Genomic DNA, 60,271 nt, shown 5'->3' with positions numbered 1-60,271 from the left:
AAAGGATTTTAAGACTATTATAACAAATAAACAATATTACACATGACAAATACTAGTATGTACTGTATTTACATTTGATTACCTCTGATTTAAAAGAGGTAATGTGGAGAAGGAATGTACAACGTGTGCAGGATTTACAAACAAATAAAAAATAAAGTTATTCGAAGGGTGTACATTAATGTAATACATCATGTTATTATGGGGTGGATAAAAGTCAGTGGGGGATCAGTACCTGGTTGATAAGGCCAACCCAGTCTAAAAAGGCAATCGTTAAACATCTACATTGGTCAAAACGGCAAAACATAGTGTGTTCACAAAAAAAACAACTCTCAGAACGTGACATTGCTACATGTGTTTACGATGTTTTACCATTCCTTTTGTAATGGCCATGTGATTACATTCTAGCGAGAAGTGTATTTTACTTTCAAAATGTACGTCCGGTGGATGTGTAGGATCTTTAGTTTGATACATATTACAAAGAATATTTTAGGTCTCGCCAGTGAAATATTGTAGCTATGTCACGTTTTGAGAGGGTTTTTTGTGAACATACTACGTTTTGCCCTGTGGACCAATGTGACATTACACGTTTTTTTGTGAGACTTGTTGATGAGGCCGGTAACAGAGGGGAAGAAACTGTTCAGGTGGAGAGAGGTTTTGATCCTGATGGAGCGCAGCCTCCTGCCAGAGGGGAGCGGGGTAAACAGTGGATGTCCAGGGTGGGAGGGGTCGGCCACAATCTTCCCTGCCCGCTTCAGGGTCCTGGAGGCGTGCAGGTGATGGAGGGATGGCAGATTGCAGCCGATCAGCCGCTCTGCAGAGCGGATGATGTGCTGCACCCTGCCCTTGTCCTTGGCTGTAGCTGCAGCGTACCAGATGGTGATGGAGGAGGTGAGGACAGACTCAATAATGGAGGAGTTGAAGTTCACCATCATCGTCTTAGGCAGGTTGAACATCCTCTGCTGGGCTTTTTTGGTGAGGGAGCTGATGTTCTGCTCCCACTTGAATTCCTGGGCGACGATGGTGCCAAGGAAGCTATAGGACTCCACAGCAGGGACTGGGGAGTCACACAGAATGATGGGGGCAGGTGGGGCTGCATTCTTCCTGAAGTCCACAACCATCTCCACTGTCTTAGAGTGTTGAGCTCCAGGTAGTTGTCCATGCACCAGGTCACCAGATTGTCGATCTCTCACCTGTAGGCTGACTCGTCCCCACCAGAGATGAGTCCGATGAGGGTGTTGTTGTCCCCAAACTTCAAGAGCTTCACAGTCTAACTGGAGGTGCAGTTGTTGGTGTAGAGGGGGAAGAGCAGAGGGGAAAGAAGGCAGCCTTGACGGGGAACCAGTGCTGAAGGTCCAGGGGTCGGAGACGTGTTTCCCCAGCCTCACATGCTGCTTCCTATCAGACAGAAAGTCCGTGATCCACCTGCAGGTGGAGTCGGGCACATGCAGCTGGGAGAGATGGTCCTGCAGCAGAGCTGTGATGATGGTATTGAAAGCAGAGCTGAAGTCCACAAACAGGATCCAGGCATAGGTTCCTGCTGAGTCCAGGAGCTGAAGGAGGAAGTGAAGAGCCATGTTGATCATCAAACAAAGACAAATATAACAAGACCCTCTATATTAGATCTGTGATTTAGCTCTGTATTTAGTTTGAGGATTGACTGGTGCACAAAGGAGAGCTTCAGTCTGACTTTATGAAACCGCTGGACCCTGTATCCCCGATTTGATGTTGACAATTCATATTCACTGTACAGGACAAGGCTGGGGTCAGGGATGATGTTAATATGTTATTTATGGTTGGTTTATTCATAGTTTCTCACAGAGTTGTTCTACAATCTTTGAGCAGGTTTTCAACTGGTGGAGCAGTATTGACTTTAAAGCGACGGACAATAACTTGTACCATGTTGTATTGCAACAATGTGAAAACACTCAAAATTACAGACAAAAAACAGAAGAATAATTGTTCTACTCCCCATAGAAGGCAGCGGTGAAAATTAATTCTTTCTTTTTCCTTTCATAGATTTATTCTAGGTAGAAATAATCCTGGTGTATGTATTTCCTGTGGTATCATTATTTATGTGGAACACTGTCCTTGTGCCTTGTCTTGATTCACTTCCTGCCTTTGGTGATTGTCTGATCCGCCCTGATTCTGTCCACCTGTGTGTCCTAACCTGCTGCCCTTGTGTTTTTGCCTGTCCCCTGCAGCTGTGTGTTGTCACAGATTAGCCTGTTTGTGTAGGTGCCTCTCTTCCCCAGTGTTCCCTGTCAGTTTGTCATTGATTCTCTTGGGGGGGTTCTGCTCATCAAGGTTTCTGTCCATTCTGTTTTTTATAACCCTTGTCTGCTCCCTTAGTTTAGTGTTTTTTTTACAAGCTTTACATTTATAAAGATTGCCTTTTGTTGTTTTTATCCTTTCTGTTCTTGTTGTAACCAGGTTGAAAATAACCCTTACAGTGATATTAAAACAAGATAATAAATATGTCATTTAGTTATACGTTTGGTTAAAATATCTAGTTCCTGCAAAGATAACGATTCAAAGATATTTCATAACAGTTTAAAAGGGAAAGTGTAACACGTATGTTTAAAAGACTAAAATGTATAATTATAAATATTGTGTGTTATTTTGAAAATTCATGGTTAAAAGAGGAAGTAGTGTTTGTGAATAAGGAAAATGCTGGTCAGTGGGTCGGGTCGAAGTTTGCAGAAAAGTCAAAGCACCGAGAGTGTGAATCAGAGTGGTGGCTGGACTGACAAAGTCGTGGCACCGAGAGTGAATTAAAGTTAACAGTTTATAGCAAATAAGTATGTACTGTAGTTATTGTCCCAAGATTATCAACTCGACAGTCTTCACATTCAGTCACAGAGACACTCATCAATGCCTTCATCACCTCCTGTCTGGACTACTGCAGGGGGTCCTATTCCGGATGAATATTTATCTTGTTTTAATATCACTGTTGTTTGTTCACAAGTATACATATTGGATTATTTTCTACACAACGTCTGCAAGGAACTGGATACCTTTCTACTCAAAGTTTGTCACAGTTACTGACGTGTGTATATTAATAATAATAATAACTTCAACTTATATAGCGCCTTTCATGGTACCCAAGGTCCTTTTACAAATAGGGAGGAGAAAAGGGGAGTGGGGGTTAGGGATCAAAGGACTTAGTGCAGAGAAATGTTTTGAGGTGCTTTTTGAACATGGGCAGTGATTGGGCAGAGCGGACGTGGAGTGGTAGACTGTTCCAGAGTGTGGGAGCATTGGCAGAGAAGGCCCTGTCCCCAAAAGTTCGCAATCTGGTGCGGGGAGTGGCCAGCAGGTCCTTGTCAGAGGACCGCAGGGAACGTGACTGAGTGTAAGGGTGGAGGAGATCTGTGAGGTATTGTGGTGAGAGTCCATGGAGAGGTTTGTAGGTGATATGTGACTTGACTGGCAACCAGTGGAGCTGTTGGAGGATGGGAGTGATATGCTGCCAGGGCTTTGTGTGGGTTAGAACCCTGGCAGCTGAGTTCTGGACGTACTGGAGTCTGCTAAGGGCCTTGGTGGGCAGTCCAGACAGGACACCGTTGCAGTAGTCCAGACGGGAGGTGATGAAGGCATGGATGAGTGTCTCTGTGACTGAATGCGTGAGTGAAGGCCGGAGTCTTGAGATGTGTCTGAGGTGGTAGAAGGCAGACTTGGTGATGTTATTGATGTGGGACCGGAAGGAGAGAGTGGAGTCCAGGATGACGCCCAGGTTGCGCACCTCAGGTGATGGGGAAAATGAAGCCATCCACAACCAGGGCCAGATCACCAACTTTCCTGAGCAGTGGTACAGGGGCCACCACCATGAGCTCTGTCTTATTGCTGTTTAGTTTGAGTAGGCTTGTGGTCATCCATGATTTGAGTTCCTGCAGGCAGTTGACAAGTTGTGTGGGTGGGAGCTGGGAGGAGGGGTTTGTGCTGATATAGAGTTGGGTATCATCAGCGTAGCAGTGGAAGTTGAGTCCATGTTTACGGATGATATGACCCAGGGGTAGCATGTAAATAGTGAACAGCAGAAGACCTAGCACAGAGCCCTGGGGCACGCCATGGTTGTCGGGTGCTGTATGAGAGTTGGAGCCATTTAGGGTGATGAATTGTTTCCGGTCTGTGAGGTAGGACCGGAACCAGGACAGTGCTGAACCACTGAGCCCGATGAGCTCAGAGAGGTGGAGGAGAAGGATGGTGTGGGAGACTGTATCAAAAGCTGCAGAAAGGTTTTATATTAGCTTGTTAGCAACTGAGTGTTAGCATTCATTAAGTGAATGTACTCTTAGCCATGTTATAGCTAACTCAGCTTGTGCTATTGGCTTCAGTTTGGGGTTTTTCGGCATGAACACCCTAAGGATCTTTATCAGTTTTGCTGCAAGTGGGTGACACAGTGAGGAGTTTTGGACAATACGAGAGAGCACGCCGTCGCTGGACACCTTCCCGCCACCGTTGAGACTGAGGGATCGGTACAGTTGCAGTTTGGAGTTGCAGATGTTCAGGTATCGCTTTGGTTTTATTGCTCATTTGAGTGGAGAGGACAAATAGTTTTGACAACTCTCTCAAGCATCACATCAGGCCTGCAACGTGAGGGGTTTAATTTCATGTTATTTGCTGGCTTAAACTAATGTGTTTAAGGTAAGTGACTAGTGAAGTTACATTATTTAAAGGTGCTTAAAGGGACTCAAGATAACACAAAGGGTACATTGGTAACATATAAACAGGATAACGAAAGAGAAATAAGACAACATTACCTTATGTATTCTTTATTGTACATTTGATTTATTGAGTTAACGAACTCAGGGCCCTTCCCTGATTAAACTAGGGAATAACTGGGCAACATTGGTTTGGACCAGCTGGCTTCCAGACCCCATGACAAAACTACATTTCTGCATAGATACTGGAGGAAACTGAAACTATGTTTTGCCATATGGGTGATATGACCCACTGTACCAAAATGTGTAGCAGAGATTTTCAACCTTTTTTTCTCACAATCTTTGTGACCAACCTAAACTGTCTTGACTAAACACTGCTCTATCAAAAACAACATGTTTACCCAACAAGATATAACATGGAGACCTATGGTATCTACACATGTGTGGATACATTTGGGTAAATAACATCCAATCACAGACCTTTTCAGTTACATAAGGCATTAGCAAGTGTTTTAATTATTTCCATTCTCACATACTTGAAATCTGATCTTAGAGCTAGTGTACGGTGGCCAACAACGACCAAAACATTTCCATTGAGAGGAACGCGCTGCACTTTCAAAAATTATGCCAATCTGAAAAACACAAATCTGCCAAAACACATGCATCACCCACTTGACCACACATGCAGCATTTAGAAAACATTCACCAATTTGATGAAACATGAGCAGCATTTACTAAAGCTGTAAATACAAAACGCTGCAAGAAGCTCCAAACACAACGGAGACCAGGGACCCTAAAAAGTGACGCACACAGCTGGGACCGGAGGGCTTGGTGACTGGGATTTTAAAGATGTCTGTTTACTAATTGTAAGTGTTTTGTTAGTACATTTGAAGTGACTAGGTTAGTTATGTTAGCTTAGCGATCACGTTGATAAAAAAAGCTGATTGCATACACTATTGCCACACGGGATCCATGCAGATATGAAGAAATGACATAAAGAAAAGTCATTGTGAAAAAAATAAATCGAGCTAAATATTGAGATTTAGCTCTATTTGTATTTTAGAGCAGTATTACTAGCCTGGAATCAACTGTGCTAACCACAGCTCTCACTCAGAAATTCCTGCTTCTTATTTTCCTCTAAAGTTTACTGTTCTTTTCAACCGGTTGGTCGGATTGTTTTCACAACAAAGTGAACAATTGTATTAATAGCATCTGAAACCAGAGTCGCTTCAAATGTAACATTGTCTGATCTGGAAGCATTTTATCTGAATTCTGACTGCAAACTTATTTTCACTTCACTATTGACATTTAGTTTTTACCTAATGAGTCAAAATCTACCAGGAAATGCTTTTTTTTTTAACAACTCAAGCTTTATATTTGTTACATGGTGATTAAGGTCTTGACCATTCAGGAAGTTTAAGGATTTGTTTTACAATAAGTTGAATATAGAAATTCACACACTACATTTTTGTGCTGCAAAACAGCAAAAAAACGAGGCAAAGTTCAATATATTGTGAGCAGTTAGTTCTCACAATGGGCTGTTTTTAAAAGTGTTTACCATCTATTTTTGATCCATTTCCTACCTTATAGCTGGACTTTATGAGAAGGTTTCTGTCTTATTGTATAGAGAATGCAGAGTGTATCCCTGGATCATTATTAGATTTGCTGTCACCAAACTGAAATGTCAAACATGTCCCACATGTCCTTCAGACACTTTGACATATATTGACATTTTGCTATACAAATAAACTTCATTATAGACTCTCCCTCCCTGGCCCTCATGGTGTACCCTCCCATCCTCCAGCACCTCCTCCTCCACCCATCTGCCCCCGCTTTCCCTGACTGGATGGCTGGTTGGCAAGTGACAGGACTGACAGACGAGGTCTGTTCCTGGGTTAGTATCATGTCGGCGGGGAGCGAAGCCTCCCGGCGGTGTCAGCCATCATAGTGCCAGCTCCAGGTCTAATGAGGGAGACTGCCGCCTAGGCATTCCCTCCCCGGTGTCAGGAATCGGCCGACAAATCAGCAGTGCATCACGGGCCCAGCACAAATGATATGTTGACAAATGCAGATATTTCACTTTTAATTGACACTAAGAGACAGAGATGATCCGGCTGCCAGGGCTTCTGAGGAGACAAGGACAAGACAAGATGGGAGAGAGATGTGGAGAGGGAGAGAGAGAGCAGAGATGGGGGATGGAGGGGGGGTTAAAACAATGTTAGAGAAAAGAAGATAATGGAATAGGCCTTGGAAGATGTTTAATATTTGCGCAGGGTGTCATTTTTTCTATGTGTTATGGTTGGGGGTAGCGGAGGGGGGGTTGAGATTAGAGGTGTGTGTTTCTGAGACTTGTCAGTGCTGACAGCAGCTGTATTATACAGCCGCCTCGCATCCACTGCCTCCTCTAAACCCTGACAACATTGCCTATTCATTTAGCCAGGTGGGCTCCTCTGATGGTCCCTCTCTGAAGTGTGCCTGACAAAGGCTGCCTCAGGAACGCTCCTTCTTCCTCTGTGCTCTTATTGTCTGCTGCTGGATTGATTGTGGTATTATAAAGGCATTTCTTTAATAAGTCAAACCACTGTTGAACTACAATATGCATTCAATTCCATTTCATATGAATTATTATGGGAACTTTTTACTTTCTTGTCATACATTGTGCTTTTCTGGCACCTCCCTTAGAATACTCCATGTATTCTTTATTGCAGTGTCATTTCATTCATTAGAAGTGTATGTAAAGATACTAACAAAGAGTGCATTTTAAAAGAATTACTTAATAGCAAACACTTATTGTCGTCATTCTGCAGAAATTACTTTTGTTACGTGTATAATATCACATTAGATGTTTTTTGCTGCAACAATTTGGGGTTAAGTATCTCGCCACTAGGACACTTTGAGATGTTTACTACAGAGGTGGGATCAAACCTCTGCCCTAAATTAAATTCTGAAATATTCTTTGTAACGCTAAGTCTGGCTTCAGCTAGCTAGCTAAAGTCAGGTGTGAGTGAGTAGCATTATGATGCGTTGAACCTTGTTCTTACTGGGCAAAAGTGAATCATATTGTTACAATGTTATGAAAAATGATTTAAAAAAAAAAGCTTTTGGCAAGAAAGATCAATAAAAACAATTGTCTGAATGATAAATCTGTTTATGTACTCACAGCATGCATTGTTTATCTTGCTATCAATAGCTCTAAGCAACTTATAATCATGATAATGACTACTAATGATGAGATTTTAGAATAAAAGACAATAATGTATTTCCTAATCATTTGATTTGTTTATTTGCACAATTCCACAGTAAGAGAAACATCTTAAGATAGCCTCTGGATGAGCGGATAAAAGATGGTTCTTAGAGTAGGCAAAGAAATATACTACTACAACTTGTAATTTAATACACACTTTACACACAGACAATAAATGAAACTGACAATCAAACAAAATGAGTAGAAACAAGAGGGCAGAAAGCGTCAAGAAAATAGCCCTCGCGTTTGTCCTTCAGTTTCAGTGTTTTCGGTGATGGACGCAAATATTACGGCATTTATACAGTAAGTATATAAATACACACACAAATAAACTAAATGCTATACATACATACACTTGTATACTGTACATACGTACACATATATGTAAACATATACATACACCCATTTCCAGGGCGAAAAGAAATGGCACAAAATAAATTCCTACAAGTCCATACAGTTTCATTTTCTATCCTATTTATAAATCAGTTCTAATTATTATAATTTTTTGTGTTTTTTAATATATATATTTCCTGAAATATATATAACCTGAGCCATTAGAGTTATAGTAGCTATGTTTAGTACTGTGAAAAGTTGTAGATACATCAGGACCAGCCTCACAACGGCTAGGAGAAGTGTTCTCAGGAAGTGATCGGAAGCCACCGATGTGACCCGAAAGGCAGTCCCGGCAGGAACATCTTTTATGTGTGAAAATATCAAATCAAGTCTGTAACCACCCGAGTGTGTTGGTTTTTGTATAATCTGATTCAAACTTATAAATCCAAAACATGTTAGAAGATCAAATGCCTGGAGAGCTAGAAGTAGATGATTTATTCAAACAAGAGTCTTTATATTATTATTATTGGTAGAACACTTGGTGGTCTGCAGAAGTGACGGTGTGCTGATACAGCTTTTTTATTAAGGACTTTATCAGTTTTATCACTTTGGGGCCCTTCACCACTGCCTGGTAGCCATGTACAACGAAAACATAGTGTATTAATAAGGCTGGTGAGGGACAGTCAAGCATCAAGTCTTTAAGGCTGTAAAATGCTCACGACTAAATTGACTGGCAATTGTGGACATTTTATTTGGTTAAGCAGTTTTTACAGATGTGAATAACAAGATAATGTGTCCACAAGAGCTGAACTGTATTTGGCTGTGTATTGAGTGTATGACCGAGCCTTGATCGTGCGTCAATAATTCCATCCGCTGCTTTGGATCAGACTGAATTTTTTCTTGACAATTATTCTATGGATTATCTTAAAAATGTGTCCTGATATTCATTTTCACCCCCACTGAGGGAGCAATCCGCATTAGGGCCAAATGCAACCAGAAACTCCGGGTCTGGGTCTTTCAACAAAAGTGAAGCGGAGGCTTCTGGAAGTCCTTTTCCACAACCTAATCTGATTATCAAAATGATTATATATTATATTTTTATTCAAACCTGTTGACAAATATATTCTCTTTTGCACATGCCTTGAATTGTGAGGTTTTGTATTTCATAGGATGAATGGTTTCTCAACACTACCATCAAGGGTGAGGTTTGACAAAACAGAAAAGGGTAAAAGGTTACTTTGAGCTGCTCCAAGTCAAGTTAAAGACAAAAACGGGATACTTCATTTCCAAAAATGCAAACCACAGCATCTCTTCATTAGACACACCCCGTCAGGTGAACAAACACACCTCTATACCTCCTCTGTAAATGACTTGTTAAATATCAACGCTGAAGACATACCAGCTACCAGTTGAGTGCCTTTTAAACATTAGTACTGCTGAGAAAAACACTGAAACTGATCTCTATAAGTTATATTTTCTAATCAATATGGGGTCCATCATTAAACTGAGTTTCCACAGCACCTACAGTAGTGGGCATCGCTCGTCTCTTGCTGACTAGCACCAGCATTAGTTTTAGAGGAACAGAGTGAATCATGGGGCTTGGGGTCACACTTCTGTCTTCTTCCATCTGATGTCGTCTGATCGTTCCTCCTGCAGTTCCCTCTCATGACCACCCGAGGGCAGACACAAGCTGCAGCTTTGACATAGCGCTGACAGCACACAGTGTTTATTTCACATCCTTGGGCTTTGCTCATCAGATCAGTTTAAATAACTAACCCTCCAAGCTCCCACATCTCTCTCATGAATAAAGCTGTGGCCCTTAGTGGAGCCTGCACTGTCTCTTGGCAACGCTAGACTGCTCTCTGAAGCTTAATACACAGTCACTCACACAGATACACACACGAAAACCCACAAACACGCACACAGCACGGGTAATATTTGCGGGTCACAACAGAAACATCATTAGATATCCGGCTGTCAGCCACTTCATGGATTCTAAATTGGACGAGTGGGTGAGAGTGATCCAGCACAGCCGAATAATGACTCAATTGCATATTGTCTGATCTATATAAAAAACTTGGTGTCTTCTCACCTTTGAGTGTCTGCTGGAAGTGGAGGCAGGCAGACTTAAAGTACCGCAGGAACTGGGTTGAGTCTGGGCTGAATCACTTGACTCGAGGGGGATGGGCTGAAGGCCCGCTTTCTCAAGGAAGTAAGACTTTAGGAGAGTAAGTTTCACACGAAGGCAAGAAGCAGTATTTACTCTGCTGATGAATTTGTGGTTAATTGTGAGTGTTGGTGTGTATGACTATGTGGGGGGAATGTTAATGTGCACCCTTGGGTAGGGCTGATAGAGAGGGAGCTCATCCCTCATTAAAGTAATTAGACCTGCAGGAGAGGATCCCCCGGCCCAGGAATAGATATACACCATCTCCACATGAACACACACACACCAAACACACACACAGCTTGAGGACCTCTCACACAAAGACACACACACACACACACACACACACACACACACACACACACACACACACACACACACACACACACACAACGACATGCACTTCTTCAAACACGCACAGCCTAACCTAAAATGTGGCTTTTCCTCAGACCCTCACACATGAAACTATCTCCCAGTTCTTGGAAAAGTAAAACAAACATTCAGTAGGTTTTGAGGACAGTTCAGGTTTATTAAAACTCAGATTGCATGTTTCATGACCCAGCGGACTGAAATCGACTGACGTTAACATTTTCCCGAATCTCAATTATTAATGCATTATTATTAACTGATAGAATTTTTCGTTTTATGATAATGTTGGTTACTTTTATTTCCACAGTCTTACATTAATCTAACAGTCTTCAGTTTTTTTAAGTTTTCTTAAAAAATAGTAAAGTTTTATTTTGGTGAAAAAAGGTGTAGTTTTTGGAGCAAATGCATTTGTGGAAGCCAAAGCAAAACAATAAGTGCAGTAAACCATGAAGGTTCAGACTAAGGACCACAAGAACAGTGCTAACACATTCACTTCAAACCATTACTGTAATCGTCACTGTAAGTGCTGCTGCATAAGTTAAACTGTTAGTGCTTTCATTTTTTAAGCTTTTAAATTTGCAGCCCCTTCTGCTTGGAATAATGTACAGAAGGAGCTGAAATTGTCAGATTTATAACTATGAGGGAATTCAAGTGCATTTTACAGGAAAAGGAACCAAATAATCATGGTGGTTGTGGTTGCTGTTTTATCCCTTAAATGAAGTAGTCTTAACATTGTGCCAGTTTTTATGCTTTCAACAGCATATTTTATTTTCATACTGACTGGTTTTTAACATTTCTTTTTGTGTTTTGTGTTGTATTCGTCTGCCTGTATTGTTTGTTGTAACACTGTTGCTGCTGCTTTTCTTGGCCAGGTCTCTCTTGGAAAAGAGATTTTAATCTCAATGAGACTTACCTGGTTAAAAAAAGGATATATATGTTTTTATATTTTATTTGCCAAGGTGAAACCACTGGGTGTTCAGTTTGTGACTGAACATATGTAGACTCTCCATTATCCTGACATCAGTGGGAAGCTCCTTCCACCATCAGGAGCCAGGATAGCAAAAAGACCTGTCTTTGTTGGGGGATACCTGGTTCCACTTCCCAGGGAGGGAGTAGCGAGCTGATTGGCTGATGAAGTGACATGCTGGAGTGTATGCTTTGACCATGACTTTCATGTGGGAAGAACTGGTTGTCTTTTTTGCTACTGTACAGAAAAACAAAAGGGCTGGCAGTTTACAGGAGAATACGGAGCCCCTAAGGTGACATGAAAAAAAAAAAAAAAAAAAAAAAAAAAAGTTTCACGTGAGCACATGAAAGTTTCACGTGCGCACGTGAAAGTTTCACGTGAGCACATGAAAGTTTTAGGTGAGCACATGAAAGTTTTAGGTGAGCACATGAAAGTTTCACGTGAGCACATGAAAGTTTTAGGTGAGCACATGAAAGCTGTAGATTGATGTAGCCTGGCCCATAGGGCTACTGGAGACAGTCAGTGAAAGAAATGACTACAGTGCAGGAGTTAGTTGCGCTATATTTCAATCTCGGTCTTTATTATAAGGACATTGCTGCTTTGCTCGCAAGTCGTCACCATCATGTTGTTTCGATACGACATTTGAAAAGGATTCTAAAGTCGTGTAATCTGTTCCGGCGCCAGGGATTCAGCGATTTGGATCCGGCAATAAACTTCATCCATGTACTGCCCTCGCAGTGCATGTGCCGATGCAAGGCTAGACAGTCAGATAACGGTTAGCTAGAAGCCCTCCAAAAAACCACAAGGCTAGACTTTTCTTGTCCTTTAATGAAGTCTTCTTTTTTCCAACATCACCATAAAACTGCAGATTACAGAAATAAACACACTTTACTTACTTAAAACACAGTGTGAGTTGGCATAGAATGAGTACATTTCAATTAGCCTCCACAAATGAACAAACTGAGAAGAGTTAGCATGTTAACACAAAATAGCATCTCAGCATGAGCTAACGTTAGCGGAGTAGGCTATACTCATAAAAACACAACAAGTAGGTCTTGATATAAAATACACATTTGACCACTTATAATACTTACAGACAAATATTCTCCAAGGCAAAAGCGTTTGTAACCTTTGACAATATGATTTTAACAGTCTGCTTATCTGTCTGTGCGTGCCTCAGCTCTCCTGAGCATGTAATGAGGAGAACAACCGCGCTGGTTACATAGCTGCTGCTAACGCACTGAGCGCTCACTACGATGCGGTTTCTCGAGACCAAAGAAAAGACCACTCACTCTGACGCAGTTTCTTACAACCAAGAACATACACTTTTTAAATCTACGTATGAACTGATGAATTTTAACTTAACTTATTACTTTTAACTTTTTCATCTGCAAAGGCAGAACACTCCCCGCTTGATATGATTACATTATATCACTCCAGATACACACAAATTTTAAAGCGGAATGCTTTCTGAAAACAACACACATTAAGTCTCTGAAAGAAGGACTACGATCTCCGAGACCGGCCTTAAGAACACCTTATTTGTCCCATCTTTCACAATCCGCACTTCGACTTTGCGGACTCTGTTATCACTGCTTGGCAAAGTCTTCACGACTAGACCCATAGGCCATTCGTTCCTGCTGACTTGGCTGTCTTTCAGCAAGACGACATCTCCTTCTTTCACATTTGGTTTGTCCTCTGTCCACTTCCTGCGGCTCTGTAGCGTAGACAGATACTCTCCCTTCCATCTCTTCCAAAACGTGTCAGCAAGACACTGAACGTGTTTCCACTGCTTGCTGTACAACTGAGCTGTGTCGAAGTTTCCACTGGGGGCTGAAACTGCACTCATCTTTTGAGTAAGGAGTGTCGCTGGGGTGAGCACCATAGGCATATCCGGGTCTGTGGATATGGCAACAAGAGGTCTCGCGTTCATGATTGCCATGACTTCTGCCATGAAAGTACTCAGGACTTCATGAGTGAGACGTGTTGGTCCTGCCTGAAGCAACATCGCATCCAGGATGCGCCTGGCAACCCCGATGAGCCTTTCCCAGGAGCCGCCCATGTGGGAAGCATGAGGGGGATTAAACACCCAGGAGCAGCCTTTCTCCTGGAGGTACTTCTTGATTGTTGTGTCTTCTGTGCTTATACCCAGTTCTCCACAAGCTCCCACAAAATTGGTCCCTCTGTCTGACCGCAGATGTTTTGCTGGACCTCGAACCGCAAAAAACCTCCGGAGAGCGTTGATAAAGCTGTCGGTTGACATGGTTTCGATTAGCTCGATATGTACTGCTCTGGTCGACATGCATGTAAACAACACAGCCCAGCGTTTGCTGTCTGCCGATCCTCCTCTTGTCCGACGTGTCATGACGGACCACGGACCAAAGACATCGAGGCCAACTGTGGTGAATGGGGGCTCAGGAGTAAGTCGGTCGGCAGGCAGATCGGCCATCTTCTGATTCTCCAACCTTCCTCGTAGCCTGCGACAGGTAACGCACTTGTAAATGACAGAAGACACTAGACGCTTGCTCCCAATTATCCAGTATCCAGCCGATCTTATGGCTCCTTCTGTAATGTGTCTTCCTTGATGAGTTACTTGTTCGTGGAAGTGTCTCACAAGAAGTGTAGCGATGTGATGCGTGTGTGGAATTATCAATGGATGTTTTTCTTTCTTTGAGAGATCAGCATGAGAAAGACGACCTCCAACACGAAGCATACCATCTTCGTCCACGACTGGATTGAGTCTTTTGAGTGCGCTCTGCTTGGGGTGGGTCTGTTCGCTTTCAAGACACTTGAATTCCTCTTTAAAGGCACTGTGCTGAACAGAGCGGATGATCACAGCTTTGGCTTGTAGAAGCTCACTCATGCTGGATGCGTCTCCGAAACACTTCCATCCTTTCTTTTCATCCTTGTCTGACTTTCCTTTGAAGGATGCTGCAACGTGAATAAGTCTGGCTACGGTGTGATAGAGTGTTCTCCAGCTTGAACATCTCTCAAAGTGTTGAGAGCCCAACTGAGACACTGATGCCTTGGTTGCCAGAACTGTAGCCTCCGGACGAATCTCCTCATCCACTTCAGGCTCAATGAGGGCGAAGACACTAGAATCGGATATCTCCGCTGCTTTGTTTTGATAGAGAAAAGCTGGACCTGACAGCCAGCTGCTCTGCTGGAGTTGGCGTGCTGGCATGAACCTTGTCGCATGATCAGCGGGATTCAGATCCGTCGGCACATAGTGCCACTGACTGGGGTGTGTAGATCGTCTGATCCGAGTTACCCAGTTGGAGACATAGAGGTAAAATCTTCTTGTACAGTTATGAATGTAGCCAAGAACGATCTTACTGTCCGTGAAGAACTTGACAGTGTCCACTTCCACGTCCATCTCATCACTGATCAGCTCGTACAGCTCAACAGCCAGCACAGCTGCGCAGAGCTCCAAACGTGGAATGGTGTGAGCGGGCCGAGGAGCTAACTTTGATTTCCCCATGACAAACCCAACGTGATACTGTCCCTCGGCGTCTGTAGCTCTCATGTAAGTCACTGCTCCTATGGCTACTGTGGAAGCGTCTGAGAAGATACACAGTTCTTTTGTCTGTGTTGAAGACAGCGAAACTGGTATGTAGCATCTCCTTATGTGCAGGTCTTCCAGAGCTTTCAAAGAGTCTCTCCACGAGTTCCACTCTGCCTCCATTTGTGGAGGGAGAGGAGCATCCCACTCACTCTGCTGAGATGACAACTCCCGGAGAAGCGCTTTTCCTTGCATGGTAATAGGAGCTACGAAGCCCAAGGGGTCATACAGACTGTTGACCGTAGACAACACACCTCTTCGCGTGTATGGCTTTTCTTCGCGTGACACCAGGTAAGTGAAGCTGTCTGATTCCAAGTTCCAGGAGAGGCCTAGACTCCTCTGAAGAGGGAGGGGATCCACTCCGAGATCCAGATCCTTGAGATCTTTGGCTCGGTCCTCGACCGGAAACGCTTCCATCACCTGGCTACTGTTCGACGCCAGCTTGTGCAGTCGCAGGTTGGATTCTGCCAACATTTCTCTGGTTCGTGTGAGGAGATCTATCGCCTCTTCTGGTGTGGCGACAGACATGAGACCATCATCGACGTAAAACTGCCTCTCAACGAACTGTCTTGCGTCAGAACCATGTTCTTGTTCACCTTTCTGCGCTGCTCGTCTCATGCAGTATATGGCCACCGCAGGTGAAGGGCTGTTTCCAAAAACATGGACCTTCATCCTGTACTCGGTCACATTCTTGTCAATGTCATTGTCTTCATACCAGAGGTACCGTAGATAGTCTCTGTCCTCTTCTCGGACGACGAAACAATAAAACATTTGTTCCACGTCTGCTGTAAGAGCCACGCGTTCTTTACGGAACCGCAGAAGAACTCCTAGCAGAGTGTTATTCAAATCCGGTCCACTCAGGAGGACGTTGTTGAGTGAGGTTCCATCACACTCGGCGCTTGAGTCGAAAACTACACGTATCTGGGTAGGTTTCTTCGGGTGATACACACCAAAGGTTGGTAAATACCAGTGTTCTTTCTCTTTGTCCAGAGCTGGAGCAAGCTCGGCTTGGTCACTGTCCAGCATTTTCTGCATAAACTTGATGTAATGCTCTCTTGTTTCCGGCTTTTTCTCCAGGGTTCGCCGAAGTGAGCAGAGGCGTTTCAAGGCTTGCTGCCTGTTGCTTGGAAGGCGTCGCCTGGGAGCCCGGAATGGTAAAGGAGCCACCCAGCTATTTTCTTCATTTTGATAGACGTCTGTGTCCATGATAGCTAGGAAGGCTTTGTCTTCTATGGACAGCGCTAGCTTGTTGTCATCCTTGGACCTGTCGAACACAGAAGACCCCAAGTTGTCTGTGTCCACATGGAGACTTGTGTTTACGTCACCTGCTGGTAAGGTCGTGCTGTGATGAGGAGCCATACCACCGTAGTCTTCCTTCACGTGGATACTGTTTGGACATGGCTGTAGGTAGGACGTGCGGCCGTTGTTCAATACGTTTGTTCTGTAGACGTTCACTTTTGATGGCTTATGAACTGAGCCCAAGCACACTTCTCCCACAATGACCCAGCCTAGGTCTAACCTCTGAGCGTAAGGTGCGTCCTGGGGCCCGTTGATTTGCTCACGTACCTTGTGTACGCTTAGGATGTCCCTCCCTAAGAGCAAGAGGATAGGTGCGTTGTGGTCCACAGGCGTGATTTTACCAGCCACTGACCGTAGATGGGGGTGATAGTGTGCGTCCTCTGGGGACGGGATTTCTGTCCTGTCGTCAGGCACCATGTCACACTCTATTAAGGGAGGTAGGGCAAGCTTTACTTTTCCGTCCATGGACTCAATGACGAAGTTAGTAGCTCTCCTGCCAGACGTCTCTAACTTCCCAGCACAGGTTTTGAGAGTGTAAGGGGCAGAGCTAGTTTTTACTCTGAAGAGACTGAAGAACTCTGTCTTGGCTAGGGACTTATTGCTTTGTTCGTCTAGCACTGCATACATGTTGATTGATTCCTCCTTTCTCCCTTCAGGATATGCTTTCACCAAGCAGATCTTTGAACAAGAGCGTGCACCGTCTGCATTCCCACAAACCTCTGTACATTTTGAGTTGACAGAAGAAGGTCGGCTTTCGCTCTGCTCCCCGCTTTCGTTTCTGTCGTCAGCTGCACTCTGCATGGTCAGAAGAGGAGGACCGGGGTGCAGAGCTGTGATGTGTTTGTCACTGCTACACTCAGAACACTTGACAGTCATTTTACAGTCTTTGGCCATGTGTTGAGTAGACCCACAACATCTGTAGCAGATGTAATTCTCTCTGAGGTATGACTTGCGCTCTTCTAGAGTTTTGTTTCTAAAGAGCTTACACTTTTTCAGTGGATGGGGCTTTTTATGTATCGGACACTGACGATCAGGTTCTTCCATTTTCTTCTGAAAAGGACTGGCTTGGTAACCTGATGACTCTGCAGGGATGTCAGTTTTATGTACAGCTACAGGCCCCCTACCACTGTACTTTGTAGGCCTTTCTGTTCTGGGAGTGACGTGACTGCTGATGGGGGTTATAGCGAAGCTTGGATCGTTTTTTATCTTTGCTTGCTGTTCTACGAACCTCGAGAAGACAGAGAAGGGAGGAAAAGCCACTCTGTAATCCTCCTTGTACTTGCTTCCGAAGCTGGTCCATTTCTCTTGGAGGTTATACGGGAGTTTCTCCACTATTTGTTTCACACCACGTGCTGTATCCAAATATGAGAGCCCTGGGAGTGCACCGTCTTGCTTAGCACCCTCCAGTTCACAGAGAATGTCACTTAGCTCTCTCAGCTTAACAGTGTCTTTATTGGTCAGCCTTGGGAAGTTCTCAATCTTTTTAAGCAGCGCGTCCTCGATGACCTCAGGAGTCCCATAACACTCTTCGAGACGTCGCCAGACCATCGCAACACCTGCGGCGGGATTGAGGACGTGCACTGCGCGAACTCTCTTGGCCTGCTCCGACGATTCAGCTCCCAGCCATTTTGTTAACAGGTCCAGTTCTTCTCTGGCTGAAAGATTCAAGTCTCTTGTGGAGCTTAGAAAGGAAGCCTTCCATGACCAATAATTTTCTGGTTTGTCATCATATTGCAGAAGGCCAGCACTAACCATTTCTTTTCTGATGAGATATCTTGCGAAGTCTTGTGCGCCGTTAGTCTCATGTGCGTACTGTCTTGTATGGTTAGCTGTGTACTGTGCACCGTAAGGTTGAGTGTCACTCAGTGTCCTTGCTGGTTCTTTTTTCACGTCTTCGTAAACGTGCTGTGTGTTTCTCTGAATGTCATGAGAAACTCTGGGCTTAGTGTCAGGTGTTTCCTGTTCATCTAGTTTTATTCTATGTGTCCCCACGACGACAGGTTCGTAAGGCAGTTCCTGTATGAACATGTCTGAGTGTCGACGTACGTACTCACTAGTACGTTGAACTGCACTGAAGGGCTCTTCTTCGACATCTGGAAGCTGGCTGAGCTTCCCGCTTTCGACCTCTGCCTCCAGAAAGGCTGAAGCCTCCGCTTCAGCTGCAGCCACAGTTTTTTGACTCTGGAGGAGATGGAGATCAGCGTCAAAGCCAGCTTTTTGCTTCAGCAGGTTTGCTTCAAGTTCAGCTTTCTGCTTCATGACGTTAGCCTCTTTTTCAGCGAAGGCTAACGCAGCCTTTGCAGCTTTCGCCTTAGCGTAGGCCTTTGTAGCTGAAGACGTTGTTGATGTGTAACTACCAGATGCTCTAGATGACCGAGACTTAACATCTCGTGCTTGATGAGTCTCTTTTTTCTTGGTAGCTTGATCTACAGTCTCTGTTAGCTGCTCTTCACCAGCTGCTTCTTGCTGTGTACAGGGTGTCTGCAGGTTTTAACAAGTGCAATTTTAGACTTTTTTAGACCTTTTTTAGACCATCATGGGTTAAATTTAAGACCTTCACGAAGTATTAAAAAAAAAGAAATAACAAAGCCAGATTGCCGTCAATTTACATTTATTGTCAATGAAACAAACATATTATTTACATTATTTACATGCTTTTAAGCTCTGCACTTTTGGTGGCAATTTCATCCCCCAGAACCTTAAGCTGGGAGAGCTTGTCTTTGGCAGCCCTCCTCAGAGCATTTGATTTTGAAATCAGATGTGCCATTTTGCTCCCAGCCTTGCCCTCTGCTTGCTCTGCCAACTCATCTGCCTCTTTGCCCAGGCTCTCAGTAACTTTATGTAGACTGTCCCTCTTGACTTTCAGGTCTTGTAACTGCTCCTCCGCGTGTGCCCTTTTCTTCCCTTGTGTCTCTGTCTCCTTCTTCTTCCTCTGTTCGTCCAAATGCACACGGTACCGTGACCTGGCAGCCATGACAGATTTCATTAGGTCAGGTGTAAGTGGAACCTTGGTAACGCCCCCATGTATTGCAACGTAGTCGTAAACAAGCCTGTGTGCGACCAATGTTTCTTCTTGCATATTCTCCATCTCGATCTCTTTGTTCACTGAGAAGCCTCTCTCTACAGACGCCTGACCATGAGAAAGCAGTAAAAGGGTCTTGCAAAACGCCCAAAGATCTGGGTTTGCCTTGTCGATGAAGCCATGAAGGAAGCCATCTAGCCTCTTTTGCATTGGCTTGAAGGAGATGAAATCTTCATGCCTGCACTCCACAGACAACACAGCATCGAACTGTTGGAGAATGGTGTCCCCTGAGACAAAAAGATGTAAAAATAAATGTACTTATGGCTTCCATTTAGTCATCACCATTGTGGCTTTCCTTACAGCTCTGTGGGGGTACAGTCTTTAAACCACACAAAACGGGTGCATGGAAATGATTTGCTGGAGTAACCTAACTTAAGAGATCTACACTCAAATATATTGTGATCATATTTTGACATACAATAAATACTGATCAGTTGCTAAATGCAGATGCTAAATATAATATACAAGATTATCTGAAAGTGGCACGCATAATTTTCCTCAGCCCTTTCTAGAACTCCTAGTACCAGCACAAACTCCTCCTGCCAGCTGCCTGTTGAGCAGAAATGTCTGCACAAGTCCCTTCATCTTTGCCTTGCAGCCGTCTGGATCACTGCTCATCACTGTGGGGTCTAGACAATCCATCTGCCTAACGGTACTGTACTTAAGAGGACTCTTCTCCTGTACTTTCTTCACCATGCTTGAGAGTCCTTGCATGCAGTCCCTTTTAAATTCAAGAATCCTGAGGTCTGAACTTTTGCTGTTCTGTACAGAGAAATGCGAAAGGAATGTAAGCAAAAATGCTGTACACATGGGCTTCCCCCTGATAATCTTTGACATTAAGCTATTAGTACCTTGAGGGCCTCCTCAGCACCCAAGCCAATATCAACACAGTGCACCGGCATCAAGATATTCTTGTCACCTATGTCCAGTTTGGTAAGCTGGGCTGTGGTGATGTCCTGCAGAACCTCTCGTTTCACGAAACGACGCATCAGACTCTGTTGGACGATAACAAAAGAAACATTTCAATTACATAATTACTTTGCAAAATACTGTGTACCATTTTGACTGTTGTAGATTTGCTGTGAATGTGTCTTTGTTCACAACTGTATTTGTTTAATTACAGGCCTACATAATGCTTTACTTTTGAGCTGGCGGTGTAATGGGGTGGGTGGGTGGGCTGGCATCATAACCACACCAAAACTCTCAAAATCAATATAATGCAATCATAAAATCCATACATCCATTTCATGACAGTTTCCTAAATAATGTTCTGCTCATTAGAAAAGGCATTACCTTGATCAACTCTGCCAGATCTTTGCCTAGGTAAGGCATCACCGGCTCCTCAGTCTGGTACTTCCTTAAAAACGGATCAAATAGCTGGGCGATGCTCCTGAAAAACTGCAGCTTAGGTAGAGTCAGGGGATCTTTCTGGGCTTCTTCGATTACAGCAAAGCTTCCAGTGCCAGGATTTGGAAGCTCCTTTCTCCTCACAGCATTGGTGTACACCAGCATAGATGACCAGATATCCAACGCTCGTATCACGACAGGCAGGTTTTCCAGCCATCGGTGCCCACATCATGCCAACGGGAAGCGGGTAGACCTGGTGGTCTTCTCGTAGTCCTCTCGTCTTGCGGGAACATTATGCAACAATGTGTGCAAGGCCCTGAGGATCTTGTCCACCTGCCACGATGAGAAGCCTGTTTTAAAGGCATTGTGTACGGTGTGTAACCCGCAGCTACCAACAGATATGAGCTGAGAACCAGCGTACAGGTCAGCATATTCCGCCTGGAACAGCTCAAAGAACTTAAAATTTACATTTGGACCATCCATTGAGATCGAAATCAGCTTGCTGAGGTCCAGGTGGCCCGCACATTCCTAAGGGAAGGAAACAAATCAACCAGTCAATTAAATTAGCATATATTTAAACAACAAAATCACACACACAGGCAATAGTTATGTGCAGCTAGCATACAAATAAGTTATGGGAGCAGAATGTAAAGGTTGGGCAATGAAAAGGAGGCATGTACAAATTATGATTAAGAGAAGGCAATTTAATACACAGATGTCCTCATTCATTCTCTCACACAGCAATTGCAGAGCACTACTTCAGAAAATGAATAAACCAAATCTCCCAATGATCAAAATATTTTCACTAAGAAACGTTTGGACATGGTGACAGAGACAACTGTATATGCGGATCAGACGCGCAGCCACACACCTTCCGATTTTAAATGGAGCCCCTTTTCATAACAGGAGATGAAATCGTTCGTCGGTCTTTGCATTACTTTTGGGATCATAAAACTACCGCAACACGGAAGTTGTATGATCCCTGCCGTAATGCAGAGACCGACGAATAACATACATCCCCAACAATGACAAATCAACTATGCTGCGTTACGCAGCAACCGACATCTGGGGCCATGTTGTTGTTATGCAACAACCGGTGCTGGGGGCAATGTTGCGTTACGATAAACCCGGTGTGACAGCTGGCTACCCCGTAACAAGATGTTACTCCAGATGTAAGAAACGCAGCGATTGGCCAAAAGTACTTCTATTAATTTTAATCAAGAGTGACATTTTTACGACCAATCAGTGGATAAAAATAATACAAAAAAAGCACTTACTTTGATCTCCTTCAGCAAGTCGTTTGCTGTGGCATGGCCCATAAATTGTGAGCCCAGGTACCGGGACTGTACCTGGCCGTCATCCCAGTACCTTACGTGAAGGTCCAGTTGCTTCCTCTTTGTTGCGTGGTTAAGACTTTCGTCAAACATAATGACGAAGGGCCCGGTCACCTTTGAGATAAGCTCTTTTTTGACGAACTCTGCCACTCCAAATCGGAGTATGTACGACGTCTTGTCTCTCCCGCATTGGAATGTTTTGGCAACTGTGGAGTCGGGGAACATCGTTTGGAAAAGCTCTCCGATGCCGTCATTGGATCTGCATGACTGGTGTTTAGCCACTGTGTTAAGCGCCCACAGAACTTCTGCCTTCATTGTATCAGTGGAGCCCAATAGATCACGAATATTACCCGTATTATTTATTGACGACGTGCTGCTTGCTACTGAACAGAACTGGGCAATTCCATGGGAATTGCGTGCTGCATTTGCCGACTCCTGGTGTTTGCTGGATTTTGTGTGAGACTCCAGTGCCTTGATGCCCAGGGTCCCGAGTTTAAGAGTTCTTTTGCAAAACGTGCAGTATGCCTCACTGTCATCAGCGGGAAAGCGTTTCAGCCAGTCTGCAAATTGCCCTATTGAGAGCCAATTGTCGTTGAATTTACATTTACCCATCCTTTTTTTTAACTTTCTCCTGCCATTCGGACGTTATCCTACTTCGTAACTATTCCCGCCTTGCTCGCACACAGAGAATCAAAATACTTGCTGCTGCATCCTGTGACGACAGTACATTTCCGTTTCACATCTGTAGTTTTATTATTGTACGTTCCACTAACAGCACATGTCATGTAGAACTACACGGACCATAACTGCCACCAAAACAGAAAAAGAAAAAACAGAACGGCGTGGAAAAGGACGTAAAAACAAAACAAACAAAAAAAATAATCCTTTGTCGATATTTTGCATTGAAACGTAGGTCTTAAATTACTCAAACCCAATTTTAGACTTACACTGCGAAATATCTCTATATTTTAGACTTTTTTAGGCCTTAAATTGAAAATGTGTAATTTTAGACTTTTTTAGACTTTTTAAGACCCCGCGGACACCCTGTGTGTAGTGGTACAGTCTTTAAGATAGTTTCTTCCTGAGCGCAGACTCATGTTGCTGAATATTGTGTTTACTGCTTGAGCCCGCCGTGTGATGTCTTTTTACTGTACTGCCCTCGCAGTGCATGTGCCGATGCAAGGCTAGACAGTCAGATAACGGTTAGCTAGAAGCCCTCCAAAAAACCACAAGGCTAGACTTTTCTTGTCCTTTAATGAAGTCTTCTTTTTTCCAACATCACCATAAAACTGCAGATTACAGAAATAAACACACTTTACTTACTTAAAACACAGTGAGTTGGCATAGAATGAGTACATTTCAATTAGCCTCCACAAATGAACAAACTGAGAAGAGTTAGCATGTTAACACAAAATAGCATCTCAGCATGAGCTAACGTTAGCGGAGTAGGCTATACTCATAAAAACACAACAAGTAGGTCTTGATATAAAATACACATTTGACCACTTATAATACTTACAGACAAATATTCTCCAAGGCAAAAGCGTTTGTAACCTTTGACAATATGATTTTAACAGTCTGCTTATCTGTCTGTGCGTGCCTCAGCTCTCCTGAGCATGTAATGAGGAGAACAACCGCGCTGGTTACATAGCTGCTGCTAACGCACTGAGCGCTCACTACGATGCGGTTTCTCGAGACCAAAGAAAAGACCACTCACTCTGACGCAGTTTCTTACAACCAAGAACATACACTTTTTAAATCTACGTATGAACTGATGAATTTTAACTTAACTTATTACTTTTAACTTTTTCATCTGCAAAGGCAGAACAATCCATGAGCAGTTGCAAACATCTGGCCAGCTCCACGGTTATAGGTGGATGTACACTAAATGCAGGGAAAATGGAATCAAAATAAGAAAAGAGGATGTACGTTTAATACTCCGAGAGCTAGATCCTAGGGGTGTGGAGCTCAGGGTGAGGAGACGGCTGCGTCGCCGCAACTATTTTGCCAAAGGGCCTAATTACATCTGGCACTTAGATTCCTACGACAAATTGAAGCCTTTTGGAATATGTATTAATGGCTGCATCGACGGATTCTCGCGTAAAATCATCTGGTTAAACGCGTTTACGACAAGCAGTGACCCCAAACTTATTGGTGGTTATTATATGGAGGCGGTGAAAAGGTTGGGCGGTTGTCCGAGGGTCGTCCGAGGCGACCGAGGCACTGAGAATGGCAAAGTGAGAGATTGCCAGCGCTTTCTTCGTCGAAACATCCAGGATGGCTCTGCAATTGACAGCTACCTTGAAGGGGCAAGCACGGCCAATCAGAGGATAGAAAGTTGGTGGGGCTTCCTCAGGAGAGAATCAATGGAGTTTTACATCTGTCTGTTTGCTGGTCTGAAGGACCGTGGCTTGTTCGACGGTGCATATTTGGACAGAGGTCTAATTCAATTCTGCTTCATGGGCATCATTCAGGTGAGCTACACATAGCCTGTTACTGTAAACCGAGGCTGTCACAAAACACTGTTGATTACATTGTTACACACCTACAGTAGCCTAATAGCCGGGGGCTTGGTCAATTTGGACAAATAAAGGTCGGCCGGGCCGGGGTAATAAATCAGTCCACAAGCACTAATACACTCGGTGAAATAAAATAACTCTTCTTAATATTTCATATTGTTGGTTGGTCTAATAGCCTACTTTTGCCAATGAAACGTCGTTATCCTACACTCGGTTTCCAACACGTAGGCTATTATCAGGCTACTGTTCAATTGTGCCGGTGAAGTTGGACAGATTGAACGAAGTAGGCTAGGGTATGGGATAATGATTTCTGGTCAAGTTAAAACTGAAGATGCTTAAGCTCCAATGTAGCCTAAGTGGTTGATTATAGGCCTAACTGGATTTTCACTATTTAATGTAGCCTCATGGGAAATAATGTCATGATGTCTATGATTAGGCTTAGAACTATGCCTACTGTCGACATCGATCTGTTTCACCTAGTGGCCGCTCGACCTTAATACAGCCCTCTGGAGCGCGTAAAGGTGCTTATCAGGGGTGCGTTTCTGGAAGAGTTAGCAACGACAAGCTAGTTTTGGTTACATATTTAAACAAACAACAACAAAAAACCCCATGAGAATAACAAATGGCAAAAATCACTGAATTTCTTCCCAATAAACTTTTTTCCCCCAGGATGAGTTAGATGAGACTACCCGTGTGTGGGATTCCCATGTCATCAGGCCATCAAAGAATGACAGAGTGCCCAGTGGTCGACCCAGAATCATGTACCTGTTCCCTGAACTCCACAGAGCCGATGATTGCATTTCCCCAGTGGAAAGAGCCGATTTACAGCTTTGTCAGAGTAGCTGTACATTTCGACCAACAGTACCATGTGACACAGACATCTACAACATCTGCAACTTCCTGATGGTTGAATCCCAATTGCATCTTCCGGCTGATGCTTATCAAGCATTGGATTTGTATCTGCACTTAAGAAATGAAATCAGATCCACTCTCTAATTCCATCTACATGAAACCCATCAACATTCCCCCGTCAGTATGTAATTGATAAATTATAGCCTACTGGCACTGTTAATTTGTCTGTTATGTTATGTGTATTATGAATCTTGGTAATGTAGGATGTTGTGCTTTGCCCTCACATCAGTCATTAACAAGGTATTTGCCATTCAAATGTGAAACAAGTCAACGTGTGAAATGCAACATTTATCTTAATAAAAATCATTGTACACGTTCATGAACAGCAACAGTGTGTACTGTATTTAACTGCTAAATGCAAATCTGCAAATTCAACTGTGTTTACACAATATCCATTGTGGAACAATCACCAATCAAATTCATCACCAAATCAATCACCAATCAAATTCTGTGTCATTACAAAACAAACATTGACATTTCTTACATCCATTACAACAACTCAACAACAAACATTGATTGTCAGCAGCTATCTCATGTTTTAACTCTTGAAATTTTAATGATTCACTTTTTAGAATAACATTTATGTGCGAATGAGAACAAATGTATCATTGTTAGAAAGGTGACAAGTGTAACTGTGTCTACACAATATCCATTGTGAAACAATCACCAGACAGTACACAGTCAAATTCTTGTCGAAATTCAGGGTATGTGCTGTAGGTACATGGTAATTCAAGTACAGCTCCACAAGTGTGTGCAACAGGCCTGCGACTTAAACCACACAATTTATTAAAAGTTACCTCAATTTTGTCTTTGCACAGCACAGTGGACCCTGTGCAGAAGCGCAAAAAGGTTTCTAGCTTCTTTTGGTCAATGCTTCTGACATATCGTAGTAGGTGGTTGAGGGCTGCCTGTTCCTGTGTATTTAAGGTTTCATTGGACGGTTTAATCATCTGTGCCACTTTCCTGTTGGTTGGTCTCTTAGACTCATAGAGTTCCATTAGGCGGCCTTTGGTTATGGGAGTTGGCAAAGCAGTGTGAATACTGGACTGGAAACAATCAATTATAAATTTCGGCTCTTGAAGAAGAGCTTTGTGTGCCATTGTTAGAATGGTAGCCCTTAGGTTCTCTTTACAGGGCAGGCAGTGTGCGCCCATTCTTGAGAAGAGGTCGAGTAATTCCTCCTCATCACTCTCATCCATGTTGCCCTGCATTGCTTTTTCAATGCAAAGTGTCTCAGTCACTGATAGGAATCTGGCAAAGGACGTCATCAAGAGTTCTTCATCCACTGAGCTGACTCCTTGGCAGCATGCAAGAACAAAAGCTGGTGACAGTCTGATAGGCATGATACCGTGGTCCAAGTATCCTTTCAACCAAACTCTTCCAACTGCTTTCCATTCCTTCTCAGAATAGTCTGGTCGTAGTCTGGGAACTCTCTCTTCTTCCCCCTCACACTGTTCCAAGAAGTGTTCCCAGAAGGCGGAATACACCTCTCTTGACACACCATCACTGTCCACAGCTTTCTCATTTATTAACTCCATTTTCAGATTAACATTCAGTACTCTTGGTTCCATGAAGACATTAAGGACATCATGAACTATGTTTACTCGTCTTAATTCCACGTACAGGACTTCTTTTTCAGACTGATCTGGTGATGCTGTAAGACTGTTCGATGATGCAGGTCCATCGTTCAATGAAGAATGCTGCAATTTAAAAAACAACAACAACAACAAACAATTAGATGAATTATTGATTGATTAAATAAGTTAGTTTACTGACAGAAAATCAATTAATGACTGTCAATACATGTTGACATTCAGTTTACCATACAGCAAATACAGCAATTTATCATACAGCAAAAATTATGATTATCGCCAAGGGAGAAGAAATAGTCTTTTCTGATTGGCAGGTAGGTTACAGCCTATTACAGTTTTTTTCATTTGTTTACACACAATTTTGAAAAACGGGTTTTTTTAAATCAAAATATACACACATTTATCCAAATGCCACACTCAAGTTGCATAATTCCTGGATTGTTTGCAAAATGACACACTTCAGTCAAAACATACACACTTCAGTCAAAACATATACACATATTTGTGAAAATGCTATTAGTTTTCATTTAACAAACACAGTCCTCAATGATCATCAGACACTATTGCAGCCAGTTTCACACTGCTGTGATAAATGCAACACACATTTGTAAAAAAAACTTCTTTTAGGAAATAGCATGTGCTACATTTTTGGCCAGACATTGTTATGTAAGGGATAATTTAGATGTCAAAAAATAGTGACAACCCCACAACATTCTTCAGATTAGTTTGAGATATAGGGAAAATGTACACAAATAGGTCTATAAACTTGCACTTGCACTGCACAACACTGATGCTGCAGACTGAATATTTCAAGTATTTCTTTCAATACTTACAGTATTTCTTACCATAATCAGTTACAGTAATCAACTAACAATTAAATCAATGAAACAAATAAAATCTGTAGACAAATAAAAATGACTGCATAAAGTACATACACTTTGACTCTGAAGAACAACTTCTGTAAAAGCAACAAGACTGTATAGCACACCTGAGTGCTGAGTTTTCAAATTAGCACATGAGTGCTTCCACGCCTGGTGGATGTGATTATCCAATTCGTTCATTAGTGTTGTCATTGGCAGTCCAGGGCTTTGTAATGACAAGGAAGTAACCTCACAATCCTTATCTGTGTCTAAGGTAGAAAAATGTGTGTAGAGTTTTACAAATCACTGTGTGTAATGTTTTGCAAAGAGGGTGAAGCAGATATTGTGTGTAATGTTCTCCTTGGAGTATAATTGCGCAAATTGTGTGGAATCTTTTATTTTAGTGTGTAAACAATCGTAAAAAACTGTAAGTAAGGGATAACGGCCACCGAGGTGTCCTGTTAAATGGAATTAATGAAAGAGAGGGAGGAAAAGAACTCCCACTTATTACACGGCTACTTTTGGCAAGTAGTCGTATAATAAGCGGGATAATGTATTGTCCGACCAGTGGACAATACATTATCCCTTACATAAGAAATTGTATTTACATGACTCAAAAGTTTTCATCACCATTAGGAATAACCTTGTTCAACACTATACCTGGATATTGTTGAGGTCACAAGGATTCCAAAGAAGGGTGGAGTCTTCACCAATATCAGCAGAAATACTTCCAAACTGTGCTTCAAAGTCTTCAAGAGACACATTGATGGCAAGGGCAAGTGGGGAATCCACCTCATGACTGCACTGGTCTGTTGTTGATTGCCTGGTTGGTTCCCCTGTCTGGTAGTAATCAACCAAAAAAAAGCAACAACAGAACAAACACAGAATTATCACCTAAGCTTACCTATAGACCTCTGAAGTTCGCCTACAAAAAAAAGCTACCATCTTTGCCCAAATAAGGAGATCCGGTATCTTGAGATTTTCTCTATGGGAAAATAACATGGGGATTTTGAATTATCGCACCTGTTTAACTCTCGCAGAGAGGAAGAAATCAGAAATGCTGACGTTTTGCTCTACACAGTTTTGTCCTCTGCCCTTGAGTGGATACTGTGAACTTCGTGAAGACGGCACACTTGTATCTTTGCTACCCCCAGAGCTAATTAAACTTGCCATAGGTAGCTAGCTTCAATTAACACCCGGATCTCGGTATATGGGCAAAGATGGTAGCTTTGGTTCCTTTTTGTAGGCGAACTTCAGAGGTCTATGCATGATCTGATTTAAGCTTTCAAGTCTACCATAACATAACATGTCTTTATGGGGGTTCCATCTCTGACACAGAATGTGATTGGGGAAGCACTGCACAACATATCTCAGATTGGGTCTGTAAAAATGTAGTAGGCTTAAATCTACTGGATCTTACGCTTTCATGAGTTCCTGGACTGAGTCAGTAGGTGCTGCATCTGAATCAGAAGATTTCTCTGGGGGATCCTCTTTTGTAGTTGAACTATTGGATGAAGCATGTGCCTAATACTCCTCTGCATTTGTGACCTGAAATAACCTGTTCTTGCATACCGTAAATCCTTAAATTGGGGTCGAGGTCTTTTATTTACTTAGTCTGCAAGCACAGGCCTTTATTGGGGCAGGCAGTGCCAGTTCAGCCCTTCAAGGGGCCCTATAAGCAAAATCCTGCCATTCCTACCTGAACTCTATGAGTCCCCATCTCTGCCATAACAATATGCTTTTAAACAGAATGTGGTTGAAGAGAGTGCCTACCTTCACTGGCCTCTCATCGTCTGAGGATGCATCCGAGAGCACAATTGAGCTGTCTTTATCCCTGGAGCACGTATAAACGCGAAGCATTCTCAACTTGGTCTTTTCATACAGCTGGTTAACGGTACAATCAAGAGGAAGTGACTTCTGGCTGAAATCACGAAGGTCAAACTCGAACTTCCCAATGGGTCCTTTGGCAGAGTGTCCGTCTGGGAAGAATAAGTCTTTGCCTATCTCTAGCAGCTCAGCCACGGTTACTGTTTTCTCCACAGACACGTGCCGTGTTCCACCGCCACCTTTGGTTCGGACCTGGTGACACTCACCCTTCAGAACGTGAAGCCATCCAATTTCTACCCGCCGAGTGTCTTTTTCTGCGTATCTGTTGCCGATGGGTCTACGAGCTGTGTCGATGTTGATGGAGGTTCTTCCTTCTATTTTCCCTCGAACCCTGTCCATCAGGGCTGACTTCACGGACTCACTACTGTTTGTTAGAGTTCTTTGCCGACAAAATGCACGAAGAGCAACTCGGTCTCCATATGTGTTGATGTACTGTTCCAGCTCTTCATCTGACATTAAAGTTATAACATGTACGTCGATCTGAAAAATACATGTGAAAAGACAAAAATATTCCAGAAATTAAGTCAGCACAGGCTAACATTAACTCAGCGAGAGCTAGCAAAGGTGGCTAGTTAGTATAGGCTATTGCTAACAGCCTACATTTAACAGTAGCCTAGGATAGTCGCAGTATTGGCGTCTAAATGTCTAACGTTGACATTGAACAACCTACATACAATGAATTCAACCAACATACAATGAATTAAAAGCAAGATAAACTTACCTTATCGTTTTTTAACTTATGTAGTACATTGTCTGGTATTTGTCGCCTTTGCAGGAACGTTTCCAACTCCAACTCATCTTCAGCCGACATCCTGACTGTGGCACTGGCTGAAAACGACGCGCGAAAAAGCAAAGCAAAAAAAAAAAAATCGTTTTCGTTTCACGTGCTCGATTTTTTTTTTTTTTTTTTTTTTCATGTCACCTTAGGGGCTCCGTAGGAGAACGCAGAGGGGTAATATTTTTATTTTATTTTTTTAAAATAATTTTTCCAGCTATTTTTTTTTGCCTTTAATATAGTGAAGTTAAGAAAGAAGGGAGACAGAGGGGAAGACACGTGGCACAGGGACTCGGGCCGGATTCGAACCCGGGTCCATCGCATGGGGATCAGGCCCCAGTATATGGCCGCCAGCTCTACCCACTAAGCTATACTACGGCCCGCGGAGGGATTTATATTAAGGATACATTTTACCCATTACTACAGAAATATGATTGACAGAAAGTTACTTCCTTCACAGATAAACATTTTACATAAAATACATTGCATTGCTATTAATGTAAACAGAGAAGCAGTGTCAGTGCAGTGCAGTCTGTCAGTCCATCCATCCATCTATCTATTTGCAGAATGTAATCCCTCAGCACCGACAACATGCTGTCCAACAGCTCGTTTTGGACCGTCTTTGACGTGCCTTTAAACATGGTGGCGGTCTTCAAGTGCTCCTCCAGCACAGTGTCCAGGGAGGAAACTAAATCCACCAATCCCCTGAAAATACCAGGGTTGACTGAAGATTCTGTCTCGTCATGCCCACGCAAAGCCAACTCAAAAGCACCACAAAACTTGACACAACCGATTATTTTGCCTGAAATATGTCAGTTTTTATCCACCTCCTCATTGTGTTTCCTCACGGCAATCCTGTGGCCGTCATCCAGCTGCATAGCAATGTTCGCTGTGCCTAGCATGGCTAGCTTCATAGAATTGTCCATGTGTGCCCTGGTGTTCTCTTCCTCACTTTCTCAGACAGGTGCTTCATATCCCTCACTCCAGTTGTTGTCCATGCTACATCTGTCCCCCTCGTTGTTTTAAAAATCAAGCAAGGAAAGCAAAATAAGGCATTAACATGACTGCCTCCCGCTAGCCGAGCCTTTCTTGTGTACCAGCTACGAGAGAAGCCTCGCATATACGGCTTCCCTTTGCCAGTAGCCTGCTGCTGTTTGATGACAATATCAGGTTGATCTGGGCCCAGCTCTTTCACCTGAAGTTTGTACGCCAAACTTCTTGTCTCAAACGGCTCTTGAATGAGAGATTTCACCGAGTTAGGGACCTGGTTGAGTCTTGGGTTAGTGCTCACGCTCGCCATTGTTGTTGTAGTTAAAATGGCGGACGTTCATATCTTGAATCAGCAATTGGCTAACCTGCTACAGAGACCCACCTCCGCGGGGCGATTTCTCTTTTGCCCCAGCAGTTTTTCAGTCATACAAGCACATACTGTATGTTACCCAAATTACTTTTAAATAATATTTTACACATATTTCTGGGTGCATTCCATATTTTAAACACACACATGTTGACAATTTATATAATCAATAATTTGTATTATTAATAATAATGTTTTTGCGTGTGGTTTAGGGAGGGCGGCGCCCCATCGCCCCCTATGGGCCAGCCACCACTGATTCTGCAGGAGGTAAACAGCGCTGATTTTATCGCCATTCAAGCCAACGAGACGACTGACGTATCCGCCTACTGCCAGCTGGTGCTTGTGCTACGCTACATCGACGCTAAAAGTGTAGTACAAGAGCGGTTTTTCAGCGGAGTTCATTACTATCCAGAACTCGACTGCTGACACAATCGCTACAGCGCTTCTGGAGAGGCTGAGCACCATACTCCCAAATGGACAAAAGGCCAAACTTATCGCCCAAGCTTACAACGGGGCTTCTCTTATGAGGGGAGCCACTGGCGGAGTGCAGCGTAAGGTAATGCATGTGTACGGGAATGCACACTACGTGCACTGCTATGTGCATCAGCTGAACCTAATAATGCAGCAGGCAACATCACACATCCTCAAGATCTGCACCTTCTTTTCAGACATTGGTGGATTTTCTGCCTTCTTCTCCAGGTCACCCAAGCGAACCGCTGTGCTTGACCAAGTGGTGGCGCACAGACTCCCCAGAGCTTCTACAACACGGTGGAACTTCCACAGTCGCGCACTAAACACTGTGTACGAACAAAAGGATAACCTCCTCAAGTGTTTCCTGACCATCAGGGAAGACTCTGTGAACTTTGATCCTGTAACTGTCAGAGAGGCTGGGGGCTTTGTGAGGATGCTTGAAGACGAGGCTTTCTGTTTTTTCCTGGAATTGTTCCACAGGATCATGCCACACGTGGACATGCTATTCAACCAGCTGCAGAAGAGGAACATCGACCCCGTCTTCATGAAAGGACTTGTCCAGAAGTTCACAGACAGCAGGCAAACACTCAGGTAAATAACTATATTTTGGCAGACAAAGCTTTTAGAAAAAATCAGTTCCTCACTTCCAACAGTCTAAATGTGCCATGTCATCAAAGTGAATGAATATCATGTATCACATCACATTTATATTTGTTTGAGTATTTAAAAAGGAAAGAGAAGAGACTCTCAGATTTGATAATAATGCAGGTTAAGTAGTTAATAAACACAGTTTGTAATAACAGGCTTATTCAGGTGTCCACCAGGTCGGATTCTAGAGGAGGCCTAGTTATTAAAAAATAAATGGTAATTCTATACATATACTGTAAACAACAATGAGTATATTGCACACAATGAATATAATTGCACATTAATAAGTTTCGAAGGCAAGTTAGCAACCTAAACTTTATCTTTTGGACCAGGGCCTCCATTTCCTCTCTGAATGCATCTGACCAGCCGCAAGAGCCCATGAAGAGACGGAGGAGGCTGGGAGCAGGAGAACAACTGAGGCTGGCTACAGAGGTAAGTTGTGATCTGGAAGTGTTTGCCCTAGAATATTTTTCAGTGATGGTGGTATGTAGCCAAAATAAAACCGACACTGCACACAGGATAGCATATTGCCACAATGGTGGAATGATGCAGCAGGCAGTCTGCAATGTATATGTTGGCATTCATATTTTTGTTTACTATTTTTGTAGATTCCAGGTTTGTCAGAGCAATTACAAAAAGGATAAGGCATCCTCACATGTAACAGAACATACAGTGGTATGCAAAAGTTTGGGCACCCCTTAGGAAAACCACTGCATCAGTTTGTCACTTGCTGAGCTTTTGAAGCAGCAACTTCATTTTAACATATGTTATACCTTATGGTAACAGAAACATCTCAGTAGTGAAATAACTTTTATTGGTCAAACAGAAACATGTTTATGTGCATTCAAACAAAAATAGGCATGTGCATAAATTTGGGCACCCCTAAGAAATAATTCCATTAATATTTAGTATTGCCTCCTTTTGCTGCAATAACGGCCTGTAGACGCCTCCTGTAGCCACAGACAAGTCCCTTAAGCCTGGCAGGTGGTATTTTGGCCCATTCTTCCACACAAAACGTCTCCAGTTCAGTCAGGTTTCTTGGCCTCCGTGCATGGACAGCCTTCTTCAAATAAATCCATACATTTTCAATGATGTTAAGGTCTGGGGACTGGGATGGCCATTCCAGAACATTGTAGCTGTGCTTCTGCATGAATTCCTTGGTGGATTTTGATCGGTGCTTAGGATCATTGTCCTGCTGAAAAATCCAACCCCGGCGTAGCTTCAACTTTGTGACTGACTCTAGAACATTCTTGTCAAGAATCTCCTGGTACTGTAAGGAATTCATGTGGCCCTCAACTTTAACAAGTTTTCCAGTACCTGTGCTAGCCACACAGCCCCATAACATGATAGATCCTCCACCAAATTTTACAGTGGGCAACAAGTTCTTTTCATTGAATGCAGTGTGTTTTTTTCGCCATGCATACCTGTTCATGTTATGACCAAATAACTCAATCTTGGTCTCATCTGACCACAGTATTTTGTTCCAAAATGCTTCTGGCTTGTCCAGATGTGCTTTTGCATACCTCATGCGACTCTTCTTGTGATTAACACTCAGGAAAGGCTTTTTGCACATCACCCTTCCAATGAGCTCTTCCTGGTGCAAAGTACGCTGGATTGTGGAACGGTGAACAACTACACCATCAGCAGCCAGATGTTGTTGTAGTTCTCTGGAGGTGGTCTGTGGCTTCTCTGTGACCATTTTCACCATCCTTCGCCTGTGCCTTTCCCCTATTTTTGTCGGCCTACCACATCTTTCCTTCACACGGACTGTTCCTGTGGCCTTCCATTTCACAACTACGTTTCTGACTGTGGAGACAGACAGTTTAAACCTGTCAGATAATTTTTTGTACCCTTCTCCTAATTTATAATGTTGGATTATCTTAGCTTTCAGGTCAGTGGAGAGTTGTTTTGAGGTCCCCATCTTGCCACTCCCTAAGAAAGAACCTAGGCCAGGCACAGCCAGCTATTACCTATGTTAAATAGCCTTTTTCATGATTGGTTCCACCTGTCTTTGTAATTGAAGGTCTAATGAGCTAATCAAAGCAATTTTGTGCAGCAACCTGTCAGCTATAAATCCGTACAGGTGTTGAAATGAATGCTATTTATAAGGGTGCCCAAACTTTTGCACATCCCATTTTTTGCATTTTATTTTATTATAATAAAACTATGTAATGCTACCCTAAGAATTTTGGTCTGGAAAACACTAAAACGTCTACATCTTTGTAGGAAAACAAATGTTGTTGCTGTGATCTTCTATTATAAAGGAAAAGCAAATTGTCATGAAATCTCAGAGGGGTGCCCAAACCTTTGCATACCACTGTATGTGGTTTATTTATTGAAATGCCACTCTAAACCTTGCTTTCTTGTGGAAAGCAATAGAGAGTTAGAGATCAGGAGATGGAAACATGCTGTGAAGTACAATTAGGAGTAATGCTGTTAAACCTTAGTAGTCATATACTTGACTTGGAAATAGAAATTTCTTCAGCATCACTTTCACAGCTTTATTGCAATTTTAGATAATGATATATCTTTTACAGGTTTGTGATACCATCCTGATCTACGCCAAGGAGCGGTTCTCCTTCTCGCAGCACCTCATCAGCGCAACACTGTTGCATGGAGAGATGTTCCCACAACACAGTGTGAAGTTCACTGAAGCAGCACTTGAAACGCCAGTGCAGACGTACCCCATGTTGAACAAGGCCAAGCTCAAAACGGAACTGTCCCTCATCTATGATAACAGTGAGTTCAATGCTTGCAGTGGTGCAGTGTCTCTGTACCAGTTTTTAATGGAGAACAACTTTCAGAGCACTTTCAGAGAGACTGTCAGTCTTCTCAGGATCTTTATCACCACACCCATGACAATAGCTGAATCTGAGAGGTGCTTCTCTACTTTGAAGAGGATCAAAACCTTCCTGAGAAACACCATGACACAGGATCGCCTCAATGCTCTGGCTATGCTCTCCATGGAGAAGAAACTTGTCAGGGACATTCCTGAATTTAATAAGGAGGTCATCAGAAATGATGGCCGCCACTTCTGTCTGTCTGTCTGTCTGTCTGTCTGTCTGTCTGTCTGTCTGTCTGTCTGTCTGTCTGTCTGTCTGTCTGTCTGTCTGTCTATCTATCTATCTATCTATCTATCTATCTATCTATCTATCTATCTATCTGTGTATCTATCTATCTATCTATCTATCTATCTATCTGTGTATCTATCTATCTATCTATCTATCTATCTGTATATCTATCTATCTATCTATCTATCTATCTATCTATCTATCTATCTATCTATCTATCTATCTATCTATCTATCTGTGTATCTATCTATCTATCTATCTATCTATCCATCCATCTATCTATCTATCTATCTATCTATCTATCTATCTATCTATCTATCCATCCATCCATCTATCTATCTATCTATCTATCTATCTATCTATCTATCTATCTATCTATCTATCTATCTATCTATCTATCTATCTATCTATCTATCTATCTATCTATCTATCTATCTATCTATCTATCTATCTATCTATCTATCTATCTATCTATCTATCTATCTATCTATCTATCTATCTATCTATCTATATATCTATCTATCTATCTATCTATCTATCTATCTATCTATCTATCTATCTATCTATCTGTGTATCTATCTATCTATCTATCTATCTATCCATCCATCTATCTATCTATCTATCTATCTATCTATCTATCTATCCATCCATCCATCCATCTATATATCTATCTATCTATCTATCTATCTATCTATCTATCTATCTATCTATCTATCTATCTATCTATCTATCTATCTATCTATCTATCTATCTATCTATCTATCTATCTATCTATCTATCTATCTATCTATCTATCTATCTATCTATCTATCTATCTATCTATCTATCTATCTATCTATCTATCTATCTATCTATCTATCTATCTATCTATCTATCTATCTATCTATCTATCTATCTATCTATCTATCTATCTATCTATCTATCTATCTATCTATCTGTGTATCTATCTATCTATCTATCTATCTATCTATCTATCTATCTATCTATCTATCTATCTATCTATCTATCTATCTATCTATCTATCTATCTATCTATCTATCTATCTATCTATCTATCTGTGTATCTATCTATCTATCTATCTATCTATCTATCTATCTATCTATCTATCTATCTATCTATCTATCTATCTATCTATCTATCTATCTATCTATCTATCTATCTATCTATCTATCTATCTATCTCTCTATCTATCTATCTATCTATCTATCTATCTATCTATCTATCTATCTATCTATCTATCTATCTGTGTATCTATCTATCTATCTATCTATCTATCTATCTATCTATCTATCTATCTATCTATCTATCTATCTATCTATCTATCTATCTATCTATCTATCTATCTATCTATCTATCTATCTATCTATCTATCTATCTATCTATCTGTGTATCTATCTATCTATCTATCTATCTATCTATCTATCTATCTATCTATCTATCTATCTATCTATCTATCTATCTATCTATCTATCTATCTATCTATCTATCTATCTATCTATCTATCTATCTATCTATCTATCTATCTATCTATCTATCTATCTATCTATCTATCTCTCTCTCTCTCTCTATCTATCTATCTATCTATCTAAGCAAAGAATGCACTTGGACAGTAATGGCTTATTTCATTATTTGAATATGAATGGAGGATCCACAGCCCACTTTGCAGCACTAAGTGTTTGCTTTTTAAAACTTTGGTGCCTACCAACTGAAGGTAACATTATCTATATCTAAATGTTTTAAGTCACCTCAGATGTAATGAAGTGTCTCCTGAGTCTGTTGGACTGTATGCAGTACTTAGCAAAGTGAGCCACAGTTTTTTCTTTTTTTTTGGCGGGGGGGGCTAGTTCCAGTCAGGCGTTGTTCACAGCTGTATTATATGGGAGATGGGGAGGTGAACATGAATGCTGCGGCTGTTTGACTACACTTTAACAGAGGAATCTGGGGAGGAGAAAAACAACAGAGCTAATTAGTGAAGAGGAGCTGACAGGGCCAGCCAAGTGGCTCAGCGCCAGCCAACAAAGTGTGTGGGGGGGGGGGGGGGGGGGGGCATGTGCAGCAGGGTTACACTCATTTATTGGTTTGCAGGTGCTGCACTTTTATTAAATATCACATATTGTGCAGCTGATCATCAACCATCCAGCAGTATGCAATATTAAATGAATGAACGGGAAAAAGAGGATTTTTTTTCGAACACAGCAGCAGTGGTAATCAGTGTAATAGACATTAGATCTGTCAAAAACGTCATTGTCCAATCAGACTAAAGTTGTGCTTCACATGGTCCCACCCCTTTAGGTGCGATTTCAGTCAGGTTGAATATTGCCCCAGGGGTCTCTCATAGACTCTCATGTAAAATGCCTTTTTTTCAAATATCAGAGCTTTCAATGCAATCTCTATGGGTTCCGGGAGGGCTTGCCCTTACGGGCGTTTGTCATACGTAACTGAGAAAGAAAGCGGGCAGCTTCTTCGATCAAATCACTTCTCTCAAGATGGCTAGCGTTCAGTGCTATTCCGTTGTGTCTTTGAAAGAAGTTCCTTTTAGTTGGCGTGCACATCCAGATAAATTGGCATTAAAACAAGGAACTCCAAGACCAAATTTAACCATTCAACAACTTTCTACAAAGGGGGGGAAGACCTACAGAGACTTGGAGGAGCAGTGGCGGTGGATTCCTGAGGGCTATCAGAAGCGTCCATGAGGGAGGAGGGGGGCCCTGCGTGTCTGATGTGTCAACTACCGCTCCGAATGCTTCCACTTAAGTGGAGCGATGCAGACCCAACGCACCACCGATGCAGACCTTCCGACACCCTCCCAGCACATCACACACACTTGCAGAGATGACTTCTCCCAGGTGGATCCTTAACCAACACCATCTCGTCTCAAGGCTAGGCCTACATCTCCACCAGCTTCCTCAAGATGCTTGAAACAGATCTACCAAAAACTTCATGAACTATGTATTATCATTTTAATGTTCTACTTTTTTCGATATAATTTCAATACATTTCATGCAGTAGTATTTATGTATGTGACAGATAAACCCTTGTATCATTGCAACGACAATTAAACTTATATTCTATTCTATTCTATTCCATTCTATATCTTCATCACAAAGAAAGAATTTATCACGTGATAAGAGTCAACTAGGCGCCTAAGTGCCATTAGCCTAGCTGAGTCACGGAAGACAGGATGGCATACATCCAAGTAGCTAATAGACGGGGAGGTAAATGTCTGATATTGGATGACTACCCCTATGTGTGAAATAAGTCAAGAAATGAAACCATTTACTGGCGTTGCACCCAAACCGGGTGCAAGGTGTATCTCAAAACTAACGCCTTTGATGTGCACGGGGATGATCCGCACATCAATGTGCTCATACAACCTGGAAAACAAGGACGTGTGGTGGAGGCGGATTTGGTGGCAACCACTGCTCCGGTAGAACAAATGCTTTTGCACCTGCAATGGCAGTGGCCACCTGGCTGCCGACACGTCCCGCCCATCCAAGAGGATATATGACCAGGTAAAGTCAAAAGCACAATATCATATATAGTGGTTATTCAAAGTGCTTTAGATAGGCTAATAACAGGCTATAGGCTACATATTACTAACTATATTATATTATTACTATATACTTACAATAACCTTTTTTATTTTCTGTCTGCCTGGTTGGCTGTCTGACTGCCTGCCTGTCTGTCTCTGTCTGTCTGTCTGTCTGTCTGTCTGTCTGTCTGTCTGTCTGTCTGTCTAGATGGATGCCAGATCGAGTTATTACAGATTTCAAGATGGCAAGGATGGAAGCACTGCGGGCAGAGGTGCCAACAGTCCACAACTCGGGCTGCTATTTCCAGTTTTGCCAAAGTCTGTGGCGCAAAGTTCAGGAGCTTGGCCTGTCAGATAAGATTTACTGTAGCCTACTATTTTACTGTCCTTAGGTTCTTATCAGTAACTAGCAGTCAAAATATTACAAATTTTAAAAAATGTTGTGAGGAAACAGGAGGTGTGAGGTAACCTTGTGAGAGCAGACCATCCTGATCAGACCTACCCAACCCGAGTAGTGACCATTTTTTCTAAGCCCAAACCGAGCCCAAGCCCGACATTCTTGATTAACCTCAGACGTTTTTCTCTCCCTTATTCAATATTATAGTATGCTACATTGTCAAGAATGCGTCATATGCATGCTCATGCTCGCTCATTCATCTATTGATTACGAGACCTGAGCCCATACCAAGCCCGTTGAAAACCTCAAAAATTAAGCCCAACTCGACCATGTACCATGTGTGCGGAATGTTGTTCTTTCTTACACATTTGTTATTATTTCAGCTTTCCCTCACAGATGGAACGCTGGAATGGAGTGGCGCCACCCGTCACTCTGGTTCTTTATCCGCCGACTCAAGGATGAGCAGCGGCTGGTGGAGGCCCAGTGTGGAATAGCCGAGCGTGGGGATCCTGCACCAACACAGCGGAGGAAATGGAGGAGGATGGAGGAGAGGCTTCAGTGGCTGTGGCGGCAGTATCGCAGAGGAGCCAGGACACTGGAGGAGTATTGGGCAGCGGTCCAGTAGGCTACAGCATCGTCCAGTTCGAATGAATCACCATCACCATCACCACCACCATCTCCTCCATCGGATTTACCAACCCACCAGCTGTTTTGGTTCATGTTTGCTGCGGTGTCTGGTTCATGTTGAGCTGTTAGTGTATATAATTACTATTTATATTTGGTCTGGTTATTTTACGTAAGTAGCTACTTGTTTGTGTGGGTAAATGTTATACAAGCACTCAAAATGCTGGATTTGCATGGTTGTTTTAAATAAATACTTGTTCCCCCCCCCCCCCACGTACAGTAAAAAGGCGATTATGCTAACAACGTAATTAATATGTTATGTAGGCCTACAGGCCTATGTAAGCCTATGGCCCCCATTTTATATTAATTGCCTCATGTTGGAATGGCGGAATGTTTGAAAAAAATGTAAAGTGCCACTACTCCGACAATGGAAAAAATGTTGTCGGAGTAGTGGCACGTTTTTAAAAAAATGGAAATGCCGCCACTCCGACAATTAGACGTCAACGTCGGAGTAGTGGTATGTCGGAATAGCAGAGTGGTAACCGAGTTCGTGGCACAGTTAGATGAAGTTTTTGATGAGCATCTGAAACATGCTACGGTGTTCAGTCAATAAATACTTGACTTAATATGCTGCGCCTGTTATGTTGTTCCTGAACATATCTTTTGGCCTGTTTAGCTATTTTACATCATACATCATTGGATTCATGTACATAATTAATATAATAATAAGTAGAATAATTGATTGTGGACACACACCATTTCTGCTTATAGACGCCCCTGGATGCAACTTTCTTCCATAGCTTTCCACCTGTGACTTCTTTAGCTAGAGGGGAGATATTTCTGTTGAGCCATCTAGTGGACACAAGAGGGATCTCTGTCTGAGTTAATCATCTGACAACAAATTCAAGGTTTCAAGGTTTTATTGGTCATATGCACAGCATATACAGCGTATATGTTGGCAATGAAAATCTTATATCCCATGCTCCTCCAACAACTCAACATACATGGTGCTAATAAGATAAATAAAATAGTGCAAAAAGAGAGAAGAATATTTACAATATCAACAATAAAGATTTGAGGATGTGAAATATATACATACAGTGGGGCAAAAAAGTATTTAGTCAGCCACCAATTGTGCAAGTTCTCCCATTTAAAAAGATGAGAGAGGCCTGTCATTTTTATCATAGGTACACTTCAACTATGAGAGACAGAATGAGAAAAAAAATCCATAAAATCACATTGTAGGATTTTTAATGAATTAATTGGTAAATTCCTCAGTAAAATAAGTATTTGGTCACCTACAAACAAGCAAGATTTCTGGCTCTCACTGACCTGTAACTTCTTCTTTAAGAGGCTCCTCTGTCCTCCACTCGTTACCTGTATTAATGGCACCTTTTTGAACTCGTTATCAGTATAAAAGACACCTGTCCACAACCTCAAACAGTCATACTCCAAACTCCACTATGGCCAAGACCAAAGAGCTGTCAAAGGAGACCAGAGACAAAATTGTAGACCTGCACCAGGCTGGGAAAACTGAATCTGCAATAGGTAAGCAGCTTGGTGTGAAGAAATCAACTGTGGGAGCAATTATTAGAAAATGGAAGACATGCAAGACCACTGCTAATCTCCCTCGATCTGGGGCTCCACGCAAGATCTCACCCCGTGGGGTCAAAATGATCACAAGAACGGTGAGCAAAATCCCAGAACCACACGGGGGGACCTAGTGAATGACCTGCAGAGAGCTGGGACCAAAGTAACAGAAGCTACCATCAGTAACACACTACGCCGCCAGGGACTTAAATCCTGCAGTTCCAGACGTGTCCCTCTGCTTAAGCCAGTACATGTCCAGGCCCGTCTGAAGTTTGCTAGAGGGCATTTGGATGATCCAGAAGAGGATTGGGAGAATGTCATATGGTCAGATGAAACCAAAATAGAACTTTTTGGTAAAAACTCAACTCGTCGTGTTTGGAGGAGAAAGAATGCAGAGTTGCATCCAAAGAACACCATACCTACTGTGAAGCATGGGGGTGGAAACATCATGCTTTGGGGATGTTTCTCTGCAAAGGGACCAGGACGACTGATCCGTGTAAAGGAAAGAATGAATGGGGCCATGTATCGTGAGATTTTGAGTGAAAACCTCCTTCCATCAGCAAGGGCACTGAAGATGAAGCGTGGCTGGGTCTTTCAGCATGACAATGATCCCAAACACACCGCCAGGGCAACGAAGGAGTGGCTTCGTAAGAAGCATTTCAAGGTCCTGGAGTGGCCTAGCCAGTCTCCAGATCTCAACCCCATAGAAAATCTTTGGAGGGAGTTGAAAGTCTGTGTTTCCCAGCGACAGCCCCAATACATCACTGCTTTAGAGGAGATCTGCATGGAGGAATGGGCCAAAATACCAGCAACAGTGTATGAAAACCTTGTGAAGACTTACAGAAAACGTTTGACCTCTGTCATTGCCAACAAAGGGTATATAACAAAGTATTGAGATGAACTTTTGTTATTGACCAAACACTTATTTTCCACAATAATTTGAAATAAATTCATTAAAAATCCTACAATGTGATTTTCTGGATTGTTTTTTCTCATTTTGTCTCTCATAGTTGAGGTATACCTATGATAAAAATTACAGGCCTCTCTCATCTTTTTAAATGGGAGAACTTGCACAATTGGTGGCTGACTAAATACTTTTTTGCCCCACTGTACATGTGTGGAATACATTGAAAGTATTTAAATACTTTACTCTGTGGAATGAGGAGGTATGGACAGATGCATATATTATGTATAACAGATGTATATGGCAGATATGTATAATATATAGATATGTGTACTATAAACAGATTTGTATGGCAGATGTGTATAATATATATGTATATATATATATATATATATATGTATGTGTGTACTATAAACAGATGTGAGTAGACATTCATAGAGCTCAGGAGTTCAGCAGTCTTATAGCCTGTGGTATAAAACTGTCTCTGAGTCTGGTGGTCTTGGTCTGGATGCTATTGTAAAAACAGTTAAAAACAACCAACAAAGTAAAACAGCCCGGAGGAGAAAGCTGCTGTTGACTGAGAGCTGACAGTGGAGGAGCTGACAGACGCGGTCAACCAGATGGCATCAGGGCGGGCACCAGGGATCGATGGCATCTCCAACGACTTCTTAAAGCGGTTCTGGAACCTCCTTGGAGCCGACTTACATGGAGTTTTTATTGAATGTTTCAGAACAGGTTCTCTCCCTGTGTCATGCCAACGGGCAGTGCTTTCCTTACTGCCCAAAAAAGGAGACCTTGCGCTGCTCAAGAACTGGAGGCCTGTGGCCCTGCTTTGTGCAGATTATAAGGTGCTTTCCAGAGCCTTATCAAACCGACTTAAAGGCAGTCTAGAAACTATGGTTCAGCCTGACCAAACATACTGTGTACCGACAGGACAATAATGGACAACGTTTTCTTCATGCATGATGTCATGGATGTTTGTAGGTCTCACGGTGTTAATGTTGGTATTGTGTCTTTAGACCAAGAGAAAGCTTTTGACAGGGTGGATCACTCCTACTTGTTTTCTGCACTCAGGGCTTATGGTATTGGCAATGGTTTTCTGTCCTGGGTTGGCTTATTGTATAGTGGGGCACAGTGTATGGTGAAGATGGGGGCAGGGCTGAGTTGGCCAATCCCTGTACGGCGAGGGATAAGACAGGGTTGCCCCATTTCGAGCTAGCCTCACTAGCTATTGAGCCTTTGTTGTGCAGGTTGAGGGGTCGGCTCAGTGGTCTTTCACTGCCGGGGTCCTGTGGCATTGAGCGTCCTCCTACTCTTTTTGCTTATGCGGACGACATTAACATCTTTGTTTCCAACCAGGGGCACGTTCAATATCTGCAGGACACCCTGTTCCTGTATGAAAGGGCATCATCTGCACGGGTAAACTGGGCAAAGAGTGATGCTTTGTTGCTGGGACAGTGGAGGGATCAGGTGGTGCCAAGCCTGCCTGGAGGACTTGAGTGGGGAAAAGAGGGACTGACGGTTTTGGGAGTTGTTTTGGGCACAGAGGGTTTTCAAAAAAATAATTGGGAGGGAGTGAAGGATGGAAATGGGTGCTACCCCAGTTGTCATTAAGGGGAAGAGTTCTGGTTACCAATAACTTGGTCGCCTCTACCCTTTGGCACAGACTTATGGCCTTAACACCACCAAAAGGCCTGATGGAAGACATCCAGAGAACAGTCGTGGACTTCTTCTGGTCTGGACGGCACTGGGTCCGTGCAGCGACTCTCTACCTGCCTGTGGCTGAAGGAGGACAAGGATTGATCCACATCCAGTCCAAAATCGCCGCTTTCAGGCTACGGACTGCACAGAGTCTGCTCTATGACAGTTGCCCAAGCTGGTTGGAAATGGCTAAACTGCTGCTGAGGAGAGTTCGGAGGTTGGGCTACCATAAGCAGCAGTTCCTGTTAACACCAGAGGATGTGGATCTTTCCAGCCTGACACCATTTTACACCTCTGTACTGCAGGCATGGCAGATTTTTGAGATCTCCCTTGTCACCAATGAGATCCCTGGCATGTGGTTGTTTGAGGAACCATTGTTCTTCAATAAACTGATAAGTACTAGATCACTACAGTCTGCTAGTCTGCGAGCCAGTCTCAGAGAGGCTGGCTGTACCAAGCTAGGACATCTCATGAAGTCTAAGATGACATCGCTGGAGATCCTGAGGAGGAAAAGCTACATCACCCCTATCAGGATCATCAACCAAGTGGTGGAGGAAGTCTGTGCTGCCCTGCCGCAGTCCCTGGGGGTCTTTGCTGAGAACACTGCCCTCTGTGGTCAGTGGATCAAAGACAGTGATTACAGTTTTCCAACTCTGGTAATCACCCCAGCTGTGGGGGACTAGCAGGAGGGAGGTGGTCAGCTGCTGTCCTTCACAACTCCACACCTGGACAAGTTTCAAGCTGCGGAGAAAAAGGCAGTCTACCATCTCTGCGTGAAGGTACTCAACCTGAGCTCTTTGGCGGGGGTAAAAATGGTTAATATGGTCTGTGGGTATGCCACATTAATAGGTTGTTAAATGTTAACAGGCCCTGAGACGCTGTTTCTTACAAGTTGCTGCGTCTGCGCTTAAGAGGTTAACTGTGAAAAAACGTCACCGTATTTCCGCACAGTTCAGGTAAAGTTAGTGTGCATACAGCCAAAATATTGGTAGCGTAGCGTTGATAGCGTTGGCTTGCAACTTTGCCGAGGCAAACAGTGTGCTTGCGGCTCAACTCCCACAAAAGCTCCACAATTCAGTGAAATGTCGAGAACACAACCATAATTTGGGTTTTTGCTCCGGGGGAATAATGGTACAAATTAATGCAAGCCACTTGTTCTTCACATCTTCTTCCTTAGGTATGGCAAACAAAGACAGTTTTGGTTTGCAGCGAAAATGGCAGCAGTCCATGCCATGGCTCCTCTGCTCGGGTCGGGTTTACGGAGCGGCTCGCATTGCTATTGGCTAGAATTAAGTTCCGTATCACGGTGAGGTCCGTGTGATACCGCACCGTGACTGACCACCTCCCACTTAATAGTAACCAGGATTGTACAAACAAGAGACCTGCACTGTTTGTACAAGACTGTAACCTGCTCTCTAGCTCATGTAAATATATTTAACAATCCAAATTTGTATGTCCATTCAAATGATCAACGTTTTACAGTGATATCTTGTTTGAACAGTAACTATATAATTGTATTTTAAATGTTTCCATTATCCTTAAAAACAATGACCTTGTGTGAATCTGTACTGTCCTGTTTTTCACTCTGAACATGTTGCTGCTAAACGCCTAAAGTTCCCCACGGGAAAATAAAGTTCCATCTTATCTTATCCTGTAGCTACTGAACAAAAATATTACATTTATACGTACATTTATAATTATTCCTCACCTTTCTCGCTTATCACTATATCTTTCCAATAAAATGTTTTTGTACATCATTTTAAACTGATTTATGTTTATGCTTTGTTTTAACTCCAGCTCCAAACAATTCCAGAAAATAACTCCACATATTGTTATGCACATACTTTTCAGAGTTGTTCTGACCTTGAGTTGTTTAAAATGAAGTTCTCCTCTCAAATGATACTCGACCAGTCTTTCCATAAACCTTTTCTGTATAATCCCCGGAGTAGATTATGGCTGGCTATCTGCGCGATTTTTGAACTTTTAAAGTTCCCCTATTATGCAAAATGCACTTTTTGCTGTCTTTTATACATCAATTTGGCTGGCAACTGGCAAAATGTGGGCTGGCTTTACATTGAACTCCCGGCAACTGACCGTCCTCGTGACACGTCCCAACCTATTGTCCCCCATATACCGTCAGTGAGCTGAAACCCCTCCCCAGCTCTGTGTGTGTGTATTCAGCAGGAGGGACTTAGAGTTGTTGTATATATAATACATATAATGTCTCTGTTCTAGTGGTAAACTCTGAGAAGTATTTCAGAAATAATGATGGATTTGGTTTGAACATAATATGGGGTTTTAATCACGGCAGCGTTTAGCTGAGTTTCTCCAGGTAGAAAACTCTCTTCAGAGGAGAGATCATGACGCTCCAAAGGGGCGTGGTCAGCAGCAGCTAGTTCATTTAAAGCTACAGTCACAGAATCAGCACTTCAGGAACAGGACTGAAATAGAGGGGGATGAGGCATGCTACAATGGGGGATCTGTTTGGTATTTTGAGTAAAACACTTCACAGACAAGTTTTGTATAGATATGGCCCTACAATATATTGTTCAAATATAGCATAATAGGTGACCTTTAAAGTTAATTCATGTAGGATCCTGGGAAATTGAGTCCCATGAGCCGCCAACACTACCAACTCTTCAGAAATCAGAAACAGAAGTGACAGGGGATGTTGTCGGAAATAATGCTTCAAGTAATTACAAGTAATTTAATGGTACATACGTGGTAACCGTGGCTTTGTTTACCTTTAAATAGCTAACAATGCCACCTCCTGCTAATGGGCAGGAGGTACCCGGGGACCCTTTATCTAAATCTCACTTTGTCGTTTTGCCGATTTTAGGGCTTCCCTTAACAGGTACAATGACAGAGGCATAAATTACACAAATAATGCAGCTTCATCCAGCCTATCCAACAAGTGGTCTTCCTAGTAGCTAATATTCACCTTGTACTGAATAACTGAAACATAGACTTTAATTAAATGTATCATGTCAATAAATTAAAAAGCACTTTCAACTAACCTAATACAGTTATTAGTAATCTGTTGACATAATACATTTAATTAAAGTCAATGTTTCAGTTTTTTCAGTGTGTGAGAATTTGCGTTCTTCTCTCTTGCCACACAATGTCTCATGTTGCTTCAGCTGCAATATGGGTGACACCTAACAGAGCGGGCCAACTTTGTCAAGTTTAACAATGAGACATTTGAATCCAAGTGCTGGTTTAAAACTGAAGAAGTTCTTAATGTAAATATATTGAATCACAGCCTTGAAGAATAGAAGGAATAATAATATATATTTTAGAGAATGGTTTAAACTGTATACTTTTTTCCTCTGAGGTTCTGCCCTTGTGTCTTGTAAAACATTAGATCCTGTATTAAAATACTTTGGATTAATTACTTATTTGACCATTGAGTCTTTCTTCAGCTGCTGGTTGAGACGATGCACGTCACATTTTGCTATAAGCCAGCTGACTTGCTATTGTCTCTTGCACACATAAATGAGATAAACGGCTCTGGACTCCTCAAAAGTTATAAGATAGATGTTAGACTAATGACTTCCTGTCAGCCTGAGCTTGACTTTGTGCCCAGTGGTGATTACGCAGTGCATTTTAGTTTTCCTTAAAAATTAAAGCATTTATAGATAAAAAGCCCAGTGAATAATTATGCTCAATGATGAGTAAGTATTGTTGATCAGCATACTACCCAGACATCATTCATCTAGATATAGCCACATTGGGAGCATTTGGTCCAGGCTCAGCACGACGTGATGATTGCTGACCAAACCAAATAATGATCTATCTTATTACGCCAAAATTTAACTTTATTTTCATATTCCAACAATTATTCTGTCATTTCAAATGTTTGTGAAACATAGTCCTAACAACTTTGTTAGTGTAGTAGAAAATGAATATCAAATAAGATTTGCACTATGCATCAGTAATAAGCATGACGTCCATAATGAGCAATAGTAATGAGGAATAAAGCATAGCTTTTAGCCCAGCATAGGCCTCACATATTCTAATGTGGCTGTTCACCAGTGTTAGCAGGCCTGCCTGATCCTCACCTGCTGGGGCACATAAAGGAGCAGGCTAGATGCATATGAAAAGATTCATACATATTCAATCCACAGCAGGTCTGATCCCGCCCTTATTCATAATCCATATTCTTTAAGAGCACCAGGAAAAAGAAAAACCTCTTAGTGCTTTGCTTTGGTATTCATTACAAGACATTCTCCCACTGTTGCTTAGTTCGGACCTGAATTTTTGTAGAATGGAGTTAAAAAAATAAAACAGAGCGCAATGATACTATAGAATCAGAGGATGAAACCCTCTTTATTGGTCACACAGCAGAGCACACACAGTGGAATTTGTCCTCTGCATTTAACACATCCTAGTACTAGGAGCAGTGGGGTAGCTATTGTGCAGCGCCCGGGGAGCAATGGGGAGGGGGGATTGGAGGTGTCCGGTGCCTTGCTCAAGGGCACCACAGCAAGGCCCAGGAGGTGAACTGGGACCTCTCCAAGTAGCAGCCCACTTTCCATATTTCAAGTGTGTTTAACCCTACAATTCCCAGTCCAAGCCCGTACTGACTGAGCCACTGCTGGACAATACATGCTAGGCATAATGCTTCTGTTAGCAGGAACGCTTTATTACAGCTGGCTCCTCTGCAACATGCAGAGTGCAACTGATGCTGATGGAGGCTGATGTGGATCAATCACTTGTTGTTAGCACTGAGCAGAATTACATACTATAGTAGGGGAGAGTGGGGTAAGATGAGCCAATTGTTACTTATGTTGTTTTGCTTAATAAGGGCTAGATTGAACCACCTCGGGGTAAATTGAACAATTGACTTGTTCAAGATTAAACCTGAGCATAAGTAAAAAAGACATATCATCCTTTCTCCGCCACCTCCTGCTTTGGTGTCTGCACTGTAGTGACTCCTCGTCAACATTATAAATCATGTTGGGAGGGAATTGATGGCAGTAGAAAAAACATGAAAGAGCCAGATCAGAAAGATTGAACTCAACAGCCCTAAATAGATATACTTTTAAATGTATACCACTGTTTATACTACAGAGACTTAACTTCAGTGCCTCATTTTAAAGGTGCCATAGAATGGAAAACTGTATTTATCTTGGCATAGTTGAATAAGGAGAGTTCGATACATTGAACTGACATACCGTGAACCTCAACACCATTGTTTCCTCCTTCACGTGCAAATCATGAATATGCATATCACAGCGGTAAAACGGATGAATTACAACAATCCCTGTGTGTGAGGTAACACACGGTAGTCCAGCCCAACATTTGCATACACCAGCTACTGGAAACACTAACGCTAACACTAACCACTCTGTGACGTTGATCTCCAATCTCCGACCAACTGGCTGTTCTTCAAATTCATCGGTTTCCTCCTCCGATAAAGACTCAAACATGTGAGGTTGGATGCCAATAGCCTCATGGTTCATCTCTCACAGTTTCACGAACTTCACTTACTTCTGGGGGCTCCGAGGCAGCCATGGATTGCTCCTTGTAAACCAGCCAATCAGAGAAGAGCTCATCATAATTATTTAAATGAGCCCCAAATAAGGCAATTCAGCTTGTTTCATTCTAGGACCAAATCATAGGGTTGTAAATGGGCCTGTTAAACCGCATCTGGACATTTTTTGGATCAACCAAAGTTAAATACCTTCTTTGTAGACATCAGAGAACAATTTAAAATACAGATAGATGCTTTCTATGGCACCTTTAAGATGAACTACTGGCTCACTTTGCCCCACAGCCACTTTTTGGGAAAAAACCTGTCTAGCTGAGTCCTTCATTCTAATCTTTAGCTAAATGATTCACATGGTTTAAACCTTGATGAATAACCAACATGTATGATACATATGTTCAGAGCTGGATACATTTGGTTTGACAGAACAGTAATTAAACCTGACATGTTGAACATGTACTTTGACGAGCAAACCATGGTTTATTGTGAAGAAAACACATTTATCACTTTACCATGTGCTTCTCTCCATCAGTCAGATACAAATGATGGGTGCTTCCTGAAGTTATGGTCACATGACAACAAATATGCACAATCCCCCAGATAAAGGGGTTGGTCAATTTACATACTGGCTCATCTTACCCCACTCTCCCCTATTAGTTGCATATAAAATGCTGTTCTGGAAGGAAAAGACTCAATGATTCAAAATCAGATTAAATACGATCTGTTGCTCTCCATAACTGACTTATTCTATATGCGACAGATTTGACCTAGAATTCATGGAAGCTTTGTGTTTTGCTCCTAATGTATGGAAGGTTTTTCCTGGAATAAAAACAGTGATTAAATAGAGAAGTTTTCCTTTAGAAAAATCATAAATAGTGATAACAATCCTGTGAACACTGGTGAACCTGGTTGTTGAAATTCAGACGGCAACTTCATGCCTCCATGCCTGAATGCATATATTGGCTGAGCGCAGACATTGCACGATGCAGTGCCATCCATACCCTCAATGATCACAAATTGCTGAAGCAGTGTTTCACTCAGTACGTTTATTCCTCTGCAAAATGATTTGCATTCCCATATACAGCTGTGCTTTGTTTTAACGTGTTAGCATGCTGACATGCCAAACTAAGATGGTGAACATGGTAAATAGTATACCTGGAAAGCGTCAGCATGTAACAATGTCAATGTGAACATTTTAGCATGCTCACATTAGCATTTAGTCTATAGCCTTACAGAGCGCTCGAGTTCAAAAAGTGTTTGTCTTAATCTTTCTTGCTTCTTTCATAGAGAGTAGGCCTAACAATCATCCCGAAAATACTCTGATGCAGTTTTATGTGCTGTGTGTGTGTGTGTGTGTGCATACTGTGTATGAGACAAACTCATTGAGACTATACATGTAGTTTGTGTGTGTGTGTGTGTGTGTGTGTGTGTGTGTGTGTGTGTGTGTGTGTGTGTGTGTGTGCGCGCACGCGTGTGTTGGTGTGTACACATTTCTTCACGTGGGTGTCGGAGAGATGATTAACAGAGTGGCGAGCAGCTGAAAAAAATACGCACATCCTGAAAAACACACCGCATGCAAATGTGTTTGTCACTCAGACAGTAGCCTATGTCTCAATTAAGGCCTGAAAAGCCGAGTCTGAGCTGCCAGCTTCACTGACCCCCCACCCCCTACACACACAAACACACGTAATTTCCACACACTGCCTTAAAGCTTAGCGAAAAACGGAAAAGGACAAAGAAAAAAGAGGGAAAGCTGAAGGAAGAGGATAGAGGAAGCCTTCAGCGGTGTGACAGCGGGGGAAATTCTTGAGAGGAGTCGGTACGCCAAATTGACAACTGGAGAAGCACGGCGAGGCGGGGCGGTAATGATAAGACCGGCTGGAGCACACACACCGCTGGTGCCTGCACTAGCCGTAATGACAACAATAATGGCAAACAATAAACACTTAGATCAGACAACCCCCAACACACACACACACACGTGCGCGCGCGTGCACACACGCACACACACACACACACACACACACACACACAGCCGCCACACACTATCTACTGGAGTGTGGTTCATCCTGCAGACACACAGAATACACACATTCTGTACACATAAACATCCTTTGGACACACACATGAACAGTGAATAAGTTCAATTATAATTGGACACACATAGTATTAGGTCAAAAATAGGTGAACACATATCCACACAGACGGTACTTCTCTGCACATGCACACACACGCACACACACACATACACGCACGCACACACACACACACACACACACACACACACACACACACACACACACACACACACACACACACACACACACACACACACACATTTCCTGTTCGTAACACACACATTTTAATAATGTGTGTATCTGCACACACCGGGACAGACTAGCTGCGGCGCCGCTGTAGCAAGAAGCTGATGGCGAGAGCGATGATGGCTGATGTGGCGGTGGGTGGCTGTGGAGCCATTTAATTAATCTCCAGACAGAGAGGCTTCAGAGGAAGAGAGGGAAAGAGGGAGAGAGGGAGAGGAAGACGGGAGAGAGATGGTGTATTAGGAAAATAAAGATAGAGCTGAAAGCTGTGTCTGTGATTCTGTCAGCTCTCAGGAGACGTCACGCAGTCTCAGTAGCAGTCCAGATCCTGGGTAACAGAGGAGGGAAGTAACTAAGTACATTTACTAAAGTACTGTCTGTACCTAAGTACCATTTTGAGATACTTGTACTCTACTTGAGTATTTCCATTGTATGCTACTTTGTACCTCCACTCCACTACAACTCAGAGGTAAATGGTGTACCTTTACTCCACTACATTTATTTAATCCCTGTAGTTACTTTACAGATCTGGATTAATGATGGTAAATATGATCAGCCCTTAAATCAGACTTTAGTTCACCTGCAGTAAATCCAGCAGCTACCCTGCAGTATACAAAGCCATTCAAACTAGCTGCACCTTTACCAGCTCTGAGAACACTTTAATGATCAATAATTATAAAACATATCAGAGATATTATTCTGAAATGGACCAATCAAACAATGACTACTTTTACTGTCGCCACTTTAAGTACATTTTGAAGAGAATACTTTTCTACTAATACTATAAAAATATACATGAAAGTTGAATCACCCTTATGACGATGTGTGTGTTCATACCAAGAATTCCTGATGCAGGGTGGTTCAGTGGGGAAGGGGCCATTTCTGTCTAATTTCAAACTCCTGCTTGCAATGTGTGTTCACTGTGATATTCATGCTACCTGCTAACCTGACACCCCTCAGTTGGAACAGCTACACGTCTCTCTCTCTCTCCGGGGGATACTGACTGTTTGTCCGATGGGGTTCATCAGGATACACCCAAAATATGATTTAGCTGATGCTGAAACACTCAGTCATGTGTGGGACCCAGAGTAATATCGGGCCTGGTAATTGTCATGAAACTGTATTGTTTTGTAAAAGCATTTTATTTATATGTTGTTGTATTTTTTTAGTATTCAATCAACCTGTAATTAGCTGATGTATCCATGTGCAATACACATTTCAATATTTAGGTAAAGTTACATCTACATGGAGTGAAGCTACCACAGGCACAGAGGGCAGCTCAGGGGTCCTGTAGGTGAAACGCAAAGGTAAAGACATCACTCATTAGACTGTGCCGAGTGTAAGCAGCCTCGTGCTGTGATGTGTTTGTGTTTATATGTTACAGAATGAACGACCAAAGTAAAGGATTTATTTTCAAATGCACGCCTGGAAGTCCCTTTCATGTCAAAGTGTGTCCTCATCACTTCAACGTTCGAGTACTGCAAGACTCCTGACGGCTCACCAAACACAATCATCAACCAGAACTCCAATATGTTCAGAACTCCACCGCCCTGCTCACCTCCACCCACCGAGACCTCACTCCTTCACAACCTCCACTGGCCCCTGCCTACCTCTCTAACCTCCTCCACTGTCACATCCCCCCGCTACCTCTGGTTCAGAGACGCCAGGACTAATCTCTGGACCTGGGGTGACCCCAATCAGATCAGTCAACCCCCCTACCATCCATCGAAGAAGCCCTCCAAAAGCCATCTCTTCAAACCTGCTTTTTCCTGTTAAACTGGTTTTCTGGAAACTCAAAGACAAATAGTAAAAAATCATAAAAACATAGTTTTAAACTAGTTAATAGTTTTGGAATGGTGAGTTTTGATTTCTGATTTAAACATGGGGAGATTGGGGCAGTCACGGATTTGTTTGGGGAGTGAGTTCCAGAGGGAGGGGGCAGCAAGGGAGAAGGCTCTGTACCCCAAGGTTCGATGCTTGGTCCTATGAGGAAAGGATTGGAGGTTGGCGCCAGCGGAGCGGAGGCGGTGGTGTTTGAGCAAGTCTGTGAGGCAGGAGGTAATGGAGGGCTTTGTAGGTGAGGAGAAGGATTTTGAAGTGGATGCGTGGGAGCCAGTGGAGATTCTGCAGGACAGTGGTGATGTGGTCAAAGGATCTGGCATGGGTGAGGAGACGGGCAGCAGAGTTCGGGATAGACTGGGATTTATTGAGGAGTCTGGATGGTGTACCATGGAGGATGCTGCTGCAGTAGTTTAGTCTGGATCAGATGAAAGCATGGATCAGGGTTTCAGCAGCAGAGAAGGAGAGTGATGGGCGGGGACAGGATATCATTTTGAGGCAGCTTTCAAGATGTGCTTGATATGGTCTTCATATGGTTTTCATTTGCTGTCCAAAATGACTCTGAGGATGGGATGTTAGGGGGAAGGAGACAGTGGAATTGTCAATGGTGAGGGAGAGGATGTTATTGTTTTTGGTGAGGGATTTCGGACCGATGATGACATATCAGATTTATCACAGTTGAGTTTGAGGAAGTTGTTTAGCATCCAGGATTTTATTTCAGTTAGGCAGTTGGTGAGAGTTGAGAGGCCATGGCAGCGTATGATGTTACAGAGGGGGAAGGAGGTAGAGGATGAAGAGGAGAGGACCAAGCACCGGACCCTGGGGGACACTTAGGGGCAGGGGGGGAGGTGCAGTTGTTGATGTTGATGAATTTCTGTCAGTTTGTGAGTCTTGACTGTAGCCAGGAGAGTGCAGTGCCAGTGATGTTGCGGGAGGTTTCCATACGGGAGAGGAGAATGGTGTGGTTGATATTGTCGACCCTGAGGTCGAGGAGAAAAGGATGCTGAGGTGTCCAGAGTCTGAGGCGGAGGAGGATATCGTTGGTGATTTTGAGGAGTGAGTGGAAGCCGGATCGAAGGGTTCGAACAAGTCGTTGAAGTGGGCCCTGAGTTGAATGGAGACAGAAAGGAAAGATTGGAGATGGGCCTGAAGTTGATCATGGTGTCTCGGTTGAGTCCAAGCTTTTAGAGGATGGGGGTGATGGCAGCCAGTTTGAGTGAGGGGGGGGGGGGGCAGAATCAGAGCTGAGGGAGGAGTTGATGATGTCTGTCGTGATTGGAGAAATGGCTAGGAGACAGTCCTAACGAGAAGGGAGGGGATAGATCCAGGACGCAGGTGGAGGTTTTCATGCCTGCCATGATGTTGGAGAGCTCCATGGGGGACTGGGAGAACTGAGACAGGGTACCACTGGTGGAAGGGGCAGGACAGGTGGTCAGGTTGAGGGTGTTGATTTTTGATTGAAAAATTAAAGAGTTGCACTTGTCGGTTGTAAAGGATGTGGAGTTGGTGTCACTTGGTTTCAGGAGTTTGTTAATGGGGGAGAATAGAGCCTTTGGGTTGGAGGAGCTGGAGTCAATGAGTTGGGCGGACTGGGCGTTGTTGAGGGCAGTTTTGTGTTCTTTCAGGCTGTCGGTGTATGTTTGGTGATGTTCTGTTAATCCGGTTTTCTTTTAGTGTTTCGAGTTGACGTTTGGGGATTTCATTGTGTGGAGTTCAGCAGTGTATCAAGGTGCGGAGTGGGTGAAAGTGACCGTTTTGGTTTTAGTGGGAGCCGGCTGGGTGGGACAGCAGGGGAGTGTGTTGTTATAATAGTGCACAAGATCAGAAGAATTATCAGACAGCAGGGGGGGGGGGATATTTATGTTCACTGCCATTTTGACAATGGCAGTGACCAGGCGGGTGGAACCAGAGAGTTTAAAGGCAATATATCGCTTATGAAATAAGCTACCAAACACGAATTTCCTTACTTTTTGTGTTAAGTTTATATATAACCTGCTTGACATCTTAAATTGACCAAACTGGATGGTATATGTATTTATTGTTCAAAAAAGTTTGTGTGTGTGTGTGTGTATGTGTGTCTGGACAATTATGCTACCTGTATGCTACCGGCTGTGCTTACCTGTATATTTCTGTGGTCCCTAGGCATAGAGGGCCCAGTATCAGGGCTAATTGGGTGTAAAGGGAGGTGTGTGTGTGTGTGTGTGTGTGTGTGTGTGTGTGTGTGTGTGTGTGTGTCTGTGTGTGTGTGTGTGTGTGTGTTGAGCCTGTACAGCATCAGCTGCACCTGATCCGGCTGCCTGATTAAGCTGTGTAATCTCCTGCATGAAATAACAGCTGACCAGCTCCCCTGGGTTGGGGCCACACACACACACACACACACACACACACACACACACACACACACACACACACACACACACACACACACACACACACACACACACCTGTGCCGTGGCCATGACAGCAGGCACCTTAGGTCCCAGAGGAAGGTCCTTTCCCTCACACACCTGGTATCTACACCTCCCTGTCTCAGAGGTGAAGCCTCTCAACAGAAAAACAGTTGAACAAACCCACCGTGTGTTTTATTCCTGAGGTTTTGGAATCGCAGCTGTGAGTGTGGGAAAATGAAAACTTATCACCAAATTGCTCTGGAGATATTTGATATATTATCACTATTAATCTTTGCACTCATCCTTAGAAACTAGTCAATGATGTGTTTTCACTCAATAGTGGAGTAGTTAAGGACCTGTAACCACCTGCACTTGTGTACGTGTACACAGCAGCCTCTGCTGAAACCTGGCCTACTGAATGCTGCGCACACAGCAATATAATGCTCTATAAACCTGTGCCCTCTCCTTCCTAAAGGCCCTGCTGTGTTACGGACAGCTGTATCCAGCTGTGGAAAGTAATTGAATACATGTCCTGCAGGCGGTGCTGTACTGAGGTCATTCTGTGAGGTTACTATTCAAATCTCTATGTCACCCTGCTTCTCCTCTTCCATTATCTTTTATCCACAGAGTGCATACTTAAATAATAATATCCAATGATGAGTGGACAAAATATCATTATTACAATTAGGTATGTAATTATTTCTTACTCCAAAGAAATAATTACATACCTTGAATTTAATAAAATGTTGGATATGAGTTTGTTCTGTAATGTGGTGTGTGTGGATTCTAGTGTTAAATTATAGATTTATTCTTTTTTTTTTTTTTATAGTATTCGTATTTTATTTTCAAAGTTCAGGGTCATGTTATTTATTTGTACCCGTAGGTAGGTTAGGTTTGCAGATAAAAAGACAAGGGATCCATCCTGACACACTCTAAAAACAAACACAGACAACACACACATCTTTAATAAAAGTACACCCTGCTCTGTCAAATCTCGAAACATTTAAAAACATTTTAAAAGAAAAACACGAGTACAAACATGGACATTCAAAATTCATAAATAAGTAAGCATCTGTGTGACGCTCCTATGACAATGTATTTACAGTATAAATGGTACTGGTTATTCAAAGCAATTTCTGTATATCTAATTGATTTCATGTGAATGTATATTTGTTTTGCTTGTAATGATGTATTTTGCTTGTTTTATATTACATTTTTCATGTAATGTGTTCTTTCTGCAACAATGGGAACCATGTGTGATGTTTTCACTGTATTGCCTTGACATCATTGTGTTTTGTACAATAAGACCCTAATCAAATGAATTATATATGTTGTCTTCTGTGCACAATGTATGACACGGTTAAACATCAATCATATAATCTACTAATGCACTGTGTTGTGGATGAACCAACTGTAGATGTAGTCATTATTACCTAGAAACTTAATCTTAAACCAATGTATTCCTTAGGGACTTCAAATGGTCTCGTCTACAGGTCAGAAAGTAAGCTGGATTCTCCTCATTGAGAAGCCTCACACAGAAGTGTCACTGTGCTGTAACCCTGTCTATACTCCAACAATAATAAGAGAGGAGTTTGAATTCAAACAATAAAAGTCAGCAAAATATTAGGAAACACATTTTTGTACAAACACAAGTAACTGCTGAGAGTCTGCTGTACAGGTTATCCTGTAAGTATTTGTATTTTGCAGATTATTTGTAGATGATTCAAACATTACGGCATGTACAGCTCTACTAGAGGTATCTGGAGGATGCAGACACACACCCCCACACACAAACACGTCTCTAATAACTCCCCCCCACGGCAGCGTGCTGTGGGAGCTGGTCAGCGGCGTCAGTCAATTGATTGCGCACAGAGGAGGAGGAGGAGAAGGAGGAAGGAGCCGCAGGCCATGAGCAGCAGAGGTGAAGGCCTATCGGAAATCAGTGCACCATGAGCATTTCTGCCCCACATGGGCGAAACACGCGCTCAGACAGCAGCCACAGCCCTCTGCAGCCTCACACTGAGAGGCAGAGCATCCACAGAGTCACTCTGCCTTCTCCTGAGCCGGCCCATTGATAAAGGCTTCAGAGACCCAGCTGACACCTTCACATAGCTGCAGACATTCCTTAGACCAAATCAGAATCAGAAGCAGGTTTTTCGCCAAGTAGGTTAACATGTAGGAGGAATTTGCCTTGGTGTATTTGGTGCAGTACACTGCCTGGACATCAGATCTTTTACTCTTTTTAATATTGTAAATCCTGCACAACATGCTGCACATTTCTGCTCCACACTACCTGTTTTTAAACCTGCACAGCTCTCCACTTTGAAAATAGTATATGTCATATTTTATTATATTTTACTGTACTCAGTTCCTCACATAATTCTATTGTTTGTAAATATTTGTTGCAATAGCCTTAAAATAGCTTTTTAATATAGTTTTTATAATAGTTCTATTTTTAGCTTCTTACTCTTTTTTCTGTGTCTTTGTATGTGTTACATATAATACAATAAAATATGTGCAGTTTTGGTATGACAAGTGCAATGCTGTGAAGATATAAGAGCTTTTGTGTTCAATGTGTAGATTTGGGAGGGTTGTGCAGGACTGAGAGTTTTAAAATATAACATAATAAGATATAAATTATTCCCCTTCCTGCAAGCCAGAGCACTGGGAAAGCGCTTAATAAATGCTATGTATTATTATTATTAGCTGTTGAATGCTTGATCATTAAGTAATTAACCAGCAGAGACCAACAAGCTGAAATCCAAAAATATATGATAATAAACATGATTTGTTTTAAGAATGAAATGTTGCGGTGCAGACCTTTTAAGTCATTCTTCATTTTAGTTGCATTAACAAACACATTAATTTAACTTTAGCAACTAAAAAAGCAGATTTGTTTTCGTGTCGTGAGTAAAAAAACATCTTTATTTTGTAATTTAACATTAACAACTATCAAGCAACGTTTATTAATATAAAGCCTAAAGCACAACTAGATCTTAGGTTGTTTTACAATCTCAATTAA

At 42.6% G+C, this 60,271-nt stretch overlaps 1 protein-coding gene and 1 long non-coding RNA gene across 5 annotated transcripts; both read right to left on the bottom strand.

Moving 5' to 3' along the window:
* Positions 1–19,881: 19,881 nt before the first annotated feature.
* Positions 19,882–22,903, bottom strand: LOC134872981 (uncharacterized). Of its 4 annotated transcripts, XM_063896359.1 has the most exons (5): positions 22,309–22,903; positions 21,500–21,559; positions 20,978–21,364; positions 20,536–20,679; positions 19,953–20,446 (listed from the first exon to the last, which is right to left on the bottom strand). In XM_063896359.1, exons 3-5 carry the CDS (start codon positions 21,194–21,196, stop codon positions 20,183–20,185), a joined length of 627 nt encoding a protein of 208 aa, XP_063752429.1. In that variant the 5' UTR covers positions 21,197–21,364; positions 21,500–21,559; positions 22,309–22,903; the 3' UTR covers positions 19,953–20,182. The 4 variants fall into 4 exon arrangements, 1 of the variants encoding a protein (XP_063752429.1); XR_010166903.1 differs by lacking the exon at positions 19,953–20,446 and adding an exon at positions 19,882–19,911 and having other exon boundaries at positions 20,978–21,559; XR_010166902.1 differs by having other exon boundaries at positions 20,978–21,559.
* A 3,599-nt stretch (positions 22,904–26,502) lies between these two features.
* LOC134872915 (uncharacterized) lies at positions 26,503–30,063 on the bottom strand. The gene is made up of 3 exons (XR_010166886.1): positions 30,022–30,063; positions 28,909–29,088; positions 26,503–27,496 (listed from the first exon to the last, which is right to left on the bottom strand). It is a non-coding gene; the product is annotated as an uncharacterized LOC134872915 (long non-coding RNA).
* Between the last annotated feature and the right edge of the window lie 30,208 nt (positions 30,064–60,271).

This window comes from Eleginops maclovinus, chromosome 12 (assembly GCF_036324505.1).
Source record: "Eleginops maclovinus isolate JMC-PN-2008 ecotype Puerto Natales chromosome 12, JC_Emac_rtc_rv5, whole genome shotgun sequence".
Classification (NCBI taxonomy): Eukaryota; Metazoa; Chordata; class Actinopteri; order Perciformes; family Eleginopidae; genus Eleginops; species Eleginops maclovinus.
Note: the sequence above shows the minus strand (reverse complement) of the source record. Positions and strands in the feature narration are given on the sequence as shown.

What these genes read in the sequence shown, in the direction of transcription:
- LOC134872981 (XM_063896359.1), bottom strand. Translation starts at nt 21,196, where the DNA reads ATGCTGGTGTACACCAATGCTGTGAGGAGAAAGGAGCTTCCAAATCCT. An exon ending in ATCTGGCAGAGTTGATCAAG is followed by an intron (nt 20,680 to 20,977) that starts GTAATGCCTTTT and finishes ATCGTCCAACAG; the next exon opens with AGTCTGATGCGTCGTTTCGT. An exon ending in GTGCTGAGGAGGCCCTCAAG is followed by an intron (nt 20,447 to 20,535) that starts GTACTAATAGCT and finishes TTCTCTGTACAG; the next exon opens with AACAGCAAAAGTTCAGACCT.